The following is a 71,908-nucleotide window of genomic DNA, read 5'->3' as shown; positions in this document are numbered from 1 at the left end:
AAGACTATAACAACTGATGTACATTAGTGGGTCTTATCGGGCTTAGTCAAAGGCAATAGGTACATTTACATTTATTATAACTACTGAAAAGGTTTGTTTTCAAATTGTGGGATGTTGTCATTGGTAGAACATAAGCCACAGCCGTAGACACAGTTACCAAAATAAAATTGTCTTATAGATGCTCCTAATAAATTACAAAGATGATAAGCAATAACTTTTGAGTCTATATTTCACAGGAGGGTAAGACTCACTGTATCCTTCTTTAGAGTTAATCATGGCCCTGAGAATGCTGCTTGGGATTCTTCTGGAGCTGGCAAAGGAGGGCCTTCAGAAAGTGAAATTGCACCATCGCTCCGAGGCATGCATCATGCATTGAGATGGGTGAGATAAATGAAGCTGGATAAATTCCTCCATAGGGTGAGAGCGTCTTTGTGCAGTATAGGAGAAGCCGACACCACCAGCACTGACTGGGACACCTAATTTTCAGATAAGTAAATTGAAGTGACGTGAATGCAGTTCTACTTCTCATTATCCAATACCTTCAATGTTACATTTTAAAATGTGACTTACTTATGCATTTAGTATTAAATTGACTTCACTTTTCATCATCTGCAGTCTCAGTTTACTCTTTATGCTTTGCTCCGTTCAGGGAAAATAAACAGTCAAGTCTGATATTTTATGTAATAATTTCTTCTTTATGGTTCCATTCTGTGGCACAGTGTTCCTTGTACTTTTTTTCATGGGGCAGTTTTACAGTTTATACTTCACATAGTGCATAGCTGATGAGTGTACATCCCATATGCCTGAGGGTGCTCGGGTCAGCCTGCCTGGGTGGGCACAATGAATTCAGGTAACGGGGGGCAGACAGCAGTGAGTGAGGAGTAGCGTACTGTGTGCTCAGTCACAGCTCTGCCTTGTTTGGAGAACATCTGGGGGTTGAGGACAATGTCCTCGTTTGATATGGTGGAGAAACCGTGTGTGCAGTCCACACACCCAGTCCCCACTGCCACCACTGGACATTATCAGCCATGTGTTGGGAGGAAAAATCCACACTATAAACATGGCTACAGATTTCCTGAACTCACTGTTGCTGCGACTGTTTATACCAGGGTGGCATGTGCCCAGAATAACCAGGGGTTATTCTAATCATTTTGGGATCAGGTTATTGCCTCCTGAAGGAGTCTGTATGTGGAGTAATCCCATTTATTCCTGTGGAATTTCATTACATCTTTTCCTGGATACTCAAAAGAGGAATTTTGCTTGTTTACTTGTCACACTTCTCTTACATAAATTTAACCCCATGGCTTTTGTTCAAATAGCTAAGGCTTTTATTTCCCCCAGATGAGCAGTCAGAAATGCGTGGAACCCTGAAAGCTTTGTAAAAACATACTCAGCACAGGGAAATGCTGCAGAGTGAATAAGGCGCTGTGGATGATGTTGGACCAAATAAAGTGAAGCCTGTGCAAAAATGGGACCTTGACAAAGATGAGCTTTGTTAGAAGAACTTAAATAAATAGACAACTTTAAAAAAAGTCCTTCTTGCCTTGTTTATGCTTTTTAATCACTGTCAAACACTTTTCAACTGGTTTCTTTGTATCAGCTATATGAGAATACAGCAGACCAATTAAACATCTCAGAACCACGTTACAGGCTAGCTTTATTGAAATTTGTAATACCCTTTTTCTTTTATTTTAAATTAAGAATTACTTCCTGATGAGATAATTGTGCAGAAAGATTATAGCTAATATATGTACTTATTCTATTGCTGTGTTTCGCTTGTTTCACTGTCTGGCTCAGTAGTCCAATACTCTTACCTGCAGACTGCTTCCAGTAAATTGTGCAAAAGATAATTATTAATGACATATGGCCTAACATGAAAACAATTGCTATCTTGCCTTTATTTTACATTTTCTTTTTTTTCCCTTTTTTTTAACATATCTGTATATAATCATGTGTATCGAAGCTGTATTTAAGCCCTGTGCACCTGCTTGAGATTACTTCCCTTCTCCCAATAGTCAAACCAAAATTCTGTTGAGGTTAAATGTGAAGAAAATTAATAAGCAAGGAAAACTACATTGAAAAGAAGGCTCTCTGGAGCTGAGTATAGCAGTGGGAGCCAGAAACACCTCCAGTCCATAACCTTCTTTGTCCCTAACAGAGGCCAATGGTGCAGAAAAAGCTTCCAAATCTGAACACCGGCATCTGCAGGTCCCTGAGCGCCAAGTGCTCCTTCCTAGCCCTGGAGACTCTGGACTCCCATGCTATGGTCTGAAGCCTCCGCAGCTATTGAGCTGAGACTCTCCTGGTTTCCATCGCCTTTAACACCAGTGTTTCTCCAGCTAGGTATGGTTCTGCATTTTCCACTCTGGTGAAGAGCTGTGCTGTTGAAATGGTTTGTTTTCACCATTTATAAATGCTCCTTTCCACTATTGCTTCAGCATGCTCCACGGCAGTGTGCATTTAAGCTACCGATACCTGTATCTCAACTTACTCTTTGAATTATGTAAGAGTTGTAAGGGCTGCCTATTGTAATGTCATCTTCATTAATCAGCCTTTTAATTTTGCAGTATGTTGCTGCTACGGTTGAAGAAATGCCTGATTTGGGTTTGGCTATCACCATAGCTACTTGTTTCTGTACTTTCTGTGGGATGCAGGAACCTGAATATACTTCCCTTTAAACCTCCTATGCCAAATTTTGATCTCTTGGTGCCCTTCCCCCCCCCCCAATTAAGGTAGCACACTGTTGCAATCTTGCAGCAGTAATGTAGAAAAGCTCAGGATGGGACCTTATGGGAAGAGAATTTTATTTTACAGCAGAACTGGTCTGGCTGGCTCATACTGTCACACCTGAATGCTCCCAAGCCCCACGTCTTGGGTCCACACAGGCCAGATGGTCTTCCCAGATTCACGGTTCCCTGACAGGCAGGACAAAATGTGTGCCGTGCCAACTCTTCTTTACATCTCTTGGGGTTTTAGACTTGTGGTCATGTCCTGGTTTTGGATGTGCCCACTTTTAGGAGTTGTCAACTTTCCTCTCTACTGCCTTTGAATTCCACCTCTGGCACTGTTACATTCTCTCTCCTTTGCCCTGTTTTCCAGAACTGAGAAGCTGCACAGAGAAGCTTCACATAGATCAGGCACGACTTTGATGACCTGCTAGTCTAGATGCCAAAATCACATCCCTTTCACCTTTTTTTTGCCTGATACTCCCACGTCGATCACCTCTGTTCGTTCTCCATTCGGATGGGTTTTAATATTTCTGTGAGAGATTTCTACACATTCAAGATGACAGATAACTGTAGGAGACCTCAGTGGTCCCCATGAGGGATTTTGACAGTTCTCTGGAGATCTATTCCTTCTTTGTTCTTTTCTGGCAGAGCTCTGGACCTTTGTGTCACTCTCACAGAAATCTCTGCTCAATTGTGCTGGAAGCAGTTATCTGACGCTCAGTGAATCTACTCCATTCCAACCGCTTGTTCTTTTACACCTGCTCTGACTGCTGGGGGTTCTTGGATGTGGGTTTGCAGCTCTATCATTAACAAGGCTGGCAAAAGTATTGGTTTATTTTCACATCTCCAGTCAGGCTGCATGTTCTTGATGGTCTCTCTTTCTCTCTGGACAAAAGGAGATCTGAATATAACAAATATTTGGCATCAGTGGAAGAGCTCTGAGTGTATTTGGCCTAGAAGATCTGTTCGCAATATATTTTATTTACTCTTCCCCACGGTCACACCACCTTGATACTGTCAAAGAGAGTAATTATTAGTGCAACTGAAACTGTTGTGTGGATGTTAGATTGGCAAAGGGTACCTATAATGAATTTATTGCTATGAAAATGCTTATCACAGAATCACAGAATAACCAGGTTGGAAGAGACCCACCAGATCACCGAGTCCAACCGTTCCTACCAAACACTAAACCATATCCCTCAGCACCTCGTCCACCCGTGCCTTAAACACCTCCAGGGAAGGTGACTCAACCACCTCCCTGGGCAGCCTGTTCCAGTGCCGAATGACCCTTCCTGTAAAGAATTTTTTCCTAACGTCTAGCCTAAACCTCCCCTGGCGGAGCTTGAGGCCATTCCCTCTTGTCCTGTCCCCTGTCACTTGGGAGAAGAGGCCAGCACCCTCTTATCTGTCCACTCTTCCCATGTCTGGTATTTCTCCACAGGCTTCAGTTTCTCACTTGTAAGGATTTAGAAGTTACACTGCACCTTACTTTGGGGTAAGGACGCTTTGCTCCTGAATGGCGTCGTACAGTGGAGAACTAGTTAAATTTCATACTATGTACCACACTGGGTGTCCTCAGTTGCCTTTCGCACAAGACATCATTGCTCATTGGATTCACTGAAAGGCATGGCAAGTACAATTGTAGCAAGCACAATGTCTGAATAAACAAGGATATTCCAACAGTTTTCTAAGGAGTAACAGATACAGTATTCAGTACTTCATGCAGAAACTCTGGGAAGTCATCTCATCTCTATTTGCTGCCAGGGACATGACAGAAGTAGCTTTACTAGCACAGCAGGAGAGTGTGTACTGGCTACTATGTCTACATTAGCAAGTAGCCCATCCCAGCAGGAGCTGATCTTTAGAGCGAAACCGTGTTGGGAACTCAACACCTATGCCACCTGCATTTCAGGAGTGGGTGTGTGGCCTTACACTTGTCTATATCTAGTCAGGTCCTGGGGAATGAACTCCTCCTACTGACTGGTGTGCAGCAAGCCAGCTCCCAGTGCACAGCTTCCAGTGGTGTCCAATAGTCATCAGATTTATGGGGCGAGCACATTCCTGGTCTGAGCCAAAAAGCTGGAGCAGACAAACAACCATGCCCAGTATGGGCTGGCTGCAGCATTCTATTTTTTGGGAGAAGGGAGAAGAAGGGCAGAGGGAGTATGACTGGAGGGCACGGAGAGAAGCTGTTTATATGGTCTATAGTAGATGCCTAGTTTAAGTACTCACATAAGGAGTCTGATAGCTACAGGCTTTCTGTATGAAGGTATCTTCTGTCAGAGGGACATTCAGAAAGAGACCCTAAGTTATGTAGATGCTTTGAATAGACCCTCTGAGGGACCTCCTCCTACCCCTGGGTGAGGCAGTGAGGATGGCCTCATAACTGAAGAATGTTTGAGTGTGGTGGCATGCTCAGTAGTGTGGATTTCCACCCAGGCTCTGCTCTTGGACTCCTAAAGGTAAATGGAGAGGCTGGCAGGTGAACCCACCTGAAAATTAATCCCCAAAGTCAGGCCTTTGAAAACATCTGGTGAAGAAAACAGGTGATTACTAAGTATTTCAAGTGTGGTGATGCATCTAAATTCATTTTCCATTGAGAAATGCTGGGCAGTGTCATCTCACTCAACAATGGAATGCACTCTGCTGCTCTGGTTGTTGTTGATGATGACACTGGTGACTTTCAAATTTTACATTGGGGATTTATGGCCTGCATGTGCCTCAGAAGCATGGTTAATTGTGGGCTGTGATTTTTAGGATCATAGGAAAATTCAAGTAGAAAAGGACTTCAGTAAATCACCTAGTCCATCTCAAAACAGAGTCAGCTCTGCAACTGACCTGTATGCATTTGTATATGTCATGTAACTTCCAGTGAACACTGATTTTTTTTTCCTTCCATACAGTAAATTGTTTAATACTAAGAACAGGTGTAGATTAAAGAATCTATATCATTAATTAGTTGTTAAAGTGTAATTGTAATAAACTGAGAAAACATTGCTAATATTCTACCAGTAGCTCTGCTTGGCAAACAAATTTCAGAGTTTTTGGTAATCATTTTGGAAAGTAATTACTTCTTCATTCTTTACATTGAAAATGGCTTCCAGTAGCAGACTTAATTCTTATGTCTTCTGCTCAGCTTGGCAAGCTGGAGAACCACATGAAATCACCTGGTTTGCATCATACACATAACTTAGAGACAGAAAAAAAATGGTTACTGTTGAGCTGTGTTACTGATCAACTGTGTAAAAAAAATGTCAAAACCAAAGCAATGTTAAGAAATGCCTGTTCAATCACCTCTGCCAAAAATCTTTGTTAAACTACAGTTCAGGGTTAGCAAATGCACTCATACAGTTTTTCTTCTAATTATTTTCTTTTAAAATCAATTCAGAAGTAAAAGAAATTTGAAGCAAGCACAATTAACATTTGATGTTTCATCCAATCTGTTATATAAGGATGAAGTATCATAACATGATGGATCTTGAGGCACAGGAAGGTTGCCTGGTAATGCACATAGATTGTCTCTTATTCACGTTATGATTCTCTGAAGGACAGTACCACTTTTATACCTCTTCCCTCAAGCAGCATGAAGTCTGTGTCCACAGGGACTGAGTGTTTGTCATGGGAAAAACAAAACAAGGAGAAAAAAAAAACCTAATTTAAAAAATCTTAGAAAGTAGGGACAAAAAACACAACCATGTTTAGCAGTTGTTACTAGTAAGTAATTTTTTTGATTAATTGTGTATGTGTGCTTCTGGAAAAACAATCACATGAGCTGTTACATCGAAATTTAAATAAGGAAAATTCTTCAGGACACTCTAATGCATAAAAAGTAGGAATTAGTCAGTCCCAAACATTTGGGTATGTGTTTGACTATCCAAAGTATGAATACAGCAACCCTCAATACTTATTTTCTACATAGGCATACAAAGTGAAAGCAAGTGTGAGCTAAGGTGCTGGCCCCTGTGTTTCAGTGGCCGCGGTCTACGCTCACTCCGTTCTGTGTGGTGGTGGGAAAAGGAGGTAACCCCTGGCAGACAAACAGCAATAAACAGGTGGTGATGGTAAATTCTTAAACTGTTCCAGCTAGGTCTGCCAGATTTAATCGGAACATATCCCTCTTCTGCTGTAATGGAGAAAAAAACCCATAATTTGTATTACTTAAAACTACCTTCTCAAATGCACTCTTTAATTTGAGGTGCTTCACCTTTTGGTGATTTATGAGATATGTGGGCCATGACTTTTTGAAGAGCATGGTACTTAACTTATTAGGGTTGAAGTCAACAGGAATTGACAACACACACCATGCTTTTAAATCTGGACACATCTCAAATTAGAGAAGGAATGGAGACACGTAAATGACTGATCACTTTTAAAAGGGCTCTGCTTTCCCCAGGCACACCACTATAGGATTTGTGCACCTTCATTGCACAAGGTCTACATCCTGCATGGGTCCCCTCTTTCCATACATCATCCCTCTAAAAATTGCAGGAACCCCTGTGCTGTTTGGTGTTTCAGTCTTAAGAAGAGCAGCTAGTTTGGGGTCACTGGTGGTCCCAACTCATCTGGCAAGCAGAACAAATGTGATGGGTCAGTCTGGTGGACAGCAGCAATTCTTAACAATTATTTCCTTGTAATCTGGTAAGACTTTGTTCAATATGGGGCAGAGACCCCACAGTGAAGACACTTTCCTGCATTTAGCTCATGAGAAAAAGATGTGATATGGCCAAAGGGGGAAAAAATATATGGAGAACCTGTTAAACTTATTATCTGTGTTATGGAAAATGCCTAAGGGTCCCAAGGGATGTGAAACCACCAAGCAGTAGACACAACAAAAATAGAAGCAATGCCCCAAACTTTATAGACTGAGTAGATAAGGCAGACAAATTAAGTGAAGACAAAATAGTCTGTTTAATTCCCATCATGCAGGAGACAAACTGAGGCAGAGAAAGATTAAAAAGTGATTCACTCAACAACCCACAGGAAATCCCTGGTAAACACATCACAAATCCCAGATATTCCAAGCCTTTGGCAGCATCATCACTAAACCCTCCTTTGTACCCAAACTCTTCTTCTGGTTTTCACTGGAATTTTTTATCTGCACCCAGACTTTCATTACTGCAGAACTGGCCTCCCGATTTCTTTTTTCTGTACAAAAGCTTATATATGTAACTATATATTGTGCTTGATGCCACACCTTAGATCAAAGTGTGCCTCTTTTCAAAGGCAAACGGTTAATCTTCAGGCGGGTTGAGCTGACCCTTCTTCCCTGGCGCAACCCTCCCAAATACTTATCAAGTCACGGGAAGGACAGTGATGGCTCGGAGAAAGGCCACAATGACCTCTGCTAATACTAACAAGTTTTACTCACCGCGAACACAGCAAGGATTCATTAGCGCAGGGATGATGCAGAAATATATAGGATGAAGAAAATTAGGCAAATTAAAGATGCATTCAATTTTGCCTCTTCTAAAATGGATTCCCAGAGGAGTACAGTCAATTTAACTAGTTTTAAAAGCTGTGGTGTCTAGAGGCAACGTACTTAACTGTTCCTTTCCTACTTGCACTTTTAGCACCCAACTCCTTGTCTTTTTTGCTTTGCCAGAAGGGTTTGTGCAGGTTCTTTTTTCCCCTACAGGCCAACACAGGCTCTTTGCACATTTTCCCGAGATGTTTGGCCCCTGTCCCCAAGCTTACCTCTTCAAATGGCTGGCCAGCCCTCACCAACCTGCAGCAGTGCAGCTGCGGCAAGCTGCTTTCTGGGTTACCCAAGCCTGGAAAGGCAGTCAAGGTCTCCAAAGCCTTTCATATCCCTCCAGTTGCTCCTTAATGTGGAAAGCAGGACTATCCCAACATAGTAACCAATTGACACTGTCCTTGAGCTTGGTCCACACAAGGGTTTCCTTGGAACCTCCCTGCAGCAGGCAGGCAAACCACTGAGAGCTGATAATCTTCTAATTAATAACATGGAGTTAGTGAATAACTCATGCTTTACAAATAAGTCAGCACATGGAGGTCTCAAGACCCCAGTGTATCCAGAGGAAGCCCGAGAGAAACTAATTGACATCTGTGGGGGCTACAAGGTCTGTTGGCTAGCCTTGCAGCTCTCCACAGCTGCTCATGCATACCCAGAGGAACTAAGGGGAGGCTGCAGGCAGCCAGTTTTTAAACAAAACCAGAAACCTTCACAGCCTTGTCAATGGGTGAACATTTGTGCATGTGGACATGCAGCAAGGGGCGTAAACGGGAGCACAGAAACCTAAGTCCTGCTTATTTAGCAATGTCAAGGACAGAATCCCACTCTTTAAGGAAAAACAAATTATTTCTTCTCTCTGACAGTGACTCCTGCCTCTGCCCCAGAAGGAGCAGCATTCCTCTTCCTTCCCACAGCTTTTCCTCACTCAGCATTAAATGAGGACCCTGTGCAGCAGAGGGAATTGCAGATGTCAGTCCTGGGCCCCCATTTCCTTGGGGCTGGTAACAAAAGACTCAACTATTTCTGAAGGCCATGTCCTTATTGCAGAGCAGCTGAGCCCTCATGAGTGAACCCTGGACAAACCACTGGTGGGGCACTTCTTGCTGCAGAAGTGAGGGAAAAGTGCAACTGAGATAAAAAAAAAATCACAAGTAAAATAAACCTCAAAGCCCCTCCAGTTTGGGGAAAAAATGGAAAATCTTTACTACTTCTGATGCTAGCAGTCCCACTAGTGCAGCAGCCCCACTGGTGCTGGAGGGTGGCCCCACAACTTCATAGGTGCCCCAGGCACCACCTTCTCAGCCCAACCATCTCCTATGGGGGATTCTTGGAGATCAGAACCAGTCTAAGGCCCTATGCATCGCACAGAATTTTGGGGGTGATACCTCCCGTAAGCAAGCCAAAGGCACTGTGTAACCTACATCCCTGAGCCCTGGTCTACAGAGCTGCCCTCCTCACAGTGCAAGCGTCAGCAGGGCAGCTAAAATCATCATTTAAACATTGGAGATTTCACGTGGCAAGACCAGGGAAACTTTGAAATGGCAGTAAAACACATGGCAGAGTCTCAGTTTTCTCTGTGTTTCTAAGTCTACTCAAGTCTAGTCTTCAAGAATTTCTAAATCCAATGCATCTACAGAAAGCCTGTGCGTTTGCGGGTTATCAGTTTGGAAGATCTCTTTGTTGCTTCAGCCTGGCTCTGTATAATACGCTCTGGTGAGCTGGAGAATTTAGTTCACTTAGAATAGGGTCATGTTAATAAAAAATCTTGCGGTCCTCAAATTGTCTCTGTCACTGGTAAAAAATAAACCCTGCTCATTCAAATCCTATTTACAGAGGCACAATGCAAACACCCGTCAGCCTAAGTATTGTGACCTGCCATGTGTGGTAGGCGCTCCCCAGGGCTGTGTCCTGTCCCATCCACAGGCAGTTCCCAATGTTAAGTGAAGCCAAGGGTGAAGCATGAGCATAATACAAGGGAAAGCCACAAGGATGGGATGTTCCAGGAGTAATGAAACACTGGGGAAATTAGGAGTGGGATGCACGTATCTGAGAGAGATTTTGATGCACAATTCAAGGGCTAAGTGTATTAAATGAAGTTTGTTGTACCACTTATCCCACTGGTTTTCCTCTGCCAGAGCATGGTTTTCTGACTGCTTCCACTGCTTTTTTTTTTTCTTTTTTTTTTTTCACTGAGGGTGTCTCATCTGGGTAAATATCCCTCCTGCCACTGGGTTTGCTGGTGTTGTTTCGCTCCATAGAAAGGTGAGGATGCTTGTTGGGGGAAGGCAGCCTTGCTGTGGGCTGGCACCCCAGGGAACACCGGTGACTGCACCCACCAGACCAACTCCCACTGAGCTACCCCATCAAAGGGGCTGGAGATTACAACTGGGAATCAGGAGCCTTTTCATGCTAATGCTCACAAAGTAGAAAACCAGTAACCTCTTCTTCCCCAAAAAGGGCCAAGAAGAGAGGGCAGGGGAAGGAGGAGAGGGCAAGCTGCTTCTTTTACTACCTTGCAGAACCCTTCCCACACCATGTTATTCTCACCCCTGATCCCTTAGAGCCTCGTTTTGCAAGGAGCTTAGAAGCGCTTCAGACTGCTGTCATATAATTTCGTTGCACCGCTCACCCGCTTCTACCTAGAGCTACTGTTTCCAGGCTTCCCACCTCTCCGAGTCTCACCTACAATAATCCCTATCATAAGCACCTCTGCAAACCCCCTCTCTGTATAACACGAGGGGAAGCCTTGCCTGCTGTTGGTGGTAGAATGTCTCCATTGTGGTCCTGTGCAGGCGCTGCACATAATCTTTCTCTGCCAATATATGTCTTCGTGACCTGCCCCCAGCCACCCCCTCCCAAAAATAAAACGGCTATTCTTTTCTGCTTTAAGTAGATCTCGTGCAATAAAAAACATTTTATTGCTTCCAGTAATTGGTATTTAATTTGCAGGCCTTTACAACTTGCAAAGGACAGACTGCTCTAGCCGGAGACCTGGTATGTGTGTGCACTTTGTGGATTTTATTCTACTGGCACTTGCTTAGTTGACTTGTGTAAAATGATACAATTATGGTTTTGCAATCAGAAAGGCTGCAGATAAAGACCTGGAGAGACGTTATAAGGTCCTGGGTCCAATTTGAAGCAGCAGGCAAGCCAATATAATTTTAGGGGGCGCTGCCAGCCTCAGAGATCAAAACTTGACTCCTGTTAAGTGTTTTCCATTTTACTGTCAAAATATCAAAGGCTGTTATTTAAACCCGGAGTCTCTTAAAGTTGATTTTGTTTCTCTCTCCTTCTCCCCCACTTCTTTTTTTCCCCTTTAACTACCCCAATAAACACGAGGCAAGGTAACATGTGAAATATTAGACCTCTCGCTCCCCACTGTACCATGTATATGGCATGAAGACCGTCGCAGCCCTTAATCCCTTTTTGGGGTGAAATCTTGCTCTGGACTGTCCCATCCCTTCCGACGGCGTTCGAGTTGGGGGCGCAGGGACTCGGGGGTCTGTGCCTGTCCAGGTGTGTGACCGGGACCAGTTCGGAGGGGACAAAGCTTGGATGGGGGAGACGCTACTGCAGCCCCCACTGGCACGACTGGGGAGATAGGGGAACGAGGTGGGGAGCCCTCCCTGCGCCTCTCCTGGGCACAGCTGCCCCCCAACCCGACGCTGCCCCCCTACCCCACGGCCCCGAGGGGCAGGGCAGCATCTCTCCGCGGGTGGGGGGCTGCGGCTCCGTCCGTGCGCGCTCCCTGGGTCTCGGAAAGACCTTTCCAAAACACGCGTGTCGTTCCCAGACGGCTGGAACCGCGTGGTCACGGCGGAGCTCACGCTTTCCCCCACCTCCCCACCGCCCCCGCGCAATCTCCGCGGCACCCAGGGGGGCTCCGTGCTCCCCCCCGCTCCCTCCCCCCCGCCCACGGCCGTGGGCAACCAGGCAGGCAAGATGTACCTTATTCTTATGCAAAAAATACACGCGAATCCGTGGGCTTCTGCCCGTGATAAACCAGCAAATGAACTATTCCTCCCCTTGAGTGTTAGACTATTACCCGATTTAAGTTTACTCAGATGTTTCAACAATTTCTTTCCAGTAAGGGAAAAGGGAGGGGGGGGAAAGAGATAGCTGTGCCTTTGGCAGGGTGAGAAATAAATAAATAACCCCCTAAATAGTCTTCTGTAGGAAAGAAGTTAATATACTCAATTATTTTCTAAAAAAGATCATAACATCTGGAAATTGATATCAAATGGTGTACAATCCCTGAGAGACGATAAACTTCCACTGTATAATATTTCCACTAGAAATCTTAATAATCCTATAAATCTTCCCTGTGAATTGGGAAAATGTAACAGTTCATTGAAATACTCATTGGGAAATAATTGAAAAAATGTAATAGTTCAGTGAAATATTCGTGGGGTTTTCTCTTTCTTTGGTGCTGTTGCTAACTCTGTACATGTGTGTAAATATTCCTACTTCGTTTTAAAGACATACATGGAATATTCCCTTGAGCGCCGCATACCATAAAAGAAAAATATGCCCTTTTGACTTATTAATCATTATTACAGAGTTCAGAATTGCAGCGTCCCTTGCACATTACCGCAGGAGGCAAACATTTCTCTCTGTGTGTATTTTGTGTTGCTAAAATCAGGACAAACTTTACTGCTCGGAACTTTGTTCCCTGCTTTTTCTGCGGGTTTTTCTGAAAGGCTTTACCAATTCCGCTCGAGTTATCCAGGGCGACTAGAAATCAAGGGGGACTCCTCGCCCATTATGTTCGCCCACTAAATTGTAACGAATTACACACAAAAGCAATTGCTTATTATAATTCACATCATTCAATTATAATACGTAAATGTTTAATTTTACAGAAGTAAGGTAGATGAGAATTCGAATGCGCCTAGGTACCCTGTAATGAATATATGAGTAACTAATGTGGCTGGCAAGATGAAGCTTTTTTTAAGCTAATAATAATTGTGACAGAGAAGTGACAGAGAAGTGACGCTGTGTGTGAGAGAGAGTGTGTGTTTGCATGCGCCTCCGTTTAGGAGAGCATTTGTGTGTTTTTGTATTGAATTAATGTGTCCCTTTTGTTACGTCGCTAAAAGTCGGAATAAAGACAATTAAGCCCTTAGCATTTCTGTCACACTCCATTAATTACTGTAGCCGCTCCTGTTCATCAGGTACGATCCCTGTTCAGCAGCCTTAGCCGGGGAAGCAGCCTATTGTTAGTTTAAACTATAGCCTTTCAAACGCTCTTTATTTTACTTTTCATCCAAGATTGTTTTCCTCTCCTCTAAAAATGTTTTTCTAAAAATAAAACTCAATATAAATGTTTTAAGATTAGATTTGCGGGGAAACAGTTTAATTTTCACCATATGTTGCCCCAGCGGCTTGTAGATTTATTTAAAAAAAAAAAATCTTTCCACTGAAGCTACCAAAAAAAAAATCTAATATAAAAAAGTATTCTTCCCAATGCGTTTCCCTCCTGTGGGCCGTTTTACGCCCCCCCAATAAATCTTTAAGGGGGGGGGGGAAGGTGCCTTGATGACGGAAAAGCAAGTCCTGCCATGATAATGTCCTTTATTAATATTATACATGTGTTGTGTGCTGGATGGATCAATCATATCCATTCACAATCAGGATTAAGAGAGCCTATTTTAATGAAAATCTATTAGTCTCTCATTTGAGACACGGATGCTGCTTAAATCAATAAACAGCATAAAAGAGAATACGACGCGGGCTTCTAAATTAAAAAAAAAAAATCCCATCTATGAAATGTGTTAAGACGTCTGTAAAATCCTGAAACCCTCGATCGATACTTATAAATATTTAATGTTGGGGTTTTTTTAAACACAAATTGAAAACCATTAACACTGCATCTATTCTTATTATTAAAACAAATTGTCCTTGGAATTATGTGCCTTGGAAATGGAGCCAGATTGAAAGGGCATCCTCTGAAATATGTTTACTCGCTTTCGTGTAAACCAATAAAAATCTGCAGGAGTCCGTACCGTGAGCAGAAAGGTTTGATGTACAATGTCCATGATTACAGTCTCTGAATTAATCACGAGAGAGAGAGAGGGAGGGAGGGAGAGAGGGAGATGGAGAGAGGGGACTCAGTTATCTACTCAACAAAATCTTGCTCTTCGGGTCAGCGCTTATTAAAGCGCAGATTAAACCAATGATTTTTCTGTTTGCTTATTTGCCCCATTTCGACCAAAATAAGCTGAAGCGGGGGAAGGGAGGGAGGAAATCGGTTTCGCCCTACGTCACACCATGAGTCAATGTACAAATGTAAATTCCTCTTATAAATATGAAATCCAATACTTCGCCTTGGAAATGCTTAAAGCTAATGCAGCGCTTAAACTCATTCATAATTATTCCTCTGGCTTAACAGGATGGGGGGGGGTGGAGGATGGAAGGATGGATGGTCAAGAGGTCCCTTTGACAGCGGAATTAAAAGCAGCACGTGCGTTGATGCCACGGTAAATAAAGGCTGCTATGCGCTCCCTGGTCCGGGGTGAGATTCCCTGCTGGCACACGGCCCCTTGCTCCCGGCCGTCCCGGAGCTCCGGGGGCCGAACACCAACGCTGTCCCTGCAGCCCCTCGGGAGAGAGGGGCGGCCCGGGAGGAGGAGGCGGCCCCTCGGGGTCCGTGGAGGGGACGCAGCCTCTTTAGGGGAGAGGGGAACGGGGGAATGTCCCCCTCTTGTGCCCACCAGCGCCCCGGGGCAGCGGGGAGGGGGGAGGATTTGGGAGCGCTGGTTTGGGAGGATCTGGAGGTGCAGAGCCCCGCGGGTAACCGGAGAGGCTTTGCTGCCAGGGGACACCTCGACTTGCAGCTGATGCCCCGTCCTGCGAGGGACCGGAGGGTGGAGAGCGGGGTGGCTTGCCCCGCGACAAAGGTACCCCAGGTGCCAGCTCAGACGGGGGCGCGGAGCGGCTCTGAGGGGCGCTGGGGACTTCTGAGTTTGGCGACAGGGTCCCAACAGCACCGTGCCTGCAAGGGAATGGGGACTGGACGGCAGCTCCTCTCTCCCACCTTCCCTCTCTCCATCCCTCCTCCGCAGCCCGTTATCAGGAGAAGCGATAACCTTCATTCCCCTCTGAATCCGCTGCCAAAAGTTTGTAGAGGGGACAAAAGTGTCCCCCACCTTTGTCCGCACCCTCACCGCCTCGCCCAGGACGCCGCAGGCCAAGGACTGCGAGGGGGGACAGGGGGAACCCGAGGACCCTCCTCCCGCTCCCCTGAGCCCCGTGGGGACGGGACGGGGCCGTCACCCCCCGCGCGTCTCCGCATCCTCCGGGCTGCATCCCACTCCGGGCAGCGTGGCGACTCGCACCGCTTCTCTCTCTCTCTTTTATTTTTTTTTATTTTTCTTCTATTTTTTTTTATTATTTCCCTCCTTTTTTTTTTTTTCTTTTTTTTTTCCCTTTCCGGTGCTTTGTTTCGCTTTTTTTTCGCTTTCGGAGCGAGTCTGAGGCAAGTTCCCCTCTTCTCCAGGGCTCCCCCCGGGGGTCTCCCCGCTGCCGTCGCGGGTGGCGAGTGGCCGTGGGCCTCTGATCGCCACGCGTTTCCCTCGCCCGGCGGCCACTCCGGATCGAGCTACGGGTGCAGGAGCGGGAGGAGGGGCAAGAACCGGCTTTCCCACCGGGAGGAACGGATGGGGATAGCGGGACGCGGGTGGGGGTGGCAACAGGGCTTTCCCTCCTCTGTTTTAGGGGATTTGCCCCTGTCCTCGTGGAGGGAGGGAGTAAGAGCCCCTGCGGTGACAGGAGGGACCCGGGGAGGCTCCGTGTGGGTCTGGGAGCAGGGGGGAGCCGCAGGGAGGAGACGGGGGGCCGGGGGAGGAGGGGGGATGCTTGGGGGGTCCGGGGGATGGAGCGCAAACTCCGGCAGCTCGGGGAAGCCGGAGCTCGTCGTGCCGCACCGGGGCTGGGGAACCGGAGAGGGAAGCGGAGCTAGTAAATATTTATCCTTCATTTGCCGTTTGCTGCGCGGGGGGCAGAGGGAGGCTGGGCTGGGGAAGGGGGGAGAGGGAGGGGATCGATGCCGAGGGCTGGGAAAAGTTTCCCCTGCAGCCGCTCAGTCCTCGGGGCTTCTCTCCCGTGGGAGCGGGTCCCCGTGTCCGTGACACCCTCGCAGCCGCGACACCAGCGTGTGCAGCATCCCCCCCGCCCCCGCAAGCCCTTACACAGCCAGGCTGCATGTCCTGCCGGCATCCTTCTTTTTTTTAAATTTTTTTTTTTCCAGCCATACGTTTCTTCCACGTCTATCGTTTGCCTTTATTATTTATGTGGTGCCGTGTGATATACATTAGAGCCTCAGATTTGATTGGCGTTTGCGATGACAAGACCTGTTTGTTAAGTTGTAAGGCTTCCTCGGCTCCCTCTCTTGTTAAATGAACTCTGGAGGAAGGATGCCACCGAGACACAACAATATAATAAATGTCAGGGATATCCGCAGTGCCGAGATCAAATGATCAATCCTTGTCCCCTAGATAATCGTTTTAAATTCGCACAGGGGGTGATTGATTTTTTTTTTAAGCCCTTTATTAATTGCTTCCTCGATTATTATTTTTTTCCCCTCTCCCCGTGGAGGTGTTAACTCTGGTGCTGGCGGTACCTTTGGATTAATTAAACTTATTTTTAGTATTTTAATGTTCTGCTAATTTTCAGAGTGGTCCCACGCTCCCCTGGAAAAGAAACAATGGCCCCTTACTCCGGCAAGGAGCCTGCTTTGGTTGCGATTCAGAGCAGAGGGTGGCGTGATAATGGGCTCTGATTATCTCAAACTCGAGGCGAGGGAATGAGAAGGACGTAAAAAAGCCAAACGACCAGAAGACAAAATTCCTCCAAATACCAAATAAACCTTCGCTTTAAAGCCTGAGGAGAGGAGATAGAAAGAAATAGCTGGGAAGTCTTCTCCGCTTGCGGTTCAAATGGTGCGGAGAGGCGCTAGAAATGCCGGCGCTGTTATCTGGAGATGAATTTCAGGCAGCTATTCAAGCGCACGGAGTAATAATTATTCCGGGATTACAACAAAAATAACAGCAGCCTACCAAGAACAAGGTCGGAAATTATTGCCGGTATTATCTTAAATCCGTCAGGTTATGATTCATTTAAAAAAAAAAAAAAGACGATTAAATGCTCTATTAATCGTGTACAAACACTCCTGTTAACAAATTGCCTCTCTGCTGCAAGCAGCAGGATAGCTCTACATCCAAAGAAACATTTTAGATTTTGATTTTTCCCAACAGTATCTTCAGACGACATTAATAACAGTAAACGATAAAACAGACCCTGCGATATTTACGCGGATCTGGAGAGCCCCTCCGTCTACAGATAACACCCTCCCCACCCCAGCCAAGCAACCCTCTCCAAATCCTCCGAACACACCGACACAGACCTCCGAGACACCTCACAACTTGCTCAACTGCAACACGCGTCCCTCCACGCACCCACCCGCCCTCCAGAACAAGCAACACTTTCAAAACGGCATTTTTTTTGATTATTTTCACCGTTTAATTAAGCGAAATTAGCTAAATAGCAAATCAGGTAGAATTTTCATTGATTACAACAAACGCACATCTCCGGTTTTTTTTATTCATTACCTTTTTTTATTGAACACTCATTTTCTTTTCCTCTTGACAGCGATTTAATCGCAGGAGCCCAGTTATTTGATTAGCTGTGGGTCCGTTTTTACTCACGGTGTTGCCACGCTCAGGATGCCTTTACAATCAATTAAGTCTTCCTCATTTCTGCAACCCGTTTACAGAACGCGGATACCTATTTTCATGTTTTCCTCTCCCCCCACCCTCCTCCCTTTATTCCTCTCTCTCTCTCTCCCCCGCTCTTTTTCGCTTTTGCTTCTTTGCCTCCCTAAATCAAGGTGCAAAGATGCCAAAGAGTGATGAAATGAAAAGAAAGCCAATTGCTGGACTGAGGTGGGGGAGATAGCTGCTGGGAGTCCGCCTGCGACTATGGAGCAGTCAGTAATTGCTGGAGACAGGGAGAGCTGGGGGTTGGGCTGAGGTAGCCATGTATAAATAGTGTGATCTCAAATTGAAAGGCATAAATAACAGCAGGAGTGATCTAACCCTATACAGCCCATCTTCTACGTGCAAAAACAGCGTGCGGAGGACGGCCACATCCCCGACCGAAAAACAAGTGGATCTCTGTGGATAAGGGCACCGGGCAGCAGCCATGGAAGAACTTACGGCTTTTGTATCCAAATCTTTTGACCAGAAAAGCAAAGAGAGCAGCGGCGGCAGTGGCAGCGGCAACAAGAAGGAGACGATCACGTACAGGGAAGTTTTGGAGAGTGGGTTGGCTCGCTCCAGGGAGCTTGGAAACTCTGACTCTAACCTGCAGGACATGAGCGAGAGCAGCAACCATTGCCCGGTGCACCTTTTCAAAGACCACGTAGAGAGCGACAAGGACAAACTGAAGGAGTTCAGCACGGGCAGGACGGCGGAAGGTAAGAGCGGGTCCGGGCTCCCCCGGGCGAGCGGGCTGGAACCCCGCATCCCGCGGGGCTCCTCCGGGAACACGCGGTTAGGAACACGTATTCCTGCATGCCCGGCCGGGAAAAACCAGCCTCGGGTCGGTCGTCTGCCCCGCTCGCATCCGAAACCGACCCGGCGCGTTAGGCGGCCGCTCGCCCCGGGGGAAGCGGGCAGCGCAGGACCTCAGACTTTTTTTTTTTTTTTTTTTGGGTCTGTCTGTGTATTTTTTTTGCACGAGGAAACCTCGTCCTGGGAGTTTTAATGCCTCAGACGACCTGTTCTTCCTGCTTCCGCACCGTCAGGATGCTGATGCTGCTTCTGGGAGAAAAGCTGCATGTGGAGGAGGTTCTCCCTGGACATGTCGCCGTAGGTCGGTCACCCTGTCCTAGGCAGAGGATGGGGCCGGCGAGGAGGAGGAGGGGAGCCTGGCTAGGAGGGAGCTCCCCGGGCCCCGGTGAGAAGGAGCATCCCTGCGGAGAGAGGCACCGGCCGCCCGGTCCCTCTGTCCCCAAGCCTGTCCTCACCTGGGCCAGGGCAGCGTCACCTCCCTGCAGGGTGTAGGGACTCCCTGCCGAGGGGTAAACCACCATTCCTTCTCTTAGCAGAACGTAATTAAAATTTAAAATAAAAATAAATAAATAAATTTTAAACCGAGCAAGCTAAAAAAAACCGGGACGGGCTCGCAGGGGAAGGAGAGAATTAAAAAAAAAAAAAAAAGTGGGGGGATTAGAAAGTTGAGAAAGTGTCTCTAGGCAAGTTAGACAGGTGGACCTGCCTGGGGAGCTTCGAGTAATAAAAACCGGTTAATAGGTTGGGGAACAACAAGGAGTCTTTCAGCTGTTTCCTACCGTTTGATCTTGTTTAATATAACATTGGGCGAAAGGCAATTTAATTTACAGCCCAAACACTTATTTAATATCCTCTTTGCCACCCCCCTCTCCCCAAATAGAAGAACCGGGTATAGTCGCGCATTCGGGTACCCCTATTTCTGCACCAACCAGTACCGCTGAGCACTGCTGGTTTTCCTTCTCTGGTCGAGAGACTGCAAAGCGAAAGGGTTCAATTTAGAGGAATCAACCGAGCAGGAGATATTATTTTTAAAGAAAAGAAAGAAAAAAAAGAAAACAAGGCACGGTCCAGGAAAAAAAATCCACAAAAAAATAATGCGAACGAACAAAAAAAAATTTTTAAAAAGAGAAATCTCTGCTACTCTCCCTTTTCCCTGTGTATCGAAATTCTGGCTTGTATGTTTAGCTAATCTAATCTATGGAGAGGGGCTGGGGGTGGGGATGGAAGGGAGGAGTTGGAAAGAGCTGAGATGCTTGTGACAGTTTAAATTCATGCCAGCTTTCAATCTAATTTCAACTGATTCCTGCGTGTGATTGCGGTCCCACCGATGTGCTAGTTAATATTTTATACCTCTCACGGACAAGCTGTAGCCCCGGATCTCGGGAAGGAGGCAGCTTCTGAACGCGTTTAATTCTCCCTGGGCATTTGCTGGGTTAGCACCCTCTTCTTTTCACGGGGGTTCTCCTTACAGCAGAAAAGCTAACAAAGTGCCATTAAACCCGACCCTCTCCAGGGGCTAGACCCTTCCCAAAATTTTATGCAGACGATATCCAGGTCGGATTAGGAGACGGGGACCCCGGAGGGGTGATTACGGCCAGGGACAGTTTTCTTTTCGGAAGTGAAAACGAGCACTTCGGTTACAGTCCTCGCCTTGCTTGAGCTCAGCTACAGTTCAGGACGTTCTTTTGCGAGCAACTATCCAACGATTTGCATTTTGCGATGCCCCTAAGTATAGAGGATAATATATAGAGAGGATAAGATATATGGGAATGCGCACATTTCTGTGTGCACATACATATCGATGCGTGCGTATTTGATGAGAGAAACGGGATTTTATTCGGGATGCTCTGCGGTTGTGGCTCTCCCCCTGCAGCTCCGCACCGCCCAGAAGGTGAAGCAGGACAAAGGAGGCAGCTGGGACGGGCTCGTCCCGGGACTCCAGGAGCTCCGGGCAGGCAGGGCATCCCAGGAAACCACTTTAGGCTCCACAGCTGCTCCTTGCTCCAGCGCTTCTCCCTTTTTTTTTCGTTAGGAGGGTTTAGAAGAGGGCCGGTGCTTTAGGCCGCCGGGCATTAAAGGGGGAAGGGAGTTGAGGGGGAAGGGACCAAACAAGAAATAATCCCCGAAAACATAAAAAGGTGCAGCAGTTTTTCCTCGCTGTCTCCCCATCCCTGCTCCCCTCTGCCCGGGACAGGCGCGCACAGCGGCTGCCTCTGGTCCCAAGCTCACCCCGAGCCTTGTTGGGCTCCATGCGACCTGAGAACTGTGTGTGTGTCTGTGTTTGTGTGTGTGTGGTGGAGTGTCCACTGTTTTGGGGGGGACTGGAGGGTACCCGCTGCCCTTGACCCCTGCAGGCCCGTCGTTCCGGGGCTTTCGACACAGCGGCAGGTATTTTGGGGGAAGGAGGGGTGATAAGGAGAAGAGGAACGGATAATCTCTGCCTCAGGCCCGCGGAAAGTTACTTTTGCGAGGCAGATATTTCCGCCGTGGCTCCACCGTGTCAGCGGTGAGGAGCTTCTTGCATAACCCTCCTTACTTCGGGAGAAAGCAGCGACGGAGAAACCCCCTTCCCTCGCCTCTCCCCACCGCCTGGAGGGACTGAGGGGCCGGTGGTTTTCCTATCGGCTCCTTCCCTGAATCGCCCTTGCTCCCTCCTCACCCTGGAAAGATAATAAAATTATATTTATAGTTATAGTTTCTCTGATGTTTTTCTGATTGGGCGTCAGCCCGGCAAGGTAACGCTGCTCCCTTTTCCCCTCTCTCCGGCCGGACAGGAGCTGGCAGCGGGGCTCAGCCCGTCCCGGTGTCCCCTGTCCCGTCCAGGTGTCCCCTGTCCCTTCCCGGTGTCCCCTGTCCCGTCCCAGACCCGCTCGCAGGTTGCACTGAGTTTGGGGAGGAGGAGAGGGGAGTGAGAGGGGAAAGACCCCGGGGTATTAAGGAGAGAAACTTCAGGGAGGTGTGCGAGAAGAAGCTCAGTGTCGTTTTTCCCTTCCCCCCTCCCGGCAGGGATCTACGAGTGCAAAGAGAAGAGGGAAGATGTGAAGTCAGAAGATGAAGACGGACAGACCAAGCTCAAACAAAGGAGAAGCAGAACCAATTTCACACTAGAGCAGCTGAATGAGCTGGAAAGACTTTTTGATGAGACTCACTATCCAGATGCCTTCATGAGGGAGGAACTAAGCCAGAGGCTGGGACTGTCTGAAGCTAGGGTTCAGGTAAGAGAAAGGCTCTGTTCCTGGAAACGTCCTCATCTCACTTCCTAACTGCCAGCGGATCCTAGCACAGTGCCCCGTTTCATCCCAAGCTGGGAGGTGAAGGCAGAGACGACACGTGTGATGGGGAAACTGTTTGCAACTCCGCTGTACCTGTCCTGCCAAACAGTAATTCTGCACTGGGAATATCTGCCCGTGTCTTGCATTTCCTAGGAAGGCAGTTTATTTTTTTTTCCCCCTGAGGGGTTGCGAGGGGATTGGGAATGGTGGTGGTGTCGAGTCTCTAAGAACTGAGGAACTTACTATATTTTTTTAATAATTGCATTTTTTTTCCTTGCAAACGTGCCATTAACTCTCCCTTAATCCGCACTTTCTTGCCTCTCCTTCTTTTCTGTGGCCGTTATGGGGAAAAAAAGACCAGAAAACAATTGCTATGAATAAGGGCTAGACGGTTTGGGTGCTGAGGGACAGGATTAGCTAGAGCTGGGGGAAGGTGCCTGCTCTGATTCGCACAGCAAGCTTATGAATGCATGGCACCCCATCTGGTGGAGTCTCCCCCTGTCCTTTCCATCCTTCTTCAGATACAGCTAAATACCAATTAGCCTTCAAAACCTTGAAAATAGGTCAGGGTTGCTGTAGTTCTGGAGCTATCAGAGCTGTCTCTTTGGGTGGCTTCACCTCGATTATTTTAAAACCAAATTTTGGTATGATGCAGGGGGAAAATATGCCTCTCTCAGTCCTCCTTAAGGCATCTAGGGAAGAGAGCCCATAAAGAGATGCTGTATTTAAAAAAGAAAGCCCTAGAAATACTAAGATCAACCTGTGGCTCCCTGAGCAGGCCTAGAGCAGGAGAAAGCTGAAGGAAATTCCTTCTTAGGTTAGAACTCTGCACTTGGCCTAACAGACCCAAATCAAATGAAAACCCATGAAGAAAAAGTCACTAAGCCAAACCCCTCGACTGAACAAAACGCCTTCACACCCTAGAGATAAGAAGTGCTCATGCGTTTGTATGCCAGGCAGGTACCTGGTGCGCATATGGCCATGTGGGTGCAGATGGGCGTCTCCATGCTTGCCCCCATCCCAGGGCACAGCAGGAAGACAAGAAATACAGTCCTGAGCGGGGCCACTTCATTCTCCTTGACCATGGCCATGCTGGAAAGCAAGCAGGCAGGATCCATCCTGCTCCTCCTAGGCCCTTGGCCTGTGTAAGTGACTATCTTGCTTTAAACAACAGCCTCCTGGAGGCATTTCTGAAACAAATAGAGTAGCTAGGTTGTTTTCTTTCGTGTTTGGTTTTATTTTTAAAGGGTCTTCTCTCCCCTCAGCTCCTACCACTGGCAGTATAAACCGAGGTGGGCGAGGGATGGTGCTGGGCACATGCCTTAGGAAGAGTGGCTTCTAGGGGATATTGCAGGGGTTCAGAGTGCTGCTGGCCTACTTTCTCCTGGAAGATTGATCTAACCACACCATATAAATAAATGAAAAGATTAAACTTTTGCTGAAGGGGACATCAACTCTTATGTCATCTTCCCAGATCTTCTTACTTGGGCTCTGTAATATCTTTCCCAGGCCTTGATGTACTGTTTCTATAAAAATAAATTACTTGTAATTGAATTCTGCACTCTTTCTTTCAAGTACTTTATTACTGAGCAGCACTTTAACAGGATGTTCATAGTTACAGGAAAATTGGTGCTTCAAGTGCTTACAGATCTTAAAACAGCACACAAAAAAATAATAAAAAAGTGATACTGATTCAGGGAGAGATTATGAGAGATAAAAAAATAATAATCTTACAACAGAGGTTTGAAAGTAAAGCTAGAAATAAAAGAAATACCAAGAGGGAAAAGAGGAGAAATAGATAATTAATTAGCAAATAAGCAGAGAGCCTGGTATCTACCAAGAAACGGTAGCAGAAAAAAAGGAGAAAGGGGGAAAAGTGTTGGTTTGTTTTTTCTTTCTTTCTTTTTTTTTTTAATACTTTCAAAAGTGTTCTCTAATTCCTATCTGAACCGCTTGTCCCTTGCTGTTAAAGGATATAGTTTCAATTTAGTGTGGAAATTTGCTGTAAATAAATTGAAGCTCCTATGGTAGCTAGTCCTTATTAACCTTTTATTTTTAGTGTTGTACTGGAAACTCATATCACCCAGCTGTCAGGGTTATAATTGAAAGTTATGAGACCATAGTGAGGAGCAGGCAGTAATTCAATTACAACAAATATCTTTGGGTTTATGGTGCAGGGCTAAATTAAATGTCATTATTCACTGTCTCTAATGGAAATCAAAAGGAAATCAGATTAGAGCATTTGTGAAAGAAATCACTGAGTGATCCTTAATGAAGAAATAACTGTCTAAAACAGTGTACTGCGCTTTACTTAGCATATTCATGACTAATTGGAATTGATCGTGAATCACACCAAGCCTGATTTATTATCGCTTAACGCAGTGGCTAATTCATCACTTTTATTCCTCATAACCTTATTTTTTCATAGCTAAAGGGAAAGGGCACTTCGTTTCCCAGATTTAAATACAATTTCTGTTTGAAAGATGTTCTGATTTGCAAGAGAAGTTGTTTAAACGCTGCTTAAATTCCTCCTGACAATTTATACTCCTTTGGGGGAGGGAAGGGGGGGGGGCGTGGAGAACACTCGCAGGGAGATTTCTTACAAGGAGTTATAATCATAAAAAAAAAAGTATTATTGTCTCTAAAGCACGATGATATTTTGCACGCTTATGTTTAAATACATACATATAAAAGCCTAACGGTCCGGTAAAAAAGCAGAAGCGTTGCAGGGTGTTAATGTTGGCTCGTACGGAGAACCAGGCTTGAGCTGCGCTGTGAGTTTCAGGGCAGCGAGGCGGCTGCGAGGGGCAGATGCCGGGTTAGGGAGGGGACATCTGAGCTAGCGGGGAAGCAGGGGCTGTCGGTCCGTCCATCCATCCCTCCGTCGGTCTGTCCGTACCCGAACCGCTCGCTCGCTCGCTCCCCCTTCGGTCACTCCAGGCAGGGAGAACGGTGCTCGGAATCTCAGAGCAGGGCCATTCCTACTTAAGAAAATCACTTTAGGTACCCGAGGTAATTAATGCCTTTGGAAGCCTTTCTTTGCACTAATTACTCCGTTGTAAATGACCATCATTAAGGCAATTGAAGAAAGCTTGAAGGGAAAATTTGATGTAGGAAGTGCGGTTAGTATTAATTAACCGTATGATCTCTTGGCAAGTGCGGGAACATCAAAGGCTGTAGGTGTTTACTTAGCTACGAGATTTTATCAGCGGTGAAAGTCAATGTTTGTCCCTAATCGGTAGGTTTTGGTGCAAGGATAAGGGTCCGCAAAACGAGCTGGTTCCTGCCTCTGATTCTTTAGGGAGAGCTACTAAAGCAAGAACCTGGGAAGGGGCAAAGCAAGGCTAAAATGCCCCTGGAAAAGAAGCAGGGGAAGCGCAGCTGCAAATTCTGCTCTTGTTTGAGTCGGAACGGCTGGAACCGGGGCAGGATCGTTGGGTTACAGGCATTTCTCGTGTAGGGACATAAGCATTTCTTTAACTCCTAGGCTGCAAAGGTGCTGCTCTTCTCTGTCCGGAGGTCTACAGAAGCGCGTTTTGTTTTCTTTTAACGTTTGGGGACCGGGGAATGATTCAGCCCCCTTGTACAAGTTCTGTATCTCGCATCTTCTCCGAGATCTTCGGCGTTTCCAAACCCACCTCGGGAGAAGGCAGGCGGTCCCGTCTCTTAGGGGCCAGACCCCGCAGTCTGACCCGGCCCAACGCAGGCTGTTCCCGGCGTGTTTGGGCTGGAAAGGCAGCGCAGGTCCCCTCCGACCTGCGTGAGGTCTCGTTGAATAAGTTTTTTCGGGAGCGGCCCCTTGCTCGGGACCGGTGGCACAAGGTCTGCCAGCCCGGGAGACCCGGGGGCCTCGGGGACCCGGTGCGGAGCCGCCGGCTCCCTCTGCCCCAAGCGGCGAGGGGGCTTCCATCCCGGAGGTTCAGCTGAGAAACCACTCAAAAAGAGCAGGACTCCCCTCTCCTCACTCCGAACGTCCCATAGAGGGGCTCATTTCGCCCGGGGCTGCTCCCAACTTTAGCAAAGTTATATGAAGTCCCCCGACCTCGAGATAAGCCACTTTCTTAGCAGCTGCCTAGTCTACCTCCTCTTTTTTTTTTTTTAAAAAAAAATTTTATTTTGCTTTGTTTGTTTGGTTTTGTTTTGGTTTTGTTTGCGTTTTCTTTTCCTAGGTCTGGTTCCAGAACAGGAGAGCGAAGTGCCGAAAGCAGGAGAACCAGATGCACAAAGGTGGGTGAGGGATGCGGGGCGCTCGGGGGGCGGCGGCAGCTCAGCCCCGGGCCGCCCTCGCCGCTCACCCGGCTCCGTCTTTCCCCGCAGGTGTGATCCTGGGAACCGCCAGCCACCTAGACGCCTGCAGAGTGGCCCCCTACGTGAATATGGGAGCCCTGAGGATGCCTTTCCAACAGGTAGTTAGCTCGGGGTTTATTTCCCTTTCCCCCGCGGCGAGCTCCGACCCCTCGTTCGTTTGCAGCAGGAGGAAGCCGGGCACGTTTTACAAGCGCCGTTTATGTAGGAGTTGGCACTTATTAAAAACGGGCCGTAAAACTCGGTGACGGAGCCCCCGCCTGGCAGCCGGGAGCTCAGCGCCCCCCGGGGAGGAGGGAAGGGGCCCCGGGGGGGCTTCTCTCTCCTTCGGAGCGGCTCTCGGCGCTGCGGGAGGGTCTCCCGCCCGGTGGGACCGGGAGAAAATCCTTGCGGACCCGTGCCCTGTCGGTGTCCCCCTCCTGTCAGCTTTTTCCGACGGAGGCTTTTCCCCGCAGGCACCAGATCCCTGCGAGACGGGACAGGAGGGATGAAATCCCACCCCGCTTCCAGGCCCAAACCCTCATCGCCGCTTGCGGCCCCCCCCTCCCCCCCCTTTTTATTTTTTTTGTCAATTAATCGGGGAATCGATTTTTTTCCCCGGCCCAAAGGGACCCTCTACCACCTTTTCCTTCTCAGAGACACGTGGAGCTGACAGATTAATTGTATTGATTTTTTTAAAAGACATATTTGGGCCAAAATAATTAAATACATAAATAAACTCCCCCGCCCCCCACCCTCCCTGAACCTACCCGGACCTGAAATCTCTCAGTCAACGCAACGTGTTTGTGTAGATCAAGAAAGCTCCAAAGCAAACACCAACCCCGTATAGAAGGGACCCGTGGCCAAGGAGTTTTTGTAAGCAAGGTATAAATAAACATCCCTGAAAAAAAAAAAGAAAAAAAAAGAAAAAAAAAGAAAAAAAAGAGAAAAAATTAGGTATTTAGCACTTGTTGGCGCCCGTGCTTTGGGCAGCATTTTTTTTTTTTCCCCCTCCTAGTGTTTCATATTTAAAAAAAAAATGCGAGGAAGGTTAAGTAGGTCTGTGGGTAAGCGCGGAGCTTTGCTGCGAGGGGGGGTTGCGCTCATTAAAGTTGCTCTTTCCGAACACCGAGGTCGGGAGGATGGGGACGGGGATGAGGAAGAGGATAGGGATGGGGGTGAGGATGAGGATGGGGATGAGGGGCGAGAGGGAGAGGGAGAAAGAGAAGGATGGGGATGGGGATGGGGATGGGGATGGGGATGGGGATGGGGATGGGGAAGGGGATGGGGATGGGGGCAGCCGCCGGGGTGCTGTCCCGGAGGTGACGCCGCGTTCCTCTCCCCCCCCCGCAGGTCCAGGCGCAGCTGCAGCTGGAGGGCGTGGCCCACGCGCACCCGCACCTGCACCCGCACCTGGCGGCCCACGCGCCCTACCTGATGTTCCCGCCGCCCCCCTTCGGGCTGCCCATCGCCTCCCTGGCCGAATCCGCCTCCGCCGCCGCCGTGGTGGCGGCCGCCGCCAAGAGCAACAGCAAGAACTCCAGCATCGCCGACCTGCGGCTCAAGGCCCGCAAGCACGCCGAGGCCCTGGGGCTCTGACACGGCCTCCATCCCACCCCGGACCGCGGCTCGCCTTCCTCCCCCCCCCACCCCGGCTCCTCCTTCCTCCTCCTCCTCCTCCTCGTCCTCTCCGGCCGCAGGGCGAGCGGCCGGTGCTCGCCCCGCCACCTTCTCCCGTTCTGCTTCTTTTCCTTTTCGTTTTGTTTTAATTTCTTGCCCTTCCCTTCCCCTCCGCCCCGTCCTAAGGTCTTGGAGCGCTCGTCGTCCTCTCGCCTTTCCCCAGAGACTTTGGCGGCCGGGGGGAGCCGAAGAGAGAGAGAAAGAGAGAAAGAATCCGCCCCCCCCGCCCCAAGCTGGTGGCCGTGGGTGCCGTGTGACACGGGGGGGACTCTCCGCACCCACCCGCACCCACGCGGGCAGCGACCACGCACCCACGAGTCAGAGACTCCGCGGAGGATAAAGTAGGTGGGAGGAGAGAGAAAGGAGAGTTAGGAGTAAAAAAAAAACCAAACAAAAAAACACAAAACGTCCCAACAAAACCCACAAAAAGGAAAGAAAAAAAAAAGAAAAAAAAAAAAGAAACGATCTCTAAATTATGTTAATCTGTGAACATTTGAGGACACTTTGGATTTTTTGACCCTGGCAAAAGTGATCGCTCCAGCGTAACATCATCTGCTGCTGTCAGTTTTGCTACCTTGTGCATGTGTCTAACTAAACACGTTTTGAAGATCAGAAATATATTAGAACGAAGCTAAACAAAACAAATAATAATAATAATAAATAATAAATCCTTGGGGCTGGTCTCCATTAAAGATGACATTTCTTTGTTGCCAACAGTATTATTTCACTGCCATGAATCTCTTCCATCACTGAGGAGCTGCTGCAGAACTGGTTTGAATTTAAACGTGGAATTTCAGATCTGAGGCAAGGCAGGTTTTTTTTACCCCCCTTTTCTTTCCTTAAAAAAAGCAGCAATAACAAAAAAAATGTGCGTCTCAAACGGCTACGTCCTTTGAAAGGAGAAAAAGAGAGAGACTCGATTTTACTAATTGTTAGTGAAAACTTGAAAAGTGGGAACAATAAGAAATGCACCTGTTTTGCCAGAATCACCCGAACTCAGTGAGATGCATTGTGCCATAGAAACAGGTAATTTTTTTTCCCCCCCAAATATCTGGATCTTTGAATAAAAATCTCACTGATTCACAGGATGTAGAAAGAATGATTTATCCAACAAAGATGGACATATGGTTTTAAGGCATAATACTGATGCAGCATTAATTTTAGTGAAATGCAATTGAGTGCAGTAAAGTGCAATACTGTAAATATTATAGATTAAAAAAAATAGCCGTACTTATTCTGTTAATAACCAATTCTGCAAGAACCATAACTTAAGTCTTTTATGCTCAGACTGGTGCATTGCAGCTCCTTGCTGAAATGACAGTCTGAGTCTTCTATGAATGGATAAAGTTATATGTATTGCATATGGGAAAAGGTAGGTGCCAAGATTTTTAGTCAAGTTAATGTGCCATGTCACTGGCAAATAAGCTGAAAAGTCTGTACGACACTTTCACAATCATATTAAGTAAAACAGAAACAAAAAACACCCCAACTCATAGAAGTGTTTTGTAGAGGTAGACAAGTACAATATTTGGCCATTTTAATTTTTGCCTGTGATTTAGACACCAAGTGTTAAGGTAACGCTTAAGCAGAATAACTAGTATAAATCCAGAAAGGATGGGGAATAGGGAAATCCTTTAAATTGTATTACCAAAGTGTCTGGATTTACTGACCTCCCCCCCTTTTTTACTTTTTGTGTTATTCACTTCTAATTAATTTAGTATGATTATTATTTTTTTAAAATTTTTTGGGGGTGGAGAAAACAAGGTACAAATATTGGCCTTGTCTACATCTAACAAGATAGCTTTTGTTGCCTTTGTTACCAAGGCCTGTGTTGATGGAAGGTTGTCCTCTCAATAGTACCATTATCAAGCCTGCTTTTATGTTGTTTAGCAATCCATTACTAGTTTTGGCTTTTGCTGATATTTATCAAAAATCCAAGTATTGCTGTAGGACAAAAATTCATGCTGTAGATAAATTTTAGACACTTGTAATTTTTTTTGTTTTTCTGTTTCTCCTTCAAGTTTTGATATTTTCTAGCAAGCAAAATTTCTGGAATATCAAAGTTGTGCCATTTCCCTTCTATTTATTACGTGAGAAGAAGTTATATTTTGGATTCGCTAGAGCTGGTAAATGTTGCCTGCCTTTTCTACCTCTCTGTGAAAACCCAGTACCTTTTTAAAGCGAAGCCAAGATATTAAGGTAGTGTTACTTGTTGCTGAGAAATAGGACAAAAATATCGAGCAATTAACAATTCTTGTGGAAACAAAGCACTACCTAGTCAGTAATGAGTTATTCATGATGATGTATGAATTTCTCACTAAAAGAAGAAATATTTGGAGTGCTTCCGGCACTTCTAGCATGCAGATCCAAAATATAAAAAACCCCGATTACTACAGATATGCTTTAAGCTATAACAAATAACCTGTTTTACTGGATGCCCGAAGCCATCAAAGGAGAATTTGATACACAATGTTGAAGACATAGATCTTTTGATGGCGTGCGGATTTCTAGTATCTGTACCTGTGATCTTATTAATACCCTCCCAGGTCCTCTTCTGAGTCTTTAAGTGAGGTTTATGCTATTTTTCCAGTCATGTGCTGGACTTTGGCAAAGGAGCAGTTTTTACTGTCAAGAGATTCTGCAGAAGAGCTCAGCTGAAGTTGTAGGTTTGGGATCTGAGTTTGCTTAGACATCTTCTGAGTGAGGCTGTAAGTGCTACCAAACTCGCAGTGTTACACGGTGAGTGTACAATGTGCATCCACCTCATACTGGCAGGAATAAATTTTCCACTTTGGGATTTTACTAGGTACTAACACCGCAAAAATGCTTGTAGATTTCTCTCAGAATTTTTCTGCACATAGCTTGCAGTATGTCTTGTATTAAATATAACAGTAACATGAATACAGTACCCTGCTGACATGAAACAAGGCTGGTAGTGTAGCATACCTCTTGCCGGAATGAAAAATTCTTACAGTTTCTTCGATTGCTTTCAAGGAGAGTCTTGCCCTCTGCTGCAGAAGGGAAGGAGGTGGCAAGATTTATTAGTTTAGCCTGTTTTGGAGGAGGTATCATAGATCAGCCAGGGGAAAGGGGCAGGGTGTGGCTGTGAATCTACCGAGGCACTTCATGCTGCTCTTGCATGTCATTTAGCACAAAAGGAAATGAAAAGGTGCGCTGCGCAAGGGCTGTAGCCGAAATCGATTCTGCTTTGCTTATTTCTAGAATGGGCAGATTGCATCAGTGGTGATATAAAAGCTTTGCCTTGTTCTGGGTGATGCATGCAGGCCATCCTTACATCCTTTGGAAGAAACGAGGAGTTCTACCTGGGCTACCATGTACCGGACTGTACCTTTCACTAAGTGTAAGTCGCTGTGGCACCGTTCACCATGTGGAGCTCCAGTGATCCATACAAACTGAGAATCTGGACCAAAGCGTCTGTTAACGTGTGGTCTTTTTTTTTTTTTTCTTTTGTGTGTGTGTTTCTTTAATTATTTTTCTTGATTGAAGATAAGTTAGTCAAGGTCCTGAGGTGCTTATTAAAGTTTAAGTGTGTTGTGATTCTTTTAGATTCATAGGCATGCCAAGCCTCATTTATTGTTCACCATCACTGAGCCTGATCTTTGTCTAATCTTTCATTTGAGAAGTGTGAGATTTCCAGGATCATCAGAACAGTGGCTGCTGGGCAGAATTCCTTTGGAGGAGGCCTTAATTTAGTGTATGTGGATTGCTAAAGAATCTTTCTCATGAATTTGGTCTGGTATTTGAAAAATGACTTGAATGAATGCCAAATGAATAACGTTGTTTATAAACAAGTCTATGAAAAAAAGGCTTTATATGTTACATGGGCCCCTTTATTAAGAAAAAAATTGTCTCTGATTTTTTTGGAACTGTCAAGTAACGCTAAGTACTTCATCCATTTGTATCAAAATAGCAAGCTGATTCCATAGTTCATTTTTATTAACTTGGAAATGTGTGAAAAAAATTATACTGGAACTTTTTTTTGCTTAGTATGGTCATATAGATGTAGTGACATTTTGGTTAATATCATAATACTTAGCACTTATTAATGTTTATTTGCAAAGCACTGTATAAATGTTTATTATTTAATCCTCACCCATTATGAAGTAGGTAAGAATTATTACCCCCATTTTTGTAGAAATTAAGGCATATAAATCAAGGGCCAGGTTCCATCCCCTGTTGTCAGCACTGATTATTATTATTTTTGCTTTTGTAAAGTAGCAGCATTCCCCAGACTGTAATCTGACATGAACTTTTTGCTGCTAGACACCTTTCAAAACTGTAAGTAGCAGAAGCCCTGCTCCGAGAAATTTAAACTCAGTACCTGACTTCAGCAAAAGTCTTAAAGGGAACATTGAACTTGATTCAGAGTGGCAGAATGTGTCTGTGAGTTATTTCCAGAGAACCAGACGTTACTGCCCAATCCTCTGACCCTGTATGTCAGTGGGAATTTAGTTTATGGCTCAGTGGGGCTGAGTTGTGGCGGTGCTAAGACTAGAACTAGAAATCTGAGTTCCCAACAGCATGCACAAATTGCTAGAAAACCCTGACTTCCAACTTCCCCTACTATAAATTTTTCACACAGACCAAGTGTGCTGATGTCAATCCTTTGCATGCTTTATCTGCTATATCTTTTAGTCCTATTTCTGCCTATAAAACAATAATAAGACATGATTTTGAATTGACATAACATTGACACATTGGGACTGTTGACTAAAATACAATAGATGTGTAGTCCTACAGAAATCCAGATCCCTAAGGCAAAGCCAGGTTGTTTTTCCTTGTGGCAAAAAAAAAAAATGCGCATGTTTTCTGCTCCTTTAAATGTGCTAGGCAAAGTAAACTGTCTCTTTTTTTAAAACAGAAAATTTCAGGTTTTGGAGACATTACTGCTTTGAAGATGGCAGGCTTTTCCCCTCTTCAGTTTGAGGAAAATTTTCAAAGTATAGGAAAACCAAATTACACACCTTTCTTAGAAATGTTTTTATTTTTATAATATCTAATATCTAATGATCCAGGTGTTGACCTTGTGATTATTAATTGTACTCTACTCTATGATGCCAACGCAGCAAATAGAGTTCGAATTTTTTTCTGTTCTTGGTTAAAAAGGATGGTTGATGCGCCCCACTCCTTACCTGTAAGCAGCCTCCTGAACCCATTGTATTTTCTTTCTGTGATGTGGCAGAATTCCCATGGCTAACGAGTTTCTAAGCAGCTATAGATAACATAGCAAGGCCTTCTCAATTGGTAACGTGAAAATCTCTGCTGGCTGCAGTAAGCTGCAGTGGGGCTGGAGAAGGCTGGTATTGGTTGGAAACAAACAAAAAAAATAAATGCTGTGTGCTACAGAGTGTGATTTCCTCTCCCTGACAGAAGAATAGAGCTTTCTGCTTTATGACTCATGCTTTTTGTAAAACTGCATCTCTAAGTCACATCTTTAAAAGGTGCAACGTGGGTCCAATCAATGCAACCTAGAGGCTAGTTATATTGGTTCTTTTTGTTGGCCTTTCTAGGCAGTCCAGTGAAAGGCCGTTGGCTTCTGCGTTTGAGGCATTCTTCAAAAGGGGTATGATATGAGATATCCCTCAGATTTTGTTTGTCTGGTGCCTAAGTTTAGTAAATCAGCCTAGAAACTTGCTGATTTCCAATAAATAATTGAAACTTGATGCAGTTCATACACCTTATTTTGAAAATTGATATTTAACTAAAAGCAGTTGAAGAATGTAGAAAATATCAGATTTTGAAGCTGAAGATATTTATTGAAAGGCAATACTTTCATGAATCTAGGCTTATGGTATGTATTAATTACATCAAAGACAGGCAAATATCTCTGTTTCTTTGTATTAATGTATGTGGATGTTTTATTTATTTTTTTGTTTGAAATTTTCTGAATGTGTATTATTTTAATTATGTTGAGTGTAAATTTGACAATGCTTTGCGTTTATTTTTATATTTTTTAAACCTGTTGCTTTTGCAGAACTCTGAGCAGCCAGTATGATTTGCCGTACCATTGTGTTATTTCGGTTATGTACACATAGTGTGTCTGAGTTTACAGACATTTCAGGGATTGCTAAAATGAAAACAAAAAAAAACCAACCTCCAAACCCAACTAATCTTAAAAGTTTGTACCCCTCTGTTATTGTGGAAGAGAAAAAGAAATAAAGAGAAAACTTTTTTTTAGGTTTTGGTTATGCCAGCATGCTCCTACATGAATTCACCAGACATGTTGAGTTCCAGTTTCAAATTGCATTATGTTGAATCACATGATATGAATGTACATCTTGTAAAAGTGAGATATGAATAAACTTATAAATATTTGTAATCATGTGTTAATGGATACTCAAAATTACTTCTACCAAAGGGACTATTAATAATAAGACAGAGATTTTTCTCCTGTATTTAATGATTTTTCTTTTTTAAGCACCTTATTCACTCTCTTCTTGCAAGGAATGAACACAATGCATCTTATAACAACAATGATAACAATATCATCGGAAATGGCACCAAGCCTAACAATATTCAAGAAGTATTTGGACAACACCCTCGGACACATAGGGTGAATGTTGGGGTCGTTCTATGCAGGGACAGGAGTTGGACCCAATGATCCTTGTGGGTCCCTTCCAGCACAGGACATTCTATGATTCTATGATATTACTCTGTAGCCATTCTACTTACAGGTCTTTCACTGGCTTTCAGGTGAGGAATAGCTTAGTGATAACTAATCAGAAACTACTTCAGCATTCCATCTACCAGTTTGATTTTTTTTGTTTGAATTTTTTTATTTTTATATATTCTTCCCTCAGTGTCAAGAGGCATAAAGGAGTCTTCATGGTGGACCATTCTAGGGATTGTGTTTGTTGGATCTGATCTGTTTTCTGTTCAAAGCAATAGGAGAGGTGTTAGATTAGGACCTTATTTTTCGGATGATTAAGGAGTTCTTTCTGCGTCCCTCCTTGTTGGTATGTTAGATAACATTTTCTCCTATAGTTTTATTATTTCTAGTTGTAATCTGGCATTCTGGTGTTGAAAAGGATATCCCAGGAATGGTCTGGTTCCCATGTACCGTTCATCAATAGCGCCAAAGCAAAATGGGTTAGTGGAAACCTTTCTGTTAGGTTACAGTGCGTAGATCAGGTTCAAGACTTCTGAGCTAGTCACAAGACTTAAATTAGACTTGTCTTGTTTGAAAGCAGTTTGCCTGACATCAATGTTCCATTTAAACATTCATCAAGAGGGGTAGTTCCATATTCCAGTCCTTCCTCCAAATGCTTCCAGTATGCCTTTATCCTTTCTTGTCAGAAGCTGGCTGTATTAGTTGAAGTCAGAAACTGTATGCAGTAGTTCTAACCTTACATTTTCTACAAGTATTTATGTCTATTGGCGTGCTGACCTGGAACATAGCTAGAAAGCAGTTGGTACAATATTCCCACATTTTAATTATTGTTTTTCTTTAAGCCAACACCACAAACTGACGTCCTGTTTTTCCTGTCATTAAGTATGTAAGAGACAAGTTATTATAAGAAAATTAATCCTTCCTTTTTGTCTCTTAAAGATTCGTGGGCAGCAAATGGTTGTCAGTAGCATGTACTGTAAGGGCAATCAGAAAAAACTGTAGAGTGATAACGGCATGTGCTGAAAGTTTAGCTTCACCACAAGCCCATCTAATAGTAATCTATAATTAAGTATGTTTTAGAGCTCTTATTTTTGGTATATTACTATTCGGTTCAGATGTTGAAAAGAGAGATAAGCACTTTCAGCAATATGGTTGCGAGGAAGAGATTTTTTTTCCCCTCTTCATTTTTGTTAATTAGCACCTTTTTTCAATGGCTACTTGTTCTATTGCTTTCTGAAATCACTGACAGTACTGAGAGAGGTTTCTTCTCTCTTGTCTTTGGATATATTTTTCTTCTTTGCATGAGAATTTATCTTTAATTCCAAAAAATTATACTTTGACCTTATTGCCATCAGCATTTTTGGCTACTGTCTCTAGTTCTCTGTGTAGGACCTGAATTTAATTGGATAAGAATAAATACTGTAACAAAATAAATTCCTTATGAATTGTCAGTAAAATTTTCCTTTATATATTGAGTAGCTTCTCTCTTTGACTATAATTTTTTTTTGAGCTGAAAACATCTGAAAAGAAATTTATGAGGAACTACACAGGAAACAGGACTGAATATCTGCTGGAATGAATACCCATGAACTGTGGAAATTTTACCAATATGTGTATCCAAAAACCCAATTAAAGTCAAAGAGAAATCTGTATAGTCAAGTCTGCAGGGGCTACCACAGAAAGACAGATCTACATTCAAGGGCCACATGTAAATTACTGGAGATTGGACGACAGAACAAAAGGAAATGTATGCAATTTCATTTTCCTGAATCAAATACTCAGACTTCACTACCAATACGATTAAGGGTAATGATCCTACTCTTACATTTAATTGCTGGTTTATAATTGCTACCAAGAGGCTATAAAAATACAGGATCAGAATGCTGGATCCAAAAAAGTGTCTTAATGCCTCACTCTAAAGTTAGACTTCAGAGGAATTTAAACACTTAGTTCCAAAACCTGAACACAAGACTCTTGGCTGCTTCTCAAACTCTATGGAAGCCTGAGGGCTGCAGGTCCTCTAGTTCCATGCATTAAATTTCACCATGAGCCTCAAGTTCTACTTTTGTGTGTGCCTGGCACCTGACAGATCTCTGTGGCTGGGAGGCTTGCTCCCTATTTAGCCTGAATGAGTTATAGAAACTGTCCATCTGTTCCATCTTGCTTAACTTCAGATGTTTACAATTCAGACATCTATATCAGAACTTGTCAGTGGAAACAAGCAGACAATTTTAGCAAATAGATCTCCAGTGAGTATATTAAAGATGTGCCTTAGAAATAGTATAACTCAGATGTAGCTACCTTCTCTGTACATATCTCTCTTTGTACAGACATGTCTGATTTCATGGCAGGTATTTTCCATATGCTTTCTTTGTGTCCTCCACTGCACAAATGACAGTCGTTCCACCATCTTTTTTCTTTATCAGAGGAGATTTCCTTTTTCACACTGACTCAGTGGCTAGTAGATTTACACTGGACTCTACAATCTGGGATTTCCTGACTTCCTTCATCTGAATAGATAGGGTAGCTGAAAAGGTAGAGCCCTTGGTCCGGGAGAAATACTATACAGAACATACTAGACATAGATCTTGTGGGAATGAGTTGTCTGTAGCTGATGTAGCTCTGATGGTATAGAAGGAAAATGACTTCTCTGCTATGATTTCCATTCTAACTGCTTCCCTATTGTGTTTTCTGATATTATAGTCAACCAAAGGGCAAATTGTTTTTCTACAGATTCTTGGGGAAAAGAATCATCTTACTATTTTCCCTAGCTGAGGCTCAATACAATAATATTTGAATATTTTCTAAATATATCAGCTTTTCACAGCGAAGTCCCTAGTTTTCATGAAGTTTCCAATTTTCCTCTCTTACTGGTTGAAAAAAGTCCTCCTGGGAGGAGGGATATAGATATATATATATACATATAAACATTAATAAACAAATCCCTCAAAACTTGCCAGAATTCAAATTGTCACATAAATAGCCTTAGGGTCTTTAATGAAGCAATCTCATATGGTTCCTTTTTATGTTATCATGTACATTCTTATCATAGTACCTCTGTCACTGTTGCTGCATGAGGTAAACTCTGCTCAAGGAATGAATCAGGACTGTGGAGGGAATGGATAGTTTTTCTAGGAATACTCCTCACTTGTATAAGGTAGGTGTCTGTATGTAGGCAGTAAGGGAAAACACCACAAAAAGTGTAAACTTGGCTTTGTCATTTGCTTAGTTAATGATGATGTAGGAGAGGCAGATCTAGCTTCTACTGAATTAAAAGCTGATGCATTGATACTTGCCCAGTTGGCAAGAATCGTCAGCAGGGATGGTAAGTTCTGCAGCCGGGCACAAGGTCGAGGCTAAAAGGTGGTTGCCTGAGTGGGGGAAGCCCAGAAAACCCAGGAGGGAGTGAGAGGCTGCAGCTCCTGACTCCAATGGGATGGTCATGGAAGCAGCTGCAGATTTAAATGGCCCCTAGGGAGCACCAACAGCCAGAGATCTGCGACCAGGAGCAGGCAAACAGGTGCGGGATGCATCAGAAAAGTGGGATGCAGCAGTTTGCGTGGCAGTTCATGCAGGCAGGACGAGCAGTGATCTCTGCCAGAAGGACCAGAGAACTGTGGTAGCCACTCAGCAGAAAATTAAAGCTGCACCAAGCTCTGTACCAGCTGTGATGGTTGCAGCCTCCTAGACAGACCCCCAGTAGGTGCACATTGCCATTTGGATGCTGGGCTGCAGGGTGTGGTATCAGACACTGGTGGGGAATTCACCTGTGGGAGTTGTGCTTGGGTGGAGGAACTCCTCTGCTTGATGTCAGAACTCAGGGAGGAGGTGAGCAGGCTGAGGACCATCAGGGAGTGTGAGAGGAAGATTGACTGCTGAAATAATACCCTACGCTTCCTGTCTCAGACCCAACAAGGAGGCATGTCTTGTATGACAGAGGATGCTCCATCCTCTCTCCAGTCAGCTGAGGAGAGGAATTTAGGAGATAGAGGAGAATGGCTGCAGGTTCTTGCTTAGCACTGCAGGTGTGTTTCCCCTGTACCAATCTCAGCCTCCCAGGCTGCTTTGCAAAACAGGTATGAAGATCTGCAAATGGAACCAAACCTCAACGGGGATGATGGGTCTCACAGTCTAGACATGTTCCCCATGTTAAGACACTAAGCCATCATCAAAATGGGCTCTGTTAAGAAGAAAAGATGGGTTATTTCCATAGCGGACTCCCTTCTGAAGGGAACAGAAGGCCCAGTCTGCAGACCCGACCCATTACATACGGAAGTCTACTACCCACCTGGGGCCTTGGTTAAAGATGTGGAAAGAAAACTTCCAACCCAGGTCAGGCCCATGGATTATTATCCTCTATTTATTTTCCAAGTAAGTACTAACAAAATCCATACAAGAAATCTCAGGGCAATTAAAAGAGACATCAGGACCTATGGTGAAGGGATCAGGGGCACAAGTAGTGTTCTCACCTGTCATTCCAACTACAGGGAATGATGAGGGGAGGAATAAGAAGAGCCAAGAAAGGAATACTTGCCTCCAAACCTGGTACGGGAGCGTAACTTTAGGTTCTTTGATCATGGGTTGTTCTACACAGCACCAGGCTTGCTGTCCAAGGATGGAGTACACTTGTCCCCAAGGGGTAAAGGGATAATTACCAAGAAGCTAATAGGGCTCCTTAATGGAGCTTTAAACTACATGTGAAGTGGGAGGGGGACCAAACCAGGCTTGATACAAAAAAAGCCCAGGAATGGCACTTCAGTGCCTGGGGAATGGGGTGCTGGTGAAGCCCTTTGGTCTGCCACCTCAGAGGAAGTGGGGGACATCACTTCAAGTGTCAGCACAGATGTAAAGATTACTGATGGATTAGACAATTCAGTGAGTAGTCATGTAGAAACTGAGACTATTCCCCTTGCAAGTGTAGTGGGATCAACAGTCCAGTTCAAGTGCCTCCACAACAACTCACACAGCATGAGTAACAAATAGGAGGAACTAGAAGTAATTGTAAGGGAAGAAGACTACACTATAATTGCCATCATGGAAACATGGTGGGATGACTCGCATAACTGGAGAGCTGCTATGGATGGCTATAAACATTCCAGGCAGGTTAGGCGAGGAAGGAGAGGAAGTGGGGTAGCCCTCTATGTTAGAGAGTGTTGTGATACCCTAAAGCTTAGTGATGGTAATGATAGGGTTGAGTGCTTACGGGTGAAAATCAGTGGAGCACCTAACAATGCAGATATTGTGGTGGGAGTCTACTATAGATGACCTGGCCAGGAAGAAGAGGCTGATGAGTTATTCCACAAGCAACTGGGAGAAGTCGTTAGCCCTCATCCTTGTGGAAAACTTCAACTTGCCGGATGTCTGCTGGAAGTATAATAGAACAGAGAGGAAACAGTCTAGGAGGTTCCTGGAGTATGTGGAAGACAACTTCCTGGCACAACTGGTGAGTGAGCTGACTAGGGAAGGTGCCCTGATGAACCCGCTGTTTGAGAACAGAGAAGGCTTTGTGGGAGATGTGACAACTGGAAGACGCCTGGAGCGTAGCGATCACGAGATGATAGAATTCTCAGTTCTAGGAGAGGAGCGGGGTAAGCAGAACTGCCACCTTGGAGTTCCAGAGGATGGACTTTGGTCTGTTCAGAAGGCTCGTTGATAAAGTTCCATGGGAGACAATTCTTAAGGTCAAAGGAGCCCAAAAGGGTTGGATGCTCTTTAAGAAGGAAATCCTGGTGGCACAAGAGCAGATTGACCCTGTGTGCTGGAAAATGAGCCAGTGGGGGAGAAAAGCAGCTTGGCAGAGCAGAGAGATCTGGGTGGATCTCAGAAAAAACAGGAAAGTAGATGAGCTTTGGAGGAAGGGGCAGGCATCTTGGGAAGACTGCAGGGATGAAATGAGATCATGTAGAGTGAAAATCAGAAGGGCTAAAGAACTTAGATTGGCCAGTTCTTTGTAAGATGATAAAAAAAAATCTTCCTACAAATGTATCTACAACAAAAGGAGGGCCAAGGAGAATATCCATCCTTCACTGGAAGCAAGGGAGACATTAGTGAAAAGGGACAAGGATAAAGCTGAAGTACTTAATGCCTTCTTTTCCTCAGTCTTTAATAGTAAGGTAAGACGTTCTCTCAGTACTCAATCTCATGAGCCAGAAGACAGGGAGGAAGAGCAGAACAAAGCTCCCATGATTCATGATGAAATGGTTAAAGACCTGCTCAGCCAATTAGACATTCACAGATCTATGGGGCCAGATGGGACCCATCAGAGGGTATTAAGGCAGCTGGCAGAAGATCTTGCCAAACCCCTTTCCATCATCTACCAGCAGTCCCAGCTGACGGGAAGTTCCACTTGACTGGAGGCTGGCTAATGTTATACCCATTCACAAGAAGGGCTGGAGGGAGGAATCAGGAAACTACAGGCCTGTCAGTCTGACCTCAGTGCTGGGGAAGATCATGGAACAGGTCATCCTGAGTGCTGTCACACAGCACATGCAAGACAACTGGATGATTAGATCCAGTCAACATAGGTTTATGAAAGACAGGTTCTGCCAAGCTAACCTGTTCACCTTCTTATGACAAGGTCACCTGCTTAATGGATGAGGGAAAGGCTGTGGATATAGTGTACTTGGGCTTCAGTAAAGCCTTTGACGGCGTTTCTCGCAGTACTCTACTTGAGAAACTGGCTATCACTGTCCTGGACAGGTGCACCCTCTGCTGGGTAAAAAACTGTCTGGAGGTTGGGGCCCAAAGGATCATGGTAAATGGAGTTAAATCCAGGCCAGTCACAAGTGGTGTCCCAAGAGCTCAGTGCTGGGTCCAGTTCTGTTCAATATCTTTATCAATGACCTGGATGAAGGGATTGAATCTACCCTTAGTAAGTTTGCAGATGACACTAAACTGAGTGGAGGTTTTGACCTGCTTGAGAGTAGGGAGCCTCTACAAAGGGATCTGAACAGGCTGGATCAACGGGGCTGAGACCAACAGGATGAGGTGTTATAAGACCAAGTGCAGAGTCCTGCACTTGGGGCACAACAGCCCTATGCAGAGCTACAGGCTAGGGGAAGAGTGGCTTGAAAGCTGCCTGGAGGAAAAAGACCTGGGGGTGTTGGTTGACAGCCGACTGAACATGAGCCAGCAGTGTGCCCAGGTGGCCAAGAAGGCCAATAGCATCCTGGCCTGTGTCAGAAACAGCGTGGCCAGCAGGAACAGGAAAGTGGTTGTGCTCCTGTACTCAGCACTGGTGAGACCGCACCTTGAATACTGTGTTCAGTTTTGGGCCCCTTGCTACGAGAAAGACATTGAGGTCCTGGAGCGAGTCCAGAAAAGAGCAACAAAGCTGGTGAGGGGGCTGGAGAACAAGTCTTATGAGGAGTGGCTGAGGAAAGTGGGTTTTTTTAGCCTGGAGAAGAGGAGGCTGAGGGGAGACCTTACTGCTCTCTACAACTACCTGAAAGGAGGTTGTAGACAGGAGGGAGCTGGCCTTCTCCCAAGTGATAGGTGATATGACAAGAGGGAACGATCTCAAGCTGCACCAGGGGAGGTTCAGTGGGACATTACAAAAAACTTCTTCACTGAAAGGGTTATCAAGCACTGGAACAGGCTGACCAGGGAGGTGAATGTGTCTCCATCCCTGGAGGAATTTAAAAGAAAGTTAGATTAAGTGCTTAGGAATATGGTTAGTAGTGGACAGGTATGGCTGGACTTGATGATCTCAAAGGTTTTTTCCAACCTAGGGATTCTATGTTTCTATGATTCTATGATGCTAAGATATTTATGAGATGTCACTGAATGTGTGCTTTCTGTTTTCTGGAGGTTAGTCACAAGACTGGGAGTCTGATGTATAGAAATGCTCAGTACTGACTGTCACAACTTTAGTTAACACAAGCTACGTAGGTTTGCAACTTTGAGAAGGTAGGCAGCATTATGTTGCAGTGTAGATTAATGCAATATACTGTTGACTTATTGTCTTATGTTAAGCAGGTCATGATGTCTTTCTGCTTCAGTCTGTAAAATAGGTTTAATGACACTTTCCTAGTCTGTACATAGAAATGACACTCTTCAAGTGTGTACATAAGGGGGTTGTGACCATAACTTCATTAATCTTTATAGTACACTGATATACCAGATTTGTGAGCAACAGCACAAAACCCATGAGGCAACAACTAACTCTGTATTCAATGCAATGTTCAGTGGATGTGCAGTAAGTAAAGCATGAGGATAAAGAGAAATATTGAGCAGTTGCTGTATTCACTGAACATTGTGCACTGAATAAAGCTAGGGTCCCATGGAAAAAAAAAACCCACCCTGATTGTATAATTAAAGGACGTGTCATGATATGTATAGACATGGGATTAGAATTCAGTTCCACAGTAAACGCCAGTAATGGCACCTCGTGTCTTTTAGGTGTTTAAGGAATTAATTGATGCTTATTTTTTTCAGTTTTAAGAGTATATTCCTTCAACATTTACATACAAAGTTGTCTATAGTTATCTTTTTTCAACTAAAAATAAAAAGCCAAAGTGCTTAGGCTGCAGAATCATGAACAGAGAGATCTTGAGTGATATCAAGAAGAAGAGAAATGTTTATGGGCTCTGGAAGAGGGGACAGGCCTCTTGGGTGGACTACAGAAGGGAAGTGAGATTGTGTAGAGAAAAAATCAGAAGGGCTAAGGCTCAGCTAGAAATCAGATTGGCAAAGTCTTTGAAAGATAAAAAATCCTTCTATAAATATATAAATAATAAAAGGAGGACTAGGGAGACCATACAGTCCCTATTAGACGCAGAAGAAGGTTGTAGAGAGGAGGGTGCTGGCCTCTTCTCCCGAGTGACGGAGGACAGGACAAGAGGGAATGGCCTCAAGTTCCACCAGGGGAGATTTAGGCTGGACATTAGGAAAAAATTCTTCACAGAAAGGGTCATTGGGCACTGGAACAGGCTGCCCAGGGAGGTGGTTGAGTCACCTTCCCTGGAGGTGTTTAAGGCACGGGTGGACGAGGTGCTAAGGGGCATGGTTTAGTGTTTGATAGGAATGGTTGGACTCAATGATCTGGTGGGTCTCTTCCAACATGGTTATTCTATGATTCTATGATTCTATGATTCTATGATTAGGACTGGGACACTGGACTTGCCGCTGAAGTCTAGAGATCACTTGATCCACGAAAGAGCTTATGCTAAGAAGAAGCGAATGTTTATGGTGACTTAAGCTTGCATAAGACTCTACCAAGTGAGTCATCTGAAGGCATGTAAAGCTTACTGACACAAAACATACAGGAGACTTCATTTTATGGACATTGTAGACCTCTGGGGAAAAGGATTTGGGGCCTCTTCTGATTAGAGATCAGTAAGAGGTGGGTTCTTAGCTCGCATAAACTTTCAGTGCAGTATGAGTCTCTGCTTAATAGTATAAGATATGAAAGGCTCAGAGATATTAACTGTGGCCAACAGACTATGCATTCACCTTAGGCCAAATAATATTTTGACGTGAGAAAAGCAGTCTCCTTTTGTTTTCAACCTATCCAGATGCATCCTAGGGCACCCCATACACTGTGAAATGTGCTTCATCATCACTTGTGATCTGGTGCTAGTGCTGCTAGATATATAATTGTTCAGAATGTACAAAGCTCTGGGCTGCAAGGAGGAGCTAAGCTAGCTTGAAGCAAGGTGGAACAGCTGGGAAATAGAGAAGCTGGCCAAATTTGAAGTGATTTAATTAGGAGATGCATAGGCTCTAACCTGGCATTAAGGGGTGAGATGAATGAATGTTTTATCACTGGCTGACAAATGAGGTCTTTCTTCAAGGAATAATTGAATTTAGTTCATACCAAATTTGCCAAGGACTATGAACATTTATATGGATATTTGTGGACAAGCTGACTTTTCTGTGTAGCTGAGCCCTCGAACTATTGATCATGACAAAAAGTTTGCAGGTGATGCCAGCCATTATTAGTATAGAGGATTGCTCTGCTCCTCCTGTAGTTACTAACTTTACTATAAATGGAAAACTGTTTAATTGATAAAATATTGAGCCAGTTTTCCGTACGGTAGGATCATAATAGAAATTGTTTTTCTGGAAGTGTTTTTTTCTGGGTCTCATGTACTTTCTTTGAGACTTGCAGTTTTGCAGGGGCACATAGTTTTGTTGGCCAGTGATAGGCAGAGGTATGTTTGCTGGTATAAATGGAGTCCTGCGGCTTAGGAAAGTTTAGACTGGGGTTGCCATAGTCTGAGAGCCAGGGCTTGAACTAGGGTGCTGTGCTCATGGGAACCCTTCTGCTTATCAGAAAGACCCATGATTCATGTATCAGGGCCCTGGAATTGTTTGTCACTTATCCTTGTTGCTAAAGAACCAGGTATGGAGTATTTGGAAATGCTCCATTAGGAAATATAGCATATCTAGGCCTTGAATAGTGTCTAGTATCTTTTCTTTGAGGAGGCTTTGGCCTTTTATTCACAGATAAGCAGAAGAAAGATTTTTTTTTTAACCATAAATACTCCTTGTGAATAAATGCTACATTGGATGATATTGTGAAGTCTGGAGAAATTTTTATGAAGAAGAATAAGGGACAATAAGGGAGAAGGAGGACTGGTGAGTTCAAGTTACTTACATCCTTTACACGTTCAAAGATTAGTTCTTTATCAAACCTACAGAGAAAATCAGGCTCTCAGACCCATTACTCTAAATGTTTCTTCCTGGCCCTCATTCACTTTGCCTTGGACCCTGTAACTTTTGCTGTTGCAGAAAAGCATAGATTTTCTTGGTGAGTGATGCTTTCTCTCAGATTGTTCTAGTTGCTTTAATTTATCTGCTTTCTTAGTGTTCCTTTATTCTTTTTATCTGGATGTTTGCTCCATCCAGTCTTGCTTAGGAACTGTAATATACAATGGTATTTCTATAAATAGGCTAAAACCAGTTTGCATAAGTTGTCACAGTTTTCTGAAAAACGTTGATAGAGGTTCCTCACTGCCAGACCGATGCTGAATGTTATCAAGCATCACAGCACAGCCAGGTCACAACCTAGTCTAGTTTCAGCCTTTCACTTGGGTTGTTTCTGTGAAGTTTTTTTTGATCCAAGTTTCTTTATGCTAACATAAGGGAAGAATTATACAATATAGGATCTGTAAAATATCAGAGTATTGCAAATATTCTAGCTCTATTACAAATATTGACTTATGTTGACTCAGATGTTGGAGTATCTTGCTGGTAGCCACCATACTGTGCTAAACAGTGACTGTTTTCTGGTGATACTGAATGGGTTTGTTGCATTATTTAAAGCCTTGTGGGGCTCAAGACTTATCTACATAGAAGACCACCTCTCCCTTGATATTTCTGTTGGTCAGTAAATAACAATTACTCTGAAGACCTTCCAGTGTATAAAGGAGGCTGCTGTCAAGGTTATCCCTTTGAGTTCTACTTCCTGAAGTGGTCCAATATATTTCCAATTCTGTGTCCCTTTAGGTATGTTGCAAGGTACATCTGTCTGTTTAGGCTCTTGCGGATTAATATGGGCTGCTTTTGCTCTATGTTGAGTATGTTTCAAGGAAGGGTTCTTGGGAAAAGAAGCAAATGTTTAGAATATCCAACCATCTTTTACAATGCCATAAGAATGGAGTACTTCAGGCATACTTCTGTATGGTTCTGCTGAAGGTGTAGAATAACTGCCGATTTATATCCTCTACACTCTTGGCCCTTGTTTCAGGTCTTAGTTATAAGCATTTATTGATATCTTTGTCTCTCTGGTCATAGCCTAAAGCGGACCTGAATGAAACTTGTATGATGCTTTTTCTGCTCACTTACATGTGTATAGATAGTTTCTTTTCTGAGGTGTCATTTTATTTTGGCCGTTACTCATCTACTTTCCACATGTAATAGTTGATAGAGAAGCAACCTCTTGGAAATTTAATTTCCCCCCTACTACCAGAAATATGATAAGTTTTCTTTCTGACAATGTGTTTCCTTCAGGACTGCTGCATGAGGGTACCTTAGCATGGAAATGATAAGATTGACCCTAAGGACAATTTCCTAAGTTCCTTGAAATGAGTTTTATTTTTGGAAATCCTGCGTGAAACACTTGAAAATTACACAGACTCTCTGTGCTGCAGGAGAACAAGGTTAAAAAGGACTGCCTGATTAATCAAATAAAATGATCCCAAATTCCACCCAGTCATGGAATAGAAGATTCTTTTCCAAGCCTCCAGGCACCATAGGGCTAGAACCCAAGACTTACGGCAATCATACTTTGGGGAACTTGCTTTTCATTTAAACTTTTCCTTGTCCCCCACATCTTGTTAGTGAAATTCCTCCTCCTCACGTTTTACACAGTGACAGCAGTCCCTGAAAGGTCACTCCTTTAAAAATTGTATATGCACATGCAAAGTTGTGTCTCTGAACTTTGAGAATTAGTATCTTTCATGTCACTTAATGTCTACATTTCGAAGTAAGATAGGTTTTATCTTTAATAAGATTATTATTTAAATGGACCATTGAACATACAATACATATGACTGGAAAAGATGTTATAGTTTAATTTTTTATATGTGGACACAGGAATGAGAAAGAAGAAATGTTTATTTCAGAAACTAACTGTATCTATGGCAACAGATGCATGCTGTATTTCATCTGGGAAACATGAGCAGCCATGTTAGAAAAGAAGAGGTTATTTCAATAATGGCTTTTCAATAATTCATTGCACGGATTTTACAAGTCAATTTAACAAGTACTGCCATAGTTGAACTAATGAGTGTTAAGTTAATTTTGATACTCAACAGTGATTATTCCAGCAATTAAATACTCTTCTCAGGTTATGGTTAAAAAACTGCCTAAGAATATTTCCCAGAGAGCTACTAGCAAAAACAAAGTTTGACATTTCTCAAGTGGAAATAGGATGAAAACTTTTTATAGTTATCTTTGTTACCATTTTATATCCATAGTGGCTCTAGCAGGATAACAAAGACTTCTAACCACATGTCTGCAGGCAGAATGAGTTATAGCTGAATATTTATTTAACTAGTACTTAAATGCTTACCTAATTTGTAAACATTTGTGTTAGGGGTATGGTATGTGGTTCCTACAGGCACATTAGTGGAGTTTCTAATTTAGATTGTTTCTTGTTAATTATTCAAAGTAGTGCCATCTTTCCAAAGCCTTAGGTGCTGTCCCTGGCTGTTGCTTTATTTGTACTGTGTCTATCTGAAGCTGTAAGTCTCTTTACCATCCTGCAATATCAACTGCTTCTGAAACTGCAGTAAGAAACATGAGAAAGCACTTCATGTCTTTGCTTATAGTAGCTATAAAGAGCTCAGGCTGCACATTAATGATCTCAATAGTGAATAATGAGTAAAGTTTTCAAGCAATAAGATATTGAAAGAGACCAAATAGCAGAAGCAAGAGAAATTAAAAAATCCTTGAATACTAAAGCAGACCACCAGCATTAAAATCTGACAGCAGTAGCCTGGAATTTTCAGGTGGAATTCACACCGAAGGATCAGTATAGGACATACACACCAGTTTACTAATTTAAACATTATTTTAGTAGCCCCTAATCTTCAAATTAGCAATTAGAGAAAAATAGGAATTAAAAGAAGGTATTGGTTCTGTACCGTTTCACAGTGAAGGGGTTAACTTTATTATTAAAGAAGCATGCAAAGGAAAGCATGTGTAAAGCGAGCCCATATCTGGCTCAGATACACACTTTGGCAGCAATTCCAAAGCTAAATCCTTGACTGGCTACTTTCTTTGTGCATGTACATTCTATGACATTTAACTCCAAATTAACATACAAAATTGGCCTGTGTAGATCTGGGAAGGTTACACTAGAGCTGCTGAGTGATTCCTCTGTATTAGTGATCCTTCATCTTTGTCATCCACTCTAGAAAATAGAGTTCCATTTTATATGCTGGATGTGCTTCATGGTGAGCATGGAGGAATGAGGTTTTCCTTTACATATGTGCCCTGTCTGTGAAGGCTTGGAGACACCAGGAATGTGATTTCTCACCTTATGAAGTTTACACAAAACTGATTCTTCAAGCACCTTGCTCCCAGTGAGTCTATTATAATAAAGAGTGTTTTCATTTTGAAGAGATTCACTACTGTAGTGGAAAAATATATACAGTTTTTCTGAAGACATAATTTTACCTCCTCTTTTATTCCAAACCCCCTGAGTTAAGTATTTGTTTATGTTTGTGAACTTGATATATTTTTGTGGTACAGGTAGGACAGATTTAGATTTTGTTAAACTCTTTTGTTATGATAGAAAATTACATTTATATTTTAAATTTATTATTTAAAAAATAAGCACTACAGACAAAATTTTCCATCCTGACCTACACAGCAGCTCTCAACTCCAACAGTCTGTTTTCCCTGCATGAGGGGAACTCCCATTGATGTGTGGATCTGAGAGGAGAATTTTGCCCTAAGGGCTCAATTTTGCTCTGAGATTGACATATGCATATCATCAAAAATAGAATAATCTATGCATTTGAGGAGCTATCAGCAGCTGCCGTGCAATGCTGTTGCTCTTGGAGATTTCTGGCTTCCTACTAAAATGTGTGATAAGCTGAGAGATATCTTAGGTCTAATGTTTGTGCTGAAAAATCCCCCTCCCAAAGAAATGAGGTTGAAACAAAAGAGTAGTTTTTCTTTGTTATTGTAATTATTCATATTATGACATCTCAGGCAAATGTAACAAATATGTTTTATCTTATATCACTTTCTTGACACAGGGCCTTCTCAGACATTACTCAGTCAGGAGCTATCTGGCTGCATGAGATTTTTCACATCCTTCGACATTTTCTGAGAGCCATCTGCAAAACAGGGCATTTGTGACTCTTAGAGGAAAGAGTGGATTGTGCTGGTCATAAAAATTATAGTTTCATTGGGAGTGGAACAGCACTTCAATGCCTTCTTGCTCCTTGCTGTTTGTAAATGTGGAAAACACTATATAAGGAACAAAAATCATCACCTCTTCTCCTTCTTGCACAGCAAGACTCTGTGGTCTGTCTTTCCACCTATTTTCCTCCATGTTTTCCTTCTGGCCTGATTAATATGACTGCTTACCTCCAGTGAGCACAAGTTTGGACAGAAGTCGTCAGTAATTCCCATCGATTTCCCCCACCACTTTTGATCCCACCCTTCCTGTCCCATTTACACTTGTGGTGAAGTTCTGCTCATCTCATCTACAATTTGTTTCAGGTAACATTAGACACCTTACAAAAACATTCTTATTCCAGAGTAAGGTCTCTTGATGCAGTATAGTAGGAGACAGGTGCCAGGATACACTGCTGGATGGGACTGGACTAGGTGAATATATGGGGCTCAAGGGCCAGTCTTTCTGTGCTTGCTTTCCATCCCTTTTTCCAGCTGACCCTGTGCTATTGACACAGTGCTAACATGGCAACACCTCTTGAATGACTTGTTAGGTGCATCATGATCAAAACTGTAATGCTGACTGCTCTTTACCTAAATCAGGTAGAAATTTTAAAAGATTGTCCAAAAGAGCAAAAAATTAACTTTCTCTGCATCGTATTTACACATATCAATGTCAGCAGTTAGGAGGCAGTGGCATATCACAACGAGCTTTAATTCTATTTTTAACACTGCCTATGCTGTGATCAGCCCTTGTGTTGGAAGTTGCAGAAGAAAGAAGTTCCTTTTCTTGATATACAGCAGTAAAAATGGTGAAAAGCTCCTTTTTCCCCCTTTTTCTGTAATACAGAATGATCCCTTTTTCATTGAAATTGGCAGGAATAACAGAACCTCCTTTTCCTCTGGAGAAGAGCAATTTCTTCTAGAGGAAGACACTGAAAAGCAGTTCCAAGCATTACCTACTAGGCCCCTTGTACTCCCCCTACCTCGCACAGTTTCTCTAAGGACACCAAAATTGTTCCTCAGAGCAATTGGTTAAAATACCTTTAAAATAATTGGGATTGTTTGTAGCTCCCAGAAACTGTGCTAGAATGAATATTGCATTAGCTCTTTAATAAAGGTCAAATGACAACAGTTTGGGAAAGCTGAATTGTGTAAACTGTAACATACTTCAGCATCAGGGATTGGTTACAGCTTGGAGTGGGCTACAACTTGGGCCCCATATAGATGTTGACAATGTATATCCCTATGCTAGCTCGATGCCCAAAACTCCAGCTAAAGGAGCTGGAGGTCTAGTTAATTCAGTTAATGAACTCTAGAACAGATACTTAGGAACTGCCTAATTTACAAAGGGGAGGTGTTCTAGGGTACTTGAGAACTACAAATGAGGCTCTCAGTTTTGATACAATACGTGTGAGGTCACCTCTGAAGAGGCAGTGTATACCTCACAGTATACACTAGAGCATCTGGAGGAGACTGAGGGGAGACCTCATTGCTCTCTACAACTACCTGGAAGGAGGTTGTGGAGAGCAGGGAGCTGGGCTCTTCTCCCAAGTGACAGGGGACAGGACAAGAGGGAATGGCCTCAAGCTCCACCAGGGGAGGTTCAGGCCTGACCTCAGGAAAAAAATTTTCATGGAAAAGATCATTGGGCACCAGCAGAGGCTGCCCAGGGAGGTGGTTGATTCACCTTCCCTGGAGGTGTTAAAGGCATGGGTGGATGAGGTGCTAAGGGGCATGGTTTAGTGTTTGATGGGAATGGTTGGACTTGATGATCCAGTGGGTCTTTTCCAACCTGATTATTCTGTGATTCTATTTTCCCCTCCTGCTGATTGAGCCATGGATCTCCCCATTGAGTAGATTGGCACCTAATTTTTGTAGTCATCTACATTGTTAACAGCTAAGGTTAGGTATCTGAATCTTGAACAAAATGCCTGCTCCTGAGTCACTGTGCCAAGGTTAATTCCTGGAATTTGGTCATGTTGACAATGACATATGATATGAGATTAGTCATACTAATTCAGTCATATTCCTTCTGATTTTTTATCAAAGACATAGAGACTTTAATAACTATCACAAAAAGCTTATCTTGCGAATATGACCAATAGTATGAAAACATATTTCCAGCTTTAATTTGAATCTATGTTCAGGGACCTATTTTCTCCCTGTATCACCTGCCCTTCCTCACAACTACTGTGATTCTTAGTTGCTACTTGTAGCTACAATGTACCTTCTGCACACTGTCACTTTTGCTTAAGGTAAACTTGAGCCAGAAACTACTAGTCTAAACCTTTTGACTTCAAAACGCTTCATAAACGTTTAAACCAAATCACAACAATATCCTTTCAGTAGGAAATGTAACACATTTTACAGGTGGGGAAACCAGGAGAGAGAGAAAATAGAATCCTGTGAGAACACATGAAATCCACAATCTGCTTCAGGCCACTAAGCATGCTGTCAGGCAATATGGAAACGTATGAGCTATAAAGCAATTTTTAGTGTTCTCAAAATTTGTGACTATCAGAGGTGACTTACAGTATTCTCTCCATTGTTGGTGATGCAGCTACAGAGACCTCTCTTGTTGTACTGGTGGAAAAATGTGGTGGTAGGGTGTTGATAAAACACCGGCTGATAGTCATCTTCTTCACATCAGCCTCCTACAATGAAAAGCAGATATTTGAAGGTCATATACAAAACATTGATCTTTGGAAATAATACCTCAAGTTTAACAGATATGCATTTGTTTCTGCAGCAGAAATACCCCAAATCTTTCACACTAGTAGTTGTAGCTCTCTGACTGTGGAAATCTCGTCTCTTTGAGCTGATGAGGCTAGTAATGAAGAATCTGTCATACTTCTGATAAGCACAATAAAATCTTGGTACTAGAAAGAGAAGCCCATTGCAAAAATATTTTTTGGCATTTGTAGGTATTCACTTCATAAGAGAAAAAAAATTAGTATCACTGAAGCAGCAGAAACCTGCACTGAGAAATCCAGCTAGATGAGAGAAAAACCTAAAGCCAAATAAAACACAAAAATCCAGAGTCTTCCTTACAATTTATGAGATACAGCTGAGTGCATCTGTAGTGGGCACTCCAGAAATCACTTTTCATTAAACCATACTTCTCCTGCCTTTAGTTTTTTCCATATGTCATAAGCTAATATTGCTTTGCTCTCCTGGTCAGATGAGCCAAGGAGCTTCTCATTGTGGCAGATGAGACCACAGGCTAAATCCTGTCTCCCATCAGAATGGGATCCACTGTACAGGAGCTGCACTGCTTGGTCATATTTGCTTTGCTACATGAGGGTAACAGTTTGATGCACCCAGAATTGTTGAGCTGGCTAAGGCTCTGCTAAACCCCATATATGCTTCAGGGAAAACCTTACATGCTTCAGAGCGAAAGCAGACTGCAATGATCAGGAAATTGCCTGTTGCTTAGAAGCATCTTGCTGCCTGAGGACCATTCCCTGTTCACTTATAAAGGATGTGAGCAAGCAAGACGGAACAAATTGTCTATCAAGGCTGGACAGCTGCGTATCCCTTTCATAAATCTGGGGCTCAGCTGGAGCTTTCAGTAGTGCTTATGGACTGGAGTAGAGCCTTTGACTGTCAGCTGCTGAAGTCTCTTTTTCCAGGTCAGATTGCCAGCTGCAGACCATCAACATGTTTACTTAAAAAAACTGTTACCTTGCATCCTGCTTTAGAGCTGGGTTTTGGCTCTCTGCTGACTGGGGTATGAACCTGATGTGACTCAAGAAGAGACAATGTAGTAAGTGGAAGTAAAAATCCACCTGTGGTCCTCAGGTCTGACAGATGATTCTCTCTCATTCTTGCATATGGGATGGCCTATGGCCTCAGCTTCCTTTGGAATAAAATGATGATATTTTTCAGAAAATGAAGTTACTTAGGTGAGGCTTAGCTGAAAAGTTAGAAAACTGATTCTACTTTAGCTCAAACCCAGACAAACTCTAAACTAATCATAGAATCATAGAATCATAGAATCATAGAATCATAGAATAACCAGGTTGGAAGAGACCCACTGGATGTGTCTTGCATTTGGCTCCAAATATTTCGGAAGCTTTCCTGATAATCAAGAAAGGAATACAAATTATCCTTGAATTTGGCTGCTTATAGTGGATTGGAAAAATCTCTGTAGTAATCCTGTTTTCACTCAGTTTTTCTTTAAAAGCATCCATTGGCAGTAAAAAAGATTATGTGTCATCTCAGTTTAATGACAAATATGTTTTGAAAGCAGGACTGACACTTGGAAGACTTGTTTAGTCATTTTGCAATTGTGCACATGTGACCAGCCAGTAAAAGTTTCAAGTTAGAAAGAAAATTATGAGCAAGTTTTTATGACTTGATATATTGCTAATACACGGCTATATCTTCAACCAGCATAACCGCAGTATAGCTTGAATGAAGTCAGTAAACCTACTCTCTCTTGATTTTGTTAAGAACACAGTGGCCTGTGCAGGTCCAACGTGAAACAAACAGCATTCTCTCTGGCTGAGAAGAATCTTGCCGTATTCAAAAGGGATGAAACATTAATATTTTTAAGCTGTGATGGTTTAAAGTGATGGATTTGCTTAAGATTGGGAGGAAAAAGTTAATCTGACTTCTTGTTTTGTATTAAGAAAAGTGCTTCCTGAACCCTGAATGTGAGTGAATGTTGGCCTCACATTGATCCGTAAGAGCAGCACTTCTCTTGGAAACTGTAGCTCTGCAAGGATTATGAGAATGTGGGATTTGGAGAAGGAAAGTTTGGCTATGTCAGATAGTTTATTCCCCTGCAGGAGCTGAAAACTCCGTAAACAGATGATAGATCAGCCCTTATGTGTAAATCCTACTGAATTTACACAGTGGGAAGACCAGAACTGGAGTACTAGTTATTTAAAAAGCATATGAAATGTGAACACAGAAGATTAAACCTTTTCTATAAATTCATGCACTGCCCTATAGCATGTTGCTGCTTGATTGTAAGGATTTTAGTCAAAACCAGGTGTTATGAGAACCTGGAAAAAATTATTATAATGTTATTTATTCATTGGATCTTTCCATAGAAGTGTTATTATCATGATCAAACTTCAGATTCAGCCTTGGCTTGTGAAGTGTCTTATGCTTTTTGGACACTTAAAATCTGAGAGGACATCCTACCTCTTGCTAGGAGCTTATGGGCTGATGCATCTTTTGCAGTCATTATATAGAGACATCCTTGTTGATGTGGTCAGGAGACAAAGAGACAACAATTTTCAACATTACTTATCATGTCAGCTCTTGCAGCAGCCTCAGACCTTTTATCCCTTTGCAGATATGCCTAGTATGATGTTCATATGGCAGAGCTTCCATTATTGCCTGGCATATCACTGAGGTTGCAACACATTCTAACTCTTCCTTTCAGCAGAAAAAGTAAGATAAGAGGCAGCTTTGAATACTTTTCTTCTTTTTTCCTTCTGGCTCTGCTTAAACCTACTCTATGTTAGGTTTTCCAGATGATGCCCTTCTGTCTTTTGGCAATTCTAACCACATGGAATTTGAGACTGTCCTTATTTATAATGGATTTCCAGATGCTTAACAACCTGCTTGGGCCTAGAGCGTTGTTTAAACGTTGCTCCTTGTGTCAGAGATCTGTCACACTGAGCATGGGTGTGATAGTCTTAGAAGCAGCAAGCTTGATGTTTCCATGGAGTGTCTGATAAATATGTGGTCAGGTACAAGCAAAAGGAAATGGTATTTTCCCACTTCGATGTGTCTGTTGTGGAATTTGCCTGCTTCTCTTTTATACTAAAGGTGTGAGTTTATTTGCCTTTTTTATTTATTACTGTACCACTGATCTTTGACCATATGTGCTCAGTTGTGTGCATCTTGAGAGCAGCAGATTTACTGGATGTGTGCAGACCATCTGCACCCTGCATATGTAATCCAGTCCTTCCAAGACCTGTTACATGCAGGTTTACTGTACGTGTGCTATGTGGCTTGCAAACCTAGCAAATGATGAGAGGAATTGCCGCAGCCCTTATTCTGCCGAGGGATTAGGAGTAAGAAAACAAATGTTTTTCATTGTAGGAAAACTGACCTTCAAGAAGAAGAGCTTTCCATTTGGAAAACTTATTCTGTGAACTTTGAACAGAAGACAAATTCAGTGATTGTGAGAAATCTTAGTATCCAAGAGAGAATTCAGTTCAGCAGTTAATAAGACTTCAGACTCTATAATCCCCTGAGGCAGCAAAGCAGCCTCTGTGCCTTAGAAACTCCTCCAAGGTGGCATTTGTGAACCACTGTGCTGGCAAGCCACACAGTGAGGTATTGGATCTCCAGCCTGTAAAAGCTAAGTGTTCAAGACAGTCAGTCTTGTTGAGTACTGTGAAGCTGGTGTAGTTATCTACAGTGGTGGGGAACAGGCAGGATACCAGGTCAATGTCTTGTACACAGATTAAGCACCAAGAGGTAACTGGTGGTGCTGGGAATAGAAATGGCAATGAAAAATTTCACTGCAGAAAAAGCTCTGGATGTGTGGAAGACAACAGTAGATGATGTGAATGGCTCCATGTTCTTTATCTGCTTTCAAAAGGGAAGACAGAAGATAATAGCTCTGTCTGACAAGAGGTGGTACTGAAGTCCCGACAGGCTTCTTTGGTTTCCAGTTACTCAGGCAGTCAGAATTAACTGTGAGAGTGTTCAGGACTATTAAACTCTGTAATAATGAAATGTAAGTTTTTTTTCAAAGGAAAACATATTAAAAAAGAAGGTGAAAGCCATAACTGTCAAAGCCTCTGTGGCTGAAGAGAGAGTTTTAAAATTCAACGGAACAAGACCCTGATCACAAAGGAGTTTGTGATTGGGATCTGGAACAAATCATTGTCAGACCATTAGGAACTAATTCTTGACAAAGGAGATAGAGTTTGGTAAACTAACCAGTTCCTCAGTGCAGAATGAAGAGGAAGATGTAACAGAGAATCCAAAAGAGTACAAAGAAAGTTGCTTGAGGAAGTTATAATTGGAGTCCTTCAAGAGCAGTGTCTAGGCCTGCAGATGGTGTGGAAAACATCACAAGCCATAAACTGGGAAAAGGTATGCACTACATTACATCACTGTGAGATAGTTTGTAAGAGGCAGCCTACAGCAGATCAGTGACAGCGTCATTTGCTCTAGGGAATTCTTCATAAGGGTAATTCATCAGAAGATGAATGGACTATCACCCTGAAAGCAAGTAAGACATTTATTCATTTTAAATTGGATACTGGTGCACATGATGGTATGTTGACTGAAATAATATTATCCTCCTGACAAGAAGCAGATAATGGAGAGCCAGGGGAGGCTTATAGGGCTAAGCTAATAGCAACTAAAGTTAACGTGAGGGTAAATAAAGTGCAGAGATACACTCTGTATTAACTTCATGGAGAAGAGCATCCATTATGGAATAAAAAATGTGTTGAGCCTTTGTTCTTATCAGTGCTCATGGGAGAGGACAAGAGGACAATATGCCCAAGGAGGTGTTAGAGGACATCAGCTAGGGAATAATGGAATATCTGTCTGAGCAGAACACACATCAGAAGAGAGAGCCAGCCACCCTCTAGTCCCACTTATTAATCAAATTCCATTCCTCTTAAGGAAGAGGCTAAAAGAGCAGTTGTGTGAGTTTATTACCCCAAGAATCACAAAATGCGTAGGAGAATGAACTGTGGATACATTCTTTGTTCATCTCTAGAGAGGAAAAGAGGGACAGAATATTTTGCTTCTGGACAGAGCAGAAGAATTGGATAAATGTGAAAAAAAAAGTCACAGCATTTGTTAGGAGAACATTTTCTGGCAAGTTGGCTAATACTGGATATTTTTATACACTGGGTGTATCAGCAGGGTTCTGGGGAATGTCTTTGGAAAAACACAGCACGTGTTCTGTGTGTTTTCCATGTCTTATTGAGAAAACTTTGTTTCTTTAGACTTCTATTATGTTGTGCACAGCACTCCATTTGCATAATCAGAAAGTGCAAAAAAGGTAGGTAGTACAGAAGAAATTGAGGCATCATAGATGGGAAAAATGGTAAAAAGAAACTGGAATGTCAGAAGAGAATGGCTGGGATCTCTGAGCATCCTGGAATGGAACCTGAGCTGTTGGGTTAGTATGACACCAGCAAAATGTAAACTTTCTGTAATATAAATAACCCACCTGAGAGAGAAGGTTATTCAACAAGGCATATAGGTAACAGTGAAACCACTGCATTTGACAAAGAAATAGTAGATTTCTTGGAATGATGGATTACATTAGAACAATTGTATCTTATACAGCTGCCTGAATAAATAAATAGAGAATGCTTACATACAATGACGTTGCCTGACCTTAATAAAACGTCTAAGAAATAAAAGGAATTAATTTGAGAGGATAGTATGCACAAACTTATATTGTCTATGGGTACCTCTAGAAGAATTTTGGTGCAATCTTCTTGCAGGAGAGTGGTCACAGCTAGAGATCAGCGGTTTTTGCATAGTAGATGCTAACAGGAAATGAGAGTTCATAAGCTCAGATAGAGAAGGAGGCTTTGGCCTGCTTGTAAAAGACTTCATGTCGTAGTTGCAGGAGGCCTTAGCTATTACTATTTTATTAGCTGAAATCGACTGCAAACCACTTATTGCTGTTCCTGAAAATGGTCTTGTGAACACTCCAGAGAATTCACAGCTTACTTTTTATCAACTACAAATGGATGATTTGTAAACTGAATCTGAACGTGGAAGAGATGCAGACACGCTCTTTAAAGTGTATGGCAGAAGTGACTAAGTCCAAGATTAGCATGTTACGCTAATAAAAGTAAACTTTGTGTTCTGAGGTAAGCTAAGGACTGTATGTTTCAGATTGACTACCAAGGATAAGACTCTCTACAAAGTAATTAAGATTAAAATTGTTGCAAGAACAGCATATTCCTCATTACTATTATCAATTTAAGGGGAACTATTACCAATGCATTAAATCTTGTTCCAAGAATCAGGACTTATAAGTTGTTACTAAAAAGTAGAAAAAGTAGTCTTCTGAAGAGTAGTCATGGAGGTCGATAGGGGTTCTTTGAAGAAAAAAAAATATGAAGGAAAGAGGAGAGTTACTTTGACCTTAAGTGAACAGTAGTAGCAAAGAGGCTCTTAAGGCTTGCTGCATATGTCAAAAATAAAGATGAAGGTGTAAGAAAGAGTTATAGTCATGGTACAAAGAAAAAAAACTGTCTGGAGCAAAGTAGGCATAGATTATTTACATTGATTAGGGGTAAGAAAGTCCAAACCAGAACTCTATGAACCATGTACTTACTATAATATTTTTCTGACCCCTCTGAGATAATTGCGTGATACAGGTAAAAAACTTGTGAGAGACATCAAAGACCTTTTCTTGTCTAACAGGCATTACTTGAGAGCAATGAGCCAGAATTAGGTTTGCATGAATGTAAGCAGTTTGCAGTGCAATATTTGCTTAATCAGCTGTGTGCTAATCCTTGTGAGCTTCTGCCCAGTAGGTGGGCAAGAAGTGGTGTGTGAGACAGGAAACAAAACCCAGTGTGTTTAGACAATAGTTGTCCAGGTTATGAAGTAGCCAGGAGAAGCAGCCATCCATCATGTCTTGTGACAGGAGCTGGTCTGATCTTCCAGAGGAAACGAGACACCACCTCAGACACTGTTGGACAGTTTAGTTATTATTGTGACTTCATGTGTTTGCATTAATAACAGTTTTAATTATAGCTGTCGTTACGTTCTGCCTTGGAATGGAACGTGTGGTATTTGGGGCTGTGCCTCCAAAGGCCTAGCAGCTTGGCAGGGCACTGTGAGGCTCTTGTTGCAGTGCACAGAGGGCTGGATGCAGACGGAGGATTATTCCCAGCACCTCTGCTGCTGAGTTGCACTGAAGACCACAGAGGGAAGAGCTACTGAGGGCCAGAAGACAGCCTAGGGGCAACTTGCCCTCTACCTATGATTGATCTACTAAGACCCTGTGGGAGATAGGCCATTTGCTCCTGCTGGCAGAGGAGATGCCAACCCACCCAGAGAGAAGGATTCTGAGAAGTCTCTGAAAGGGGAACCTCAAAGAATGTCCCTCCTCCCGCCAGCATTCCTGCGGGAAACACTGCCTGCCTCCTAAGGAGGTGGTGAGCCCCAGTGACTATGATATAAAGCAGAAAAGCTCCTTCTGCCCATTTTCAGGTCTGCGTAAGGCCGTCAGAATTTGGTCCATGGACAGAAGAAATCATAAGGCTTACGTTAATATGAAATAGGTTTACAGGTACTGCAGGTGAGACATTTTTCTGGTATGTACAACTTAAGTCTGGCAGGTTAAGATGGTGTGACTTGGTTCCAAGCCCAATAAACCAACAGAACTTGTGTTGCCTATGAATGGGCTCATTCATTTCAATGGCAATGTGTGTACACATGTGTTTGTGCATGTGAGTGTGTGTAGAGAGAAGAGAATCACTCTTCTCCCTTCTCCTCATGGCCTGTATCATAAGGCAGGCCGATGTATCCAGTCTATAAACTCCTTCATAAAAAATCTGAAATAAAGAGTCCACGGAAAGTTTAACAACTTCATAGCTTGTAATTCTCTTCTGGCCACATTTTGTTTGTCAGGGAGAGCACAAGAATGAGGCCACACATAATTTAACACCTTTCCCTATTTAGCGTTTGTTAGTTTAACTTTTTCTGAGATCCTTTTTTTCAAAAAAAATTTGTCTGGATTTAGTGGTTGTGAAGGAAAGCGATGGCCCTAAAGACTGTAGTTTGCCTTGCAGAATGGGCATGGGATGAGCTCCAGCAGAGTGAGCTTCCCCATATTACCACCCTGATTTGACCCTGAATGACCTTTTGCAGAGCTCAGTAGAGTCGATCTTTGGATCTCTCCAGTTCTTGGCCTTTTTGCTAAGTCTGACAGCTGCCAAATGTGGTGGTGCTTGTGGGAGGCTGGTACATGTCCAAATCAGAGCCCGACTTCTTTCACATAGGCTCAGTGTTGTAATAACCTTTCCAATAAGAAGGCTGGCGGGCAGACCTAATGAGACTGAGATCTCAGGGTGAGTATTTCAACACCTGCAGCTATGGAAGTGCCACCTTTCCCAAGGGCTCCATTATTACAGTCGTGCTTAGGCTCTAATACTTTCTGGGCCTTGTACAAACTCAAAGTGAGACAGAAAAAAATGTAGGAGGAGAAATGTGAAAGCCACAACCCCTTCCACCACATCTCTTCAATAAAGGAGCAGAGGCACAGGGAAATAAAACAGTTTTCCCTACCGCAGCTAAGTATACAAAAGGACTTGGCTATTCCAGTGCCCTGGCAAGCATAGCACATTGATCCTGCTGTGTTTTGAAGGTGAATGATAAGACTCCGAGCTTACCTCCAATAAGTAGGTTACAGCTCAGGCAGAAAAATTTTACTTTGCTGTAACCCCAAATTTTGATAAGTTTTGGGGTTTTTGAAAACAAGGGCCCATTCCTGAATTTGCTTTAGTAAAAACTTAGTAAAGCCCACCTTATGACTTCTCTTAACAAGGATTCTCCAGTTTAGGAAAAATGTTTTCAAACCTTATGCTGGCATTGCCATAGGGACTGGGTGTGCTGGCCACTGCAAATAGTGACTCCATCTGCACCTCAAGGTGGATATGCTCTAGTTCAGAAGCCATGTAGTCTCATTGGGCTGGTAGTGTCCTCTAGCTCATATATATTTAGCCCTGCTAAATGTCTAGTGACACAACAAGAAAGCCGCTAGGAATCTGTCTGAAGCCAGGTCATATTGGGTTGATGCGCTCTTTGGCTTGTTTGGAGTAGTACACACTGCTTCTTCCCATGCAAAAAAGGAAGGAAGGAGCTGTAAGGGAAGATTAGACAGTTCACTGGATTATTTGCAGTAGGACCTTCATTATTGAAAAATAGTGGGCAAAATTCTGCAGGAAAGCATGGCTGTTATTTCTGCACAACTATGATTTCTGAGTGTTAACAGCATTTAAAGGACTACTTGGTTTAATACACTTTCAGTTGGATTTTGATTTCTGTGCCTGGGAGCATAATTCTGAGTATGTTTTCTGCTAGGTTTTTGAGTAGGTTGTGATAAAGACAGAGACATTTGGAATCTGTTAATCAACTCCCTGCAAAATTCTGTCTTTTTAGACCAGAAGGTTTGTTAGGCTTACCTCTGTAAAAAACTATTCTCTTGCATTTAAGCTTTTTCACTTGGTATCAAAGTTAGCCATGGCTAGTGAAGAAATTACTATTATTATTCATTAACTCTGGTCTCTCAGAGGAACCATATGTGCAGAGCAGAGGGAAAAGAATACTGTTGGTTTTTTAATACTGAGTCACTGCTACTGATTAAGGGTTTCTTTTTTTTTCTTTTTGAGAAAAAGAAATGAAAAAAAGGTTATTTTTTTTCCTGAAGCCTAAATGTCAGGAGAGTTGATTTCCTCTAGGTGCCACAGTGTCTTCAGAAAGTTTTAGTTCAGCAGGCCACAGTGATATCAGCCAGCACTTGTTTTAAAGGATACCTGTAAAAAATTCATAGTTAGATTCCTGCATCTCAGGTCACCAGAGAGTGTGACTATTAACAAGTTCCAGCTGCTTTATGGAGTTTCACCAGCCATTTGTGAATCTTTTTTTTTTTTATTTAAGGAAATCTTTTAACTGCCTTTTTTTTTTTCCTGGAGGTATATTAAACCTTTAAATCTTTTAATTTTTTTAAAGTTCACATTAAATACTCCCTTTGTGTGCATGCTGAGGAAGTCTTTAATTACATTAGTTATAAAAAAGAAGAAAAAGCAGGAATAGTTCTGATTTTGCTCTCAGTTGCTCTGTGATTGTGCCGCTTCCTCTAGTCATGTTTTTTGTATTTATTTTCTCAGCAAGCTGCCTGTTTAAATACTGCAGCTGATGATCTAAAAATGCATAAGTTATGCTTTATTACAAGCGATGTAATATGGACGGCTGGTTCTCCTGGGCTGGCTGAGCTGTGCCATTCTCAAGGCTGAGAAGAGCAGCTCCAGTCAAATCTCTTACTCTTCCATCCCAGATCCCTGCTGGAGTTTATAGAAGCCTCAATAATGGTGGCAAGACAGCACAGTTTGGGCAGTACTTGAGTTCAAGGAGGTCCAGCTGTGGCTCCTTGCTGTCTCAGCCGGCTTCTCTTGCTGGAGCCGGTCCCAGCAGCTTGATGTCACCTAAGAACTGCCTTACTCCCTCCTCCAAACTGCTTTTCTCAGTGCTGTGCGGCCGCCAGGGCTGGGGCTTAGCACTGGCCAGTCTGTTCTGCCTTCGTTACTGTTATTTCAGAACAGGAAAATGCTGAATAAGAAAAACAAATATAATGACGCTGTTTTTCTCTCTAAATTTAGGGGTCTGAAATTTTGTGCCCAGATCATCAAGAGAGCAAACACAGTGACTTACTGTAATATCTGTGTTTGAATTTAAATGAGAGTGGGCAAAGGGATTTCTTCATTTAAAGTTGGAGCATTCAGAAAATGAGAGTCTGCTCAAAGATGCATACCATGAAGGAACCACAAGAACGAACCTTTGCCAGGTGATTATTAACAGCAAGAAATATATACAAATTCTTTCTTGTAGATTTGGTGTTTGCCACACTTTTGTTTCTCCTACATATATATACAACCTCCTGAATGTATGTATGTTTATCTATAATCACACACACATGGATGTGTACTTACAGTATGTATATATACATCTGAGAGCACATATTTATATATTCTGTAGATGGGGTTCATCATTCTAGGTAGGAAAGATAAACACAGAAAAAACCATTTTAATCAGTACCTATTTAGAATTTTATAGGAAATCTGGGGCATTGCCATGACAATTCAAAAAATGGTTGGTTAATACCTTTTGTATTCTTGCAAACTCCTACTCATTTAATGCAGAAGCATCGAAAACTTATTAAGAATTCTTGTTCAGGCCAAATATGCATGGAAAATTTATAACAATTCTCCTTCTTCTGCATAGTTATTGTTTTATTTTACGTAAATATAAATTGATACAAATAAATAAGGTCTAATTACTGTGAAACTGCATGTCTACAAAGTTTGGCATGAATTAGGAAATGCACCTGGAACTTTGTAGCTCTTATGTAAAATTAATAATAAATGTTTTCTTGCCAACATCAATATGTTTATATTATGGTCATGGGACTCTCTCTGATGCTTAAATTATTTAACACATTAATTTTTTATCTCCACTCAAGCCTACTGTATAAAGTTGCTGAGTTTGATATCAAAAGTAGTGGTTCAAATCAAATTTATATTGCATTTTAACTAAAATAGTATTAGGATGCTTCTCACAGTCTTTACTCAGGCAAGATATACTGTAGTAGTCAAAACTTGGTTTTCCTCAGCTTTCTGCTTTGCCAAGTGCTGGCAAAGCTGGAGGCAGGCAGGCAGCACATGCAAATACTTCCTCACTCCCAGCTCTGTGTTTTTATTTGCCACTTTTAGGTTGCACCAATCAAGGCTGTGCCATAGAAGAAAAGGTTAGGGCTGAGCCACAGGCCAGATCCTCAGCGCCACTGTGAAATACATGTGAACAGTCATTGTGAAGATTCCCAGCCTGAGGACAGCCATGTCCTTCTGTCCCCTGAAGGATGCCCTTCTACCATGTGGTATGTGAGTGGAAGGGCAACTGTTCTTGGATAAGTGCCTGGCTGGTGACATTTTGGGGTAGATCAAGGATACTTGATCAAGGAAGCTTGATGTGGATGTGCTGGTAAAGTCCTCTTGCTAGTAACTGAAGGGAAGTTCTTAAATACACAGGATCTGCTTCAGGTTTTGATTTTCTGAGCTCTCCTTTGCCAGGGGCACTTTCAGTTCCTGCCTTCTCCAGCTTCATACTGCTCCTGGATCCTCTCAGGTTGGGTGAATTTCAAATCTGGAAGAACCCAATAGGCAAACAGATGACTGTAAGTTGTGGAGAGGTAACTTACTAATAAAGGGAGTGGATTTGCTAAAAAAATGAAAACAGTGATCTGTCACTACAGGAAGAGTGGATCCAAAAGCTCAGCCTTCCTCATGGAGACATGAGCTAGCATCTGGCAACTTCCCAAAACAGTCATTTTGTAAAACACTGAGACTAAACCACTACCTTTTTCCCAGAATAGCTTCAATCATGAAATGAGTGGTCTGGTAGCTCTAAAAAAATGCTTTTATGTTACTTTTGCTTCACATTTACTTAAAGAGTTTACTTACTTGAGATGTCTGAGCTGATTTACTTACTTGACATACCTGAGTTTGGGTAGTGCTGGCTCTCATACAACATCACAGATGTGCTTTTCTCACTCCACTGGTGATTGTGGCACAAGAGGAGACCTGAGTAGCTACAGAAGCCCAGTTGTCCTAGTCAGCATTGCTCCATCATGACTCTGAGGTAAGAAGGGTCTTCGCCATGTGAGTACCTGGGCTGCCACTGTTTAAGAACTTAATCATGAGTAGTTGACCACTGATAAATAAATAGCTCAAGGTTCTCCAGCATCCTCTCCCTTCTGTTAACACCTCATGCCTACATTCTTCTACACTGCATCGTTAGCCTAGGTTCTTAGATCCCAGAATCACAGAATACTTTTGGGTTGGAGGTGACTTTTAAAGTTCATCTTGTACAAACCCCTGCAATGAGCAGGTTCATCTTCAAGTAGATCAGGTTGTTCAGATATTTCATTCTACCAAGAATAAATATGTTGCTCTATCTAAAAAAAATATAGTTACCTCAAGCAGCTATAAAAATCTAAACAGAGATTTAGCAAACAGAAGAACAAATTGGGCAATAGGCAGCTTGTCATATGATGGTTTCTGATACAGCTAAAACAAAGTTTCAGGCACATGAAGACAAGTCCAGACAAAGCCTGAAGATCTTGAGACCTTACAGAGTTAGTATGAAACCTGTGTCCTGTTACTAATGGATTACTGGGCTATCAGGCAACATGTTCTATACCACTCTGCTATGGATCATCCCTCTGTGTGCCTGTTCTATGCAGTATGCTCCCGAATTAATTCACTTCTTGACCTCCAGTAACCATGTTCTAGAGGGCACAGCTGTGGCCTGAGCTTATGTTTCCCATTAAATAACTGGGAGATAAGTATCCCTGGTCTGACATTCTCTAATTTGTTCAGTAGCCTGCTTTATTGCACCTGCAAGATCTTTCTCTCCGGAATTCTATTTTGTGGCCATGTTTCCAGACAGGTGCAACTCCTTGCTAAAGATTCTCATTTTGAATTGTCAACTCTTTTTGTCAATTCTCTGTATTTAATACACATCAGGCTCTGCCTGATGGTTGGCAGCCAATGTGTTTGTCAGTACTTAGTCAGATGAACGTTACTCCATGAAAAACAGAAGGAATCTCAGATGTAGTGCAGGCTCTGACTTCCTAAGCTGTTCCTCACAGATGTGTGTCTAACTCATTTTACAGACTTCCACTTATGAAGTCTTCACAGTATTTCTGCATCTGTGGCATTAGAACAGATTTTAATGCCTAGCTTAAATTTCTTTTGCTGTAATTAAAGCCTGCTGGGTTCAACTCATTGGCCATGGATGTGAAGAATGGCACATCCCCTTCCTCCTTCCTATATTTTTCAAGGAAGACCATTCCACCATGGCTATCCTTATAGACAGCTCATACTGGAATTTAGGGACTGAACTGTAAACTCATGTAACAACCGAGGAAGTTGCTACTCATGGGATCACCTTGCCCATCTCCTGAGGTGATTAGTCTCTGTGATTCTGTATATCCAAATGCATATCTTCACCCTGATGGCAAGGGCCAAAGTGCACTGAAATCAGTAACAGTCTTAAGCCTTTAGTGACTCGAGTGGCACAAAAGAAATAGAGGACCTGTATTAGTGTTGACCTCTAACAGATGGTAGCAAAATGACTGCTGCAGAAAACACCGTGATATTGGAATCACATCCAGCTTGGCTGTGCTGGAAGGTTCTGTACAAGATCCTATACAAAACTCGAAATGTTTGTGAATGCTTACAACTTAAAAGTTAGTGCAGGCTCTGAGACTGCTCACTGAAAGGTAGCTGTCTGCCTACAGGGGAGGAAGAGTGGTTTTCTCCCACTCATCCTCTTTCTGGTTGCCAGCCGAGGCACCTTGCTTCCTCAGATCTGTTGATCCTGATCTCTCCTGCTGTGTGAAAAACCATAGTAGAAAAAGGCTTTCTTCAGTTACAGACAAGTTCCAACCCCCTTTCTCCTATGGCCAAAGCAATATGTATCTTTTTTCAAAAAATACCCAACCCATTATTTCTGACCTGCATCAAGCTCTTTCTCATATGAATAGCAGAGTATAAGCTTATCCTTCTCTTTCTTAAAATAGCATAGGTGCAAAATATTTTGTAATCCTCTTCAATAAGGGCATAGAACAAGGCTTGAGTTGCTTCTCAGTGAAGTCATCATCACAAATGTTTCTTGTATTACATTGTTCAGTGTAAGGGCTCTTGCTAATTCCTTGTCTCTGTGGAATGGTCATGTGTTTTGGCTCTATAATCTAAAAGTTCAAGACTAGCATTATTCTGATTCTTGTTGTCCTGCATCTTGTAAGCCGACTATTTAGGTTTTAAGAGTAGCATGTTTATTTATGTATGTTGCTGCTAATCCAAACTGTCTGCTAAACTAATCCCTTGTTAAAATGAAATCAAGTCAGCTATTTTAGATTACAAAGTTAAAACAATAGCTCAGTCAGACACTTCACACATCTGTTTTACTTTTCCTGAATAGGTATGCAGTTTTTCTTACATTAATTCCTCTGCAAAAGTGCCACAAATTAGCTATACTTTTCTTTACTTTCATTTTTCTCTTGTGACCTAAGTCTTTTGTTTTCTCAGTTCTATTGCTGATTACTTTTGAAATGCTGGCTTTTTTATGTGTTTGTTTTCTTTCGCAGTAATACATTTTAAAATGGATAAAAATTTCATGCTTATTACTTGTTAATATGTTATCATATTATATTATCCAAATTTGGACCAGAGGTAATTCCAATGTGGGAAATGCCAAAATAATACATTCTTGGAGATGAGATCTTAGACAGATATGGAAACCCAAAGTAGACTTTGATTTACTTACAGACTACAGGAAATGAAGCATTACTGTCAACGTGGTACATAGAGATTTTAACTGAAGATAACTTTATTTCCAGCTTTACCTGCTGCTTTGATTTAAAATGTTTTTCACATTATCTAATTTTTCATAAGCTTTCGCATGTTTAGGGTTTGGCTTTTTTAAGGGATTGTTTAAGTTTTCATTTTGTGCAATCTCCCCCTCTTATTTAGTGTATTTGCAGAGCATTTTAAATGACATCAGGTGAGGGTCTCTCTCCCAGCCTCCTGGAGTGAAAAATGTAAAACAATTCCCCTTGCTCCTGGGCGTGGGGTTTGTCTCACTACTCTTTAATAAACTGGTCTTTGGGCTAGTATTCTGAGAGGATGGCCCTGTTTCAGCTGAGGAAACCTTCAGGCTCACTTAAATTTGACATAATTTTCTTGATCCACTTGTTTTGTTGACCCTTTTGAAAACTAGAAAAGCAGCCTTCTGAGGCAGGTTGACGCCATCTCAGTCCTATATTTAACTCTATACCAACCACTTCAAGAGGGGCTTTCAAGACTCCTTCTGTCCCAGAAATGTGAGTCACTGTGCATCACAGGGAGGTGGAAAGAGTTATTACTTCTTTTCTACTGAAAGGATGCTAAGGCATAGAGTAATCATATAAGGCAAATTCAGATTGCTCTATAACACAGGGAGACTGTGATATTGTCTAGAAACAAAGCTGGCCCAGCTTGCCTCTCTGAGTTTGTGAGATCCAGATCTGTGCACTGAGTGCAACAGCCCTCTCAGCGTCCCTCCTGAGGGTAAATGCCTCCTGCCACTGTTACCCGGTGGTTGCTCACAGGTACATATTTCCATTGCCTTTCCAGCAGGTCTTTTTAGACCCCTATGCACAAAGCCTCAGCAGCTGCACTGTAACTGCCTCCAATCTGAAAGTGGACTCATTGGCTCCTATCTAATTGATAAGCTGGTGGGGGTATTAGACAGGGGATTGTATCAAGGTCATTATTCCTTTCTTCGGTGAAGTCCAAATCCTACTGAAATTGCTAAGGAGTGAACTTTTTACTTCAGTAGGCAGTGTTTAAATTAAGATGTCAAGATTGCATATTTCCTACATAACCTTTGTTTTCTGGTGGAAGTAGAAGGGTCTGAATATAGTCAGAGATGGCCAAACACCTCAAAAAGGAAGCTCAGGTAGTCCCCAGCAATGGGTTTGATGTCTTCATGGCTCACGTATTAGAAGCCGGTAATTGTTTTAGTGCTGGGGTTGTTCAGCCTGGAGAAGGCTCGGAGGAGACCAGATAGCGACCTTGCAGTATCTGAAGGGGCTACAAGAAAGCTGGGGGGGGGACTGTTCACAAAGTGATAGGACTGGGGGCACTGGGTATAAAGTGGACAGGGGCAGATTTATGCTAGACATAAGGAGGAATTTTTCACTATAAGAGCGGCAAGGCTCTGGCCCAGGTTACCAAGAGAGGTTGTGGCTGCCCCATCGCTGGAGATGTTCGGGGCCAGGTTGGATGGGGCTTGGGCATCCTGATCTGGTGGGAGGTGTCCCTGCCCATGGCCGGGGGTTGAAACTAAGTGATCTTCAAGGTCCCTTCCAACCCAAACTAGTCTATGATTCTATGATGAGGGGGGACCTCATTGGTCTCTACAACTACCTGAAAGGAGGCTGCAGAGAGCAGGGAGCTGGCCTCTTCTCCCAAGTGACAGGGGACAGGATGAGAGGGAATGGCCTCAAGCTCCACCAGGGGAGGTTCAGGCTTGACATCAGGAAAAAATTTTTCACAGAAAGGGTCATTGGGCACTGGCAGAGGCTGCCCAGGGAGGTGTTCAAAAGACGGGTGGATGAGGTGCTGAGGGGCATGGTTTAATGATTGGTAGGAATAGTTGGACTTGATGATCCAGTGGGTCTTTTCCAACCTAGTGATTCTGTGGTTCTGTGTGGTTCTGTGATGACTGCCATCTCTCAGAGTAAGGCAGGAGTGGCTGCCCACCATGGCAGACAAAACTGACAGACACATGGTCAGATTTTTCTGCCCCCTAGATTTCAGATCTCCTGGCTGAGGGAGTGACTTCAGCAAGTCAGCATTGGCACAGTGATCTCCAAATAAAGCCTCTTCCCTCCAGACCTGGATAAACCCCTCTGGTTGCAATTCCTGCAGGCAGAAGGCTAATCCATGCCACTCAGGGCTATCACCGAGGTCTTGAAATGGGGCAGTGACACTGTAGAGGCAGATGAGGTCAGACCACTTAATGTGTTAAAGTTAAGCTTGACACTGAGGACATGTGCAAGTCAGCAGTAATTCTTATGAATTTGCTGGTGTGCATGGAGAATTTACAGAGTGGAGAAAGCTCTGTTATCAGAGTTGCACCAACATTGCAGCCCCTTTCAGGCCATGTCTCCCAGTAGATTGTTTTCTTCCTGCACTGGTCCTCAAAACTTGGCCTATATTTGTTCCCCAGGGATGGGAATTACTGCCTCATCCTTCTCTCCTGTGGACAGCTACAACTGAGCTGTTTACTCAATGCTCTATCTGAGAGTGATGGAAATTAATAAGCACTTTAAGGATGTGATTTGTATGGTTTCTGCTTTTGGAAGAAGTGAGTTTGGTCTTGTAAATGCCCATTTTCTTTCCATCAGCTTTAACGGGAATTAAAAGTAGCTAACTCTGATATACATATCTTACTTCAGAAGAGGAGTGATGCTATTTCAAAGCCCTAAATGTGAAAAAAAGACTACACAACTTCTCTACTCTGATGTTTTTTGTGAAAGATTGTAAAAGTACATGGCAAGTTAAAGTGTGTAGCATTTTGTATACCTAGCACTCTTTCTGGATGAGCTGTTACCTACCTTTGTTTTATCCTGTAGTGTGTAGGCATGCTCAGTCCTTGATGAGAAGCATACAAATAGATTGTGGTATTAATAATTTGACAAGCTTCTCATAAGGGATAGAGGAGTATTTCAGCAAGTCTGCCATGCACTTTTCTATTGACCTGTTCTCTTGTCACTAGTGAAAACAGCAATTAAGAAATAGCAGGGGTTATCTCCTCAGCTCATGCTCACTCTCTTGCTGGAGATAAAGGTATTTGCCTAGCTTAATAAACAAGTCCATAACATTAGTGCCTTGAAGGAACTGGTTATGAGAAAGACCTTGACATTCAAAGGAAGTTGCCCTTCATCTTCTGATGACATTAGTTTCTTCTGTGCTTATTACTACTAGGAGTTTAGGTACTTCTGGGAACTGCAGCAGGGAGTTGCTACCAGCATCCTGTGACCCCACAAATACACTGTGCTCATAGTGTATTTCCTGCATGTGATTGTTACACATGGAGTAGCTGACCAGATGATGTCCCAGCCATGCTTTTGCTGTGACACACAAGAAAACTCACAAGTGACCCAGTCCTATATAATATGCTCAATGAAATACTGTCTTGTGTTAGAACAAGGTGATGAGTTTCTGACACTGGTGAAAAGAGGTTCTAGTACGCCATTTTGGATCACTGTGACAGAAAATTAACCCTGAATATTGGCCTATGTCATATTTCTAGAATTGTTTATTCCCATCTTTGCCATTTGTATGGTCCTTGTAATACAATTTTACATTATCACAGCCTGTGAGTTGAAGTATAGTAGGCATGAGAAATTCAGTGATTCCTGTGTTCTAAGATCTGAGTCTGTTTTACTTTCCATTGCATCTCTGCTTCAAGTCTCTTGAAACTTTGATGATTCTTAGCTCTGCGATATCTGCTTTCTTCCCCCCTCACGTTCTCCCCCTAGGTGCTGCTGTATGATAGGAAAGTGTGATTATGGCTAAGCTAAGCTGCAGTGTCACAAAAAAGTCACAAAGATACTTTAGAGACCAATTTCTGTTCAGTAGTTGAAAATCTGGGATAAAGTAACCTACCCAAAAGTCACAAAAAGGTCTGTGGCAGAATAGGCAACGGACTAGGCAAACTAGACAAATATCCAGATCCCAGACTAGAGGCATTCCTACTGACTATTTGTTTCTCCAGGAAACACTGAAGCTATAACTAAGAGAAAAGGAAAAGGGGAAACCAACACTGCCCCAGGCATCTCAGGGTTATACAAAACAACCTGATCTTCATGAGGGATGCCAACAGGTAACGAATTGTGGTAAACAGCTGGGACCAAATCTGTGACCATAAACTCACAATGCTTTGCATCACCAGCATGCTGTTTAAGAGCTGGAGGTGATTCTGGCCGGTAATTTCTTCCTTGTGTTTTTAACACAATGGAGTGTGAGTAGGTCTCTAAAGCACCTATGACAAGCTCCACAGTCTTTATTGAACTGAGAAGTACTGTGCATGCTGCTGGCTCTCAGAGGCTTTAAGGGAGA

General features: G+C 43.2%; 1 protein-coding gene across 2 annotated transcripts; it reads left to right on the top strand.

The window, feature by feature from the left end:
• Positions 1–15,052: 15,052 nt before the first annotated feature.
• On the top strand, positions 15,053–27,965 carry SHOX (SHOX homeobox). Of its 2 annotated transcripts, XM_069875832.1 has the most exons (6): positions 15,053–15,101; positions 18,306–18,676; positions 21,780–21,988; positions 26,215–26,272; positions 26,363–26,451; positions 27,683–27,965. In XM_069875832.1, the coding sequence occupies exons 2-6, from the start codon at positions 18,403–18,405 to the stop codon at positions 27,926–27,928; spliced, it is 876 nt and encodes a 291-aa protein (XP_069731933.1). In that variant the 5' UTR covers positions 15,053–15,101; positions 18,306–18,402; the 3' UTR covers positions 27,929–27,965. The 2 variants fall into 2 exon arrangements, with proteins under 2 accessions (XP_069731933.1, XP_069731927.1); XM_069875826.1 differs by lacking the exon at positions 15,053–15,101 and having other exon boundaries at positions 18,223–18,676.
• The last annotated feature ends 43,943 nt before the right edge of the window (positions 27,966–71,908 follow it).

Source organism: Phaenicophaeus curvirostris, chromosome 1 (genome assembly GCF_032191515.1).
Source record: "Phaenicophaeus curvirostris isolate KB17595 chromosome 1, BPBGC_Pcur_1.0, whole genome shotgun sequence".
Lineage (NCBI taxonomy): Eukaryota > Metazoa > Chordata > Aves > Cuculiformes > Cuculidae > Phaenicophaeus > Phaenicophaeus curvirostris.
This window is presented reverse-complemented; position numbering and strand designations above follow the sequence as displayed.

Excerpts from the sequence above, each read along its gene's own strand:
- SHOX (XM_069875832.1), top strand. The coding sequence starts at position 18,403 with ATGGAAGAACTTACGGCTTTTGTATCCAAATCTTTTGACCAGAAAAGC. Across the intron at positions 26,273-26,362 it reads GGAGAACCAGATGCACAAAG|GTGTGATCCTGGGAACCGCC; the intron begins GTGGGTGAGGGA and ends CTTTCCCCGCAG. Across the intron at positions 26,452-27,682 it reads TGAGGATGCCTTTCCAACAG|GTCCAGGCGCAGCTGCAGCT; the intron begins GTAGTTAGCTCG and ends CCCCCCCCGCAG.